At 39.7% G+C, this 72,089-nt stretch overlaps 2 non-coding genes and 2 pseudogenes across 2 annotated transcripts; all 4 read right to left on the bottom strand.

Annotated features, from left to right (window-relative positions):
- Nucleotides 1–25,954: 25,954 nt before the first annotated feature.
- LOC120106346 (small nucleolar RNA R71) lies at nucleotides 25,955–26,060 on the bottom strand. Its single transcript, XR_005508520.1, has one exon. It is a non-coding gene; the product is annotated as a small nucleolar RNA R71 (small nucleolar RNA).
- A 19,343-nt stretch (nucleotides 26,061–45,403) lies between these two features.
- On the bottom strand, nucleotides 45,404–45,501 carry LOC120106344 (small nucleolar RNA R71; annotated as a pseudogene).
- A 5,722-nt stretch (nucleotides 45,502–51,223) lies between these two features.
- Nucleotides 51,224–51,329, bottom strand: LOC120106347 (small nucleolar RNA R71). The gene has a single exon (XR_005508521.2). It is a non-coding gene; the product is annotated as a small nucleolar RNA R71 (small nucleolar RNA).
- A 19,285-nt stretch (nucleotides 51,330–70,614) lies between these two features.
- LOC120106345 (small nucleolar RNA R71) lies at nucleotides 70,615–70,712 on the bottom strand (annotated as a pseudogene).
- Between the last annotated feature and the right edge of the window lie 1,377 nt (nucleotides 70,713–72,089).

The following is a 72,089-nucleotide window of genomic DNA, read 5'->3' as shown; positions in this document are numbered from 1 at the left end:
ATCGGCTATAGGGAGCCTCATGTATGCCATGCTATGTACACAACCTGATATAGCCCTTGCTGTGAGTGTCACAAGCAGATATCAGTCGAATCCAGGTGAAGAACACTGGACAGCTGTGAAGAATATTCTTAAGTACTTGAGAAGAACTAAAGATTTATTCTTGATCTTTGGAGGATCATCAGAGTTAAAGGTAGAAGGGTACACAGATTCAGACTTCATGACTGATGTTGATGATAGAAAGTCAACATCTAGATATGTGTTCTTGTGCAATGGTGGTACGGTGAATTGGAAAAGTTCTAAACAACCGATCATTGCTGATTCTACTATGGAAGCTAAATACATCGCCGCCTCTGAAGCTGCTAAGGAAGGCTTCTGGTTAAAGAAATTCATTGCGGAATTGGATGTAATGACATCAGATGCCATAACACTTTACTGCGATAATAATGGCGCCATAGCTCTTGCTAAGGAGCCAAGGTCTCATCAAAAGTTCAAGCATATAGAGCGGCGCTTTCACCTCATACGCGACTATGTTGAGAAGAAGTATGTCGAGGTGTAGAGAGTAGACTCCACGGACAACGTGGCAGACCCGTTCACTAAGCAGCTAAGTCAGCAAAAGACTGAAGCCCACCTTGAGAAGATGGGACTAAGATATATAACTAATTAGCTTTAGTGCAAGTGGAAGATTGTTAGATGTATGCCCTAGAAGCCAATCTGGCTGACACATTATTAATTCTGGAACATAATTTTGTACTTGACTTTATTATTATTGAATACATAAAAGGCATCTTTTTTATTCATATTGTTTATATGTCTATGAATCGTCCAAAGAATTAATAAGATGATGATGCATATTCTCAAGAGTTGAGAATTTGAGCCATGTATCATTGGTGATGAGCTCAAAGCATTTGAGTATATCTTATATTATACTAATGAATTCAATCTAGTGTTTCAGGAAAATATTTGTGAATTTATGTTTAAGAGCATCGAACCTTGGTTCAAAGTCAATTGGCTAAGTGTTGAACTCACTTAAGCCAAAGTCTGAAGCTCGAGTCGACTCCGGAAGATTTCGAGTCGACTCTAAGTGTTTCAGAGGTTCTGGCACATGCTCGAGTCGACTCCGGTACACTACGAGTCGACTCCGACTGAGAACTGATAGAAGGACAGAAAGTTGATTTTCAGACCCTGTCAGCGAGTCGACTCCAGAAGGGTTCGAGTTGACTCCGATGTTTGCCGAGTCGACTCCCGACGTTTCCGAGTCGACTCCAAAGGGTAACAGAAGAAAGACAGAACGATGTATTTCAGACCCTGCAACAGAGTCGACTCCAGAAGATTACGAGTCGACTCCGAAGTTTGGCGAGTCAACTCCTAGTTACGTCCGAGTCGACTCTCAAAGGAAAGCAAGACTAAAAGGCAGAGAACCAACTTCGGTCTCTGAGAGCCGAGTCGACTCCAAGTTCTCCAGAGTCGACCCTCAAGTCAACCGAGTCGACTCCAACAAAGTGCGAGTTGACTTCGAGGCAGTTCAACTCAAAACACAGAGGATCAGTTTTTTGGTCTCTGAGAGCCGAGTCGACTCCAACAAAGTGGGAGTCAACTCCAAGGCAGCTCAGGTCAACAGACAGAGGATCGGGGTTTTGGGCTCTGAGAGCCGAGTCGACTCTAAGAGAATCCGAGTCGACTCGACGTAGTAAAACCGAAAGAAAGATCTCTAGAATCCTGAGAACGAGCCGTCTCCAAAAGTGCCGAGTCAACTCCAGACATTGGCGAGTCGACTCCAGGTTTGGTCCGAGTCGACTCCAGGACGGGACGGCACTTTAATTCAAATCCTGAACAGTGGCCGAGTCGTCTCTAGTAAAGCATGAGTCGACTCCTGCAACAGGTGAGTCGACTCCAGATCGCGCGAGTCGACTCCGATCTGGACGGACACATTGTCAGGATGTGCAGACTGTACAGAACGGCTACAAATCAGTGTCTAACGGCTATATTTCAAAAAGGACTGCATAAATAGCCAGAGAAAATAGTAGTAGACACCAAGAGTGCTATTCCATTCAAACAAAAAGGGATTTTCACCTACCAAAGGCTCTCAAGAGTAAATACAAGAGAAAGAAGGAAGAAGTGCATTGAACTCCATCCAACAAACTCTTTCCTTCGCATTCAAGGCTCTCCTTCTGACAGCAAATCTTCAGCACACTCAAAGAAGAGTCTCAGAGTTCAAGAAGCCCCTTCTTCCTCTTCCAAAATCTATTTGAGGGCTTCTAACTCTACATTATTCATATTGTTCATATTTGCTTTTTAAGAAGCTTTTTCTGTACTCTTTACAAAATGTTTTCTTCTTACTTGATTCAATCAGGGGATTGAATCAAGGTTGTTAAGGTTGGTTGGTGAGCCGAAGTTAAAACCAATGGTGTAAGGGTTCGATTGTGATTCCAGAAAAACAATCGGATGATTCTAGTCGGTGAGCCTGTGAAAACCGACCGAGTTCGTTGTGATCTCATGAAAACAACAAGTTGGGTTCTGAACTTGTAAAACAACCGGCTGTAATCCTAGGAATTATAGTGAACTCCTAAGTGAAGCTTGGGGAGTGGACGTAGGTGCTAGATGTATGCCATAGAAGCCAATTTGGCTGACACATTGTTGATTCTAGGGACATAATTTTGTACTTGACTATTTATTATTGAATAAATAAAAGGCATCTTTTCATTCATATTGTTTATGTGTCTATGAATCGTCCAAGAAATTAATAAGATGATGATACATATTCTCAAGAGTTGAGAATTTGAGCCATGTATCATTGGTGATTAATTTCTAAAAGCTCCTGATCAATGGATCATCACGAGGACGGTGATCGATCCGATCAGTGCACAGATCACTTTCCTTCTGGATGGACGAGACTTGAGTCCACAGTGTAGGGACACTGAAGTGATAGTGCAGGTGCTTGTTAGAAAACAAGGGTACTGAGCGTGACCAAGACAAGAAGTCACTTGGATGTCTATCCACTCGTCAGTGACTTGCTTGATGTTGCAGTAGTGTGACTGGTCCTTTGACCTGCGGTGCTTCGGCTACTCACAGTGAGGTTATTGTAGTTTGACTGCACACATACATGGTCTCTAGCCATATGGGTCCATGCAGTGTAGATTGGCTGCAGTAGGTTCACTGTAGGAGTAGGGTATGCACCTATAAGGAATCTATCGATCTTGATAGAAAAGGAGTGATCCTATGTGATTTGTTAGACTGAGTTCTAAGACCTTGGCCAGGGCAGTAATATAAAGTGAAAAAGAGTTTTTCACTATCGAACTCAAGTCGAACAAATCTTGACATATGACAGACGATGGGGTTTGACGAGTTGTCCATGACCTCCGTCCTGTAGGGATCCACGATAGTAGGACTGTATCACATGTTAACTGCACCTAGAGGTTCATCATTCCATTCTGCTGGGTAGCCACTACATGCTGCTAGGTGTCACTGGTGGATGGTGGGACTCATAGGGATTATCTTGATGATCGATAAACCCTAATGAGTTGAGTTGGAATCGTTCCAACCCATTGAAAGGAGTTTTCAATGATATAGTGATAGAGATCACAATATATCTCACTACCAGTCAGAATAGAACCTATGGGGTCACACACACTAGAAGTATTGACCGATCCGATGGTTGAAATCGTGATTAGGAATCACAAGAAATCAATTTGATTGATAAGAAGTTGAAGAAGGAACAAAGGGAATTAATTGATTGGACTTGAAACAAGAGTCCTACTTCGGGTAGGATTCCTAGAGTCCTAATTGGATTAGGACTGGGAATCCTAGTTGGAGTAGGACTGGGATTCCTACTTGAAATAGGATTCCTATAATCCTAATGAGATTAGGAACTTTGAATTAAAATCGGATTCCTACTTGGAGTAGGATTCCTAGAAATCCTAATTGGATTAGGACTTCGGATTCAAATAGAGTCCTAATTGGATTAGGACTAAAATTAAAACAAATCCTAATTGGATTAGGATTCCTTAAGTCCTAATTAATTATTAATCTAATGAATCAACATGACTCCTAATTGGATTAGGATTGAAGAGTTCAATTGAGTCATGGTTCATTCAAGTCCTAATTGGATTAGGACTAGCATAGATTGAACCCAATTTGGCCAATCCTAATTAGATTAGGATTAAATCATGAGAGAGGCACCTAATCCTCTTTGGAAGAGGATTAGGTTAACCAAGTAAGAGGGGCATAAGCCCCTCTCATCTTGGTTGGTGCGGCACAAGAGAAGGGGGCCGGCGCCCCCCCCTCCTTGGAAAGTCATCTAGGGCTCCTACTTTGGAGGAGCCCTTGATGGCTATAAGAGAGGCACTAGGGCCGGCGCCCTAGATGTATCTTGAACTCCTCTTCAAGCCGTGGCCTCCCCTCTCAACTCCTCTTGGTTCAGCCGCCATCAGCAAGGGAAAAAGAAGAGGAGGCGTCTCCCTCCTCTTGGTCTTCTTCCTTGGCTTCAGCGCGTGTGAAGAGAAGAAGGCTGCGAAGGGATTTGATCTTCTTCTTCTTCTTCAAGATCCTTCTTCTTCCTCCTCTCTAGTGCAATCAAGAGTTGATTGAAAGAGAGGACATCAGCCATCAAAGCTATCTTTGCAAGGGAGCTAGCACCCCGGTGAGATAGAGAGCTTGGATCGGATCCTGCTTCGTGTGGATACCCGTAGAGGCCGGACGTTTGAACGGCTTCAAGCGAACCCTCTTCCAAAATCACGAATTCAGATTTGCGGTGATCATCTACCCGCGCAAGGTGAAGATTTGATCTTCCTAATAGTTTTAAAAGTTTTAATTCTTACCTAATTACGAAAGGTCTCGAAACAACGTTCATGCGATGAACGTCGAACCCGTGCATGCCGATTCCGCTGCCATCTGAAAAATTTTTGAAATATCAGCGGCATGGGCGGGTTCCCAACAGTAGGAGCAAGGGTTAGCTCCGAACCACTATAAAACCTCTTGTGTTTGTAATTGGTTCATTGTCTCTTCCATCCTCTCTACTCACTACAACTAGTAATCTAATTAATCTGCCTGTAATAATCTTAATTAGTTACTCATTAAGTTTTAATTTGCAATTATTACTTAAAATCCAATTCATCCCCCTTCTTGGGTTGTCTTTTTGGCAACAAGTGGTATCAGAGCAGGAGCTCTTATATTAAAAGAGTAAAAGATCAAAATGACAACCCCTTTTGGATCTTCTCTTAGTGAGGGGCAATCCACCAATAGGCCTCCATTCTTCAATGGAACCAACTACACCTATTGGAAAGCTAGGATGAGGATATTTATCCAAGCCCAAGACTATGATGTTTGGAGCATCATAGTTAATGGACCATGTATTCCTTCTATGTATGTAGATAACATTACTATACCTAAGCATGAAAAAGATTGGGATGACAATGATAGAAGGAAGGCACAACTAAATGCCAAAGTAATGAATGTACTTTATTGTGCCTTAGACTATAATGAATTCAATAGAATCTCTACTTGCAATTTTGCAAAAGAGATATGGAAAGAGACTTGAGGTGACCCACGAGGGCACGAATCAAGTAAAGGAGTCTAAAATAAACATGCTAGTTCATAAGTATGAACTATTTAAAATGGATTCTAATGAAACTATTGTTAGATGTATGCCCTAGAAGCCAATCTGGCTGACACATTGTTAATTCTAGGGACATAATTTTATACTTGACTATTTATTATTGAATAAATAATAGGCATCTTTTTCATTCATATTGTTATTGTGTCTATGAATCGTCCAAAAAATTAATAAGATGATGATGCATATTCTCAAGAGTTGAGAATTTGAGCCATGTATCATTAGTGATTAATTTCTAAACGCTCCTGATCGATGGATCATCACGAGGATAGTGATCGATCCGATGAGATCAGTGCACGCATTACTTTCCCTATGGATGGACGAGACTCGAGTCCACGGTGTGGAGACACGGAAGTAATAGTGCAAGTGCTTGTTAGAGAACAAGGGTACTGAGCGTGACCAAGACAAGAAGTCACTTGGATGTTTATCCACTCATCAGTGACTTGCTTGATGTTGCTGTAGTGTGACTGGTCCTTTGACCTGCGATGCTTCGGCTACTCACAGTGAGGTTATTGTAGTTTGACTGCACAAATACATGGTCTCTAGCCATATGGGTCTGCGCAGTGTAGATTGGCTGCAGTAGGTTCACTGTAGGAGTAGGGTATGCATCTACAAGGAACCTATCGACCTTGATAGATAAGGAGAGATCCTATGTGATTTATAAGACTGAGTTCGTAAGACCTCGGCCAGGGCAGATTGCATAGTAGAGAAAGAGTTCTCCGCTCTCGAACTTAAGTCGAATAAATCTTGACATATGACAGACGAAGGGGTTTGACGAGTTATCTATGACCTCCGTCTTGTAGGGATCCACGATAGAAGGACTGTATCACATGATAACTGCACCTAGAGGTTCATCATTCTATTCTACTGGGTAGCCACTACATGCTGCTAGGTGTCACTAGTGGATGGTGGGACTCACAGGGATTATCTCGATGATCGATTAACCCTAATAAGTAGAGTTGGAATCGTTTCGATCCATTGAAAGGAGTTTTCAATGATATTGTGATAGAGATCACAATATATCTTACTACCAGTCAGAGTAGAACCTATGGGGTCACACACACTAGAGGCATTGACCGATCCGATGGTCGATTCGTGATTAGGAATCACAAGTAATCAATTCGATTGATAATAAGTTGAAGAAGGAACAAAGGGAATTAATTAATTGGACTTAAAACAAGAGTCCTACTTGGAGTAGGATTCCTACTTGGACTGAAAATCCTATTTGGAGTAGGACTAGGATTCCTACTTGGAGTAGGATTCCTACAATCCTAATTGGATTAGGAGTTTTGAATTAAATTTGGATTCCTACTTGGAGTAGGATTCCTAGAGTCCTAATCGGATTAGGACTTCGGATTCAAATTAGAGTCCTAATTGGATTAGGACCAAAATTAAATAAGTCCTAATTGGATTAGGATTTCTTAAGTCCTAATTAATTATTAATCTAATGAATCAACAAGACTCCTAATTGAATTAGGATTGAAGGGTTCAATTGAGTCATGGTTCATTAAGTTCTAATTGGATTAGGACTTACCAAGATTAAACCCAAATTGGTTCACCCTTGGTCCAAGCCTAATTAGATTAGGACCTAACCATGAGTGACCTTTCTAATCCTCCTTAAAGGAGGATTAGGTTAACCATGAAGGAGGGGCACACGCCCCTCCTCCTTTTCCTTGCTTGGTGCGGCAAAGAAGAGGGGTCGGCGCCCCTCTTGGAAGTTTATCAAGGAGCTCCTACAAAGTAGGAGCTCCACATGCTATTTAAGAGGAGGCGTGGGGGCTGACCTAGGGCATCATTGAAGCCCTCTCCGTCTCCAATTCGTGGCCTCCACTCCTCCCCTTTCCTTGGTTCAGCCGCAAGCAAAGGAAGAAAAAGAAAGGTGGCATCTTCCTCCTCCCTTCTTCCTTCCAACGCAGGGAAAAGAAAGAAGGCTGCAGGGGCTTTGATCTTCTTCTTCTCTTCATCCTTCTTCTTCCTCCTCCCAAGCACAATCAAGGGTTGATTAAAAGGGAGGACATCAGCCATCAAAAGTTATCTCTGTAAGGGAGCTAGCACCCCGAGGAGATAGAAAGCTTGGATCGGTTCCTGCTTCGTGTGGATACCCGTAGAGGCCGGGCACTTGAACGGCTTCAAGCGAACCTTCATCCAAAATCACGATCATCAGTTTGCGGTGATCATCTACCCGCACAAGGTGAAGATCTGATCTTCTAATATTTTAAAAAAGTTTTTTAATCCTTATCTATCTACGAATGGTTTTTAAACAACGTTCATGCGATGAACGGTTGATCCCGCGCATGCCTCTTCCGCTGCATCTTTTATTTTTAAAATTTTTCTGCGGCATGGGCGGGTTCCCAACAGTGGTATCAGAGCCTAGGCTTCGTAGATTAAGATAAGGATTAATTATTAATAGACTTAATAGATCTAAAATTTAAATGATTATGCATGCTGAAAATTTTCTGCATGCAGATTTTTTCTAGGGTGCTGATTTTTGCATGCTGATTTTTATGTGATAAAATGATGATTCTAATTGCATTGTTAATGAGATTACAAAGTTTAGAATCATGATTAGCATGATCAGCAACCTATGTCATGAGATAATCAATTAGATTTCAGATCTGAAAATTATAATTGCTGCATGTGGTAATGATCATAGGATTCAAACCCTTTTGGTATCAAATGTAATGACCTACGATGTGATCTATAATGTCATGTAATTTTTCAGATGCTTGCCTGCATCTTATTTGATATTTTGAGAGGCCTGCGTGCCTCCTAAAAAGGGGATGTAATTTATTATTATTTTTATTTTACATCTGATTGTATTTCTGTGATGTGATGTACGTCAACGATCAAGTTGAAGACAAGGCATGAGATGAATGGCGATCTGAGCGGTTGATGGCGATTGGATCAAGAGTTGATCAAGGGTTGAATCAAGGAGGCTTGGAACCAATTCAAGAGTTGAAGACAAGTTGATCGATTGACGTGCATGTGCTTGTAATATGACCTAATTACAATCCATGATCATCACCTATTTAAAGTTTAGCTTTATTTATTGCTGCGATTATAACTGCCTGCGATGTGCCGTTTGCATGTGATGTGAATGAGAGCGGGGTAGATAGATTTACATGTGATGTAACAAACCTAATTGAGACCTAAATTAAAAACCTCCTCAATCAAGTCGAGAGTGAACCAACATGAGCGAGTCATATTAGATTAATTGATCTAATTGGTGTCTAGGAAAGCATGAAAGGTGGTTACTTAATTAGGACCTTACTCTCTGAGTAAGGGGAGCCTCCCACCTGCTTACCTGGCCAATTGTTCGATTACCTCTTATGAAGAGTTCAAGGTTGCAAACACTAAGACCTCATTAACCAATATTAAGTCAATAGGTCTTCCACTGTAGTAGAGCTGCTAAGGTCTTTCTGATGTTGATTTGTCTCGGCTGGATACAGTGGGCAAGTTGCATCGGGGGGCTGGACCTCTCTATAGACATGAGATGTTGTAGGGTAAAGGTGGGGTTGGGCACCAATAACTGTTAGGTGAGGACCCAATGACGACTTTATTTCTATGGTTATACGGTGGGTCTGACTTAACTAAGAAATGGGACCAATAACTGTTAGGTGAGGTCTTCATGACTTAGAGACCAAGTAGCACTGCAACATGCTTAAGAAGCATTGTACAAGAGTTGTACACTCATCTGTTTATGTGTCACCAATAACTGTTAGGTGAGGTGGCATGTAAATCGGTGGGACCGCAATACCCACTAGAAATTCTAGTCGTGTAGGATTTCCGTTTTCTTACCAGGGGAGTGTAAGGAATTCGAGAAAATAGTGGGAGGTACATTTGTTCTAAAAGACCTTAGAACAGATTAAGGATCAAGTACAAAAGTCTAACTAGAATCTTTACTCTCTGCAGATCATAATGTCAGCCTCAAACCCTTTGACCCGTATTCTTGAGACCAACCGATTGACTGGAACCAATTACAAGGACTGGCTAAGAAACGTCAAAATTGTTTTGAACTGTGAGAAACTGGGCTACATACTCGAAAATGATATTCCTAGACTACCAGCACGTCCTACTGATGATCAGTGTGTGACGCATCAAAAGTGGACGGATGATGACATCAGAGTCAAGTGCTATATCATGGCATCCATGTCCAATGAGCTACAATGCCAGCATGAAAATATGAAGACTGCTAGGGACATACTGGCACACTTGCAAGAGTTGTATGGTGAGCAGAGTCGCACAGTTCATTTTGAAGTGTCCAAGAGGCTCTTCAAGGCAAAGATGCATGAGGGGCAGACTGTCCATGATCACGGTCTGACTATGATCAAGGACCTAGAGGAGCTTGAGAAGCTCGGTATGAACATGCACAAGGAATTGCAAGTAGATCTGATCCTTCAATCCCTTCCTGATTCATTTGGTTAGTTTATAGTAAACTACCACATGAATAAGATTGAATGCACTAAGACTGAACTGATAAATATGTTGGTAACTGCTGAGGGAGCCTTGAAAGGTTCAAGGGGCAATGTCCTTGCTGCTGAGTTGACTTCTGGTTCCAAGAGAAAGTCTACTTGGAAGAAAAAGAAGCCTGCTAAGAAGTAGAAGAAAGACAAGAAGCCAAAGAAGGAAGTTCAAAAGAAAATGGCCAATGACAAAGAAAAATGTTTCCACTGCAATGTCGACGGCTACTGGAAGAGAAACTGTCCTTCATACCTCGAGAGCCTGAAGAACAAGAAAGGTGAAACACCTTCAGAAGGTATAGACTTGTTCATAATTGAAACTAATCTAACGGTTTCTTTTACTTCTAGTTGGGTTATAGATTCTGGTTCTAGTGCTCATTTGTGCACTACCATGTAGGATCTAAAGAAAAGTAGAAAGCTGGGGGAAGGTGCGGTAACCCTTCGGGTTGGCAACGGGGCAAAAGTTGCTGCTGTGGCTGTGGGCACCTACCATCTGTGACTACCGTCTGGTTTTAGTTTATTACTTAGAGACTGCTATTATGTACCTGCTGCTAGCAGAAATTTGATTTCTATTTCATGTCTAGCACAGGAAGGTCATGTTTTTATATTTGACAAAGACTGTTGTTCTATTTATTTCAGAAATAAAATAGTCGCACGTGGTTTTATGATTGACAGTCTCTATCATTTGCATATGGATGTATCTGTAAATGTGTCTGAGCAAGAAGTGAGTGCTGTCGTATTTCTCGTACTGTACGTAGATGACATCCTCCTGATAGGAAATGATATTCCCATGCTAACCTCGGTCGAGGTCTGGTTGTCAAAAGAGTTCTCCATGAAAGACCTTGGGGAAGCATTCTATATTTTGGGAATAAAGGTCTATAGAGATAGATCTAAAAGGATACTTGGTCTATCACAGAAGATGTACATAGAGGAAGTACTGAAAAGGTTCAGCATGGAAAACTCTAAAAGGGGTCTCTTACCCCTAAGGTATGGAATTCATCTCTTCAAAAGGTTCAACATCTGGATATGTGTTCTTGTGCAATGGTGGTACGGTGAATTGGAAGAGTTCTAAACAACCGATCATTGCTGATTCTACTATGAAAGCTGAATACATCGCCGCATCTGAAGCTGCTAAGGAAGGCTTCTGGTTCAAGAAATTTATTGCAGAGTTGGACGTGATGACATCAGATGCCATAACACTCTACTGCGATAATAATGGCGCCATAGATCTTGCTAAGGAGCCAAGGTCTCATCAGAAGTCTAAGCACATAGAGCGGCGCTTCCACCTCATACACGACTATGTTGAGAAGAAGTATGTCGAGGTGCAGAGAGTAGACTCCGCAGACAACGTGGCAGACCCATTCACTAAGCAGCTAAGTCAACAAAAGACTAAAGCCCACCTTGAGAAGATGGGCCTAAGATATATGACCAATTGGCTTTAGTGCAAGTGGGAGATTGCTAGATGTATGCCCTAGAAGCCAATCTGGCTGACACATTGTTAATTCTAGGGACATAATTTTGTACTTGGCTATTTATTATTGAATAAATAATAAGCATCTTTTTTATTCATATTGTTATTGTGTCTATGAATTGTCTAAGGAATTAATAAGATGATGATGCATATTCTCAAGAGTTGAGAATTTGAGCCATATATCATTAGTGATTAATTTCTAAACGCTCCTGATCGATGGATCATCACGAGGACGGTGATCGATCCGATGATATCAGTGCATGCATTACTTTTCCTATGGATGGACGAGACTCGAGTCCACGGTGTGGAGACACGGAAGTAATAGTGCAGGTGCTTGTTAGAGAACAAGGGTACTGAGCATGACCAAGACAAGAAGTCACTTGGATGTCTATCCCCTCGTCAGTGACTTGCTTGATGTTGCAGTAGTGTGACTGGTCCTTTGACCTGCGATGCTTCGGCTACTCACAGTGAGGTTATTGTAGTTTGACTGCACAAATACATGGTCTCTAGCCATATAGGTCCATGCAGTGTAGATTGGCTGCAGTAGGTTCACTGTAGGAGTAGGGTATGCAGCTACAAGGAACCTATCGACCTTGATAGATAAGGAGAGATCCTATGTGATTTATAAGACTGAGTTCGTAAGACCTCGGCCGGGGCAGATTGCACAGTGGAGAAAGAGTTCTCCGCTCTCGAACTTAAGTCGAATAAATCTTGACATATGACAGACGAAGGGGTTTAACGAGTTATCCATAACCTCCGTCTTGTAGGGATCCACGATAGAAGGACTGTATCACATGATAACTGCACCTAGAGGTTCATCATTCTATTCTACTGGGTAGCCACTACATGCTGCTAGGTGTCACTGGTGGATGGTTGATAAGTGCTTAATAATCCATAATTTAGTTATCTTTCCATAGCACTTATCAATGCTTTTAAACTGATAAATACATATTTTACCATAAAATTAAATAAACATTGAAATGAATTTAAAATATGGTAAGAGGTAAATAATTTTTTTCTCAAAACAGACTCTAAACTTGTCTCTCTTCTGGTTGTAATCTTTCATGAAAACATATAAGGAGGAGATTGTGTTGATCCGATTTGGTAACCTGATGGAGTTGTAATCAAGCTAAGGTTATAATTAAATGGGTTTTGGTCCTGATTCGATCGAAAGTTATAATTAATTATGTATGGGGCAAAGGTTTGATTAACCCTTTTTATTAGGTCACGGTCCGATTTTTAGTCTTGTCTGGTCGAGTTCGATCTGAAGCAGCTTAGCAAGAATTAAATTTAAATGACAATGGGCTCAAGGACAAGTCAACCGTCATGACCCACCTCAAACCCAAAGTCAATTCCTAACCAATTCCTTACCAGCCTTCATATAAAATTTATAAATTGAAAAAAAAAGATAATTAATATAATAAAATAAATAAAAATAATTTCGGGGAGAATCACTGGATTCACTGTTCATATGAACAGTGTCCCGTAAAAACACTGTTCATATGAACAGTGGGAAATAATATAATAAAAAAAAATATAAATAAATAAATAAAATTGTTTCACTGTTTATCTCCTTCCTCCCTCTATCTATTCTTCCCGTGATCTCGCCTCACAGAGCGCCCCCCTGCCCGTTCCAGCCACAAGTCCCATGCGGTGCAGCCAGATCCAGATCCTCCGCCTCCTCTTCCGCCCGTGACGCCTCCGGCGTCTCCCCGTCGATCCCGCAGCCAGCCCTCTTCCCAGCAGCCGAGATCCAGTTTTTCCGCATCAGCCCGTTCCAGCCGCATCCAACGAGCACACCAGCGAGCAGCTCCTCCGTCTTCTCCGAGATCCGTCCATCCGCGTTCCTCCCATCGATTCCCAGCTCCAATCCCTGTGATTCAGCCTTCACCGCTGATGACCCAAAAATTGATTTAAAGATTAATTTTGATGATCACAAAACCTTGAAGTATAATTACTAATGTTTGTGTTGCAAGAAGAAAGATAATTTATTTTGTAAGGAACATAGCAAGTTGGAAAAATACAAGAAGGCCTCAAAAGCTCTCAAGAAAAGTTAGAAGAAAGCTACAATTTATTGGCCCAAGTTTCAAGTTCAAAGGATTTAAGTTGGAGGAGCAAATTCAAAGAAAGATTCAAAAGAATAGTACTCGAGTCGACTCCGGGAAGTTTAGAGTCGACTCTGGCACTCTAGAGTTTCAAGAAACAGTGCTCGAGTCGACTCCGGGACTCTACGAATCGACTCCGACTGAGAACAAACAAAAAGCAGAAAGTTGATTTTCAGCGCTACAGTGATCTCGAGTCGACTCCAATTTCAGTGCTACAGTGCGGAGTCGACTCCCAGCTACAGTGCCGACAGACTACTATTCACAAGTGACTTCTGTTTCAGCCGAGTCGACTCCTACTTCAGCCGAGTCGACTCCAGCACGCTGGGAGGCATAACGGCTAGTTTTTTGTTGATTCCAACGGCTCTATTTTTGTCTCTAACGGCTAGATTTTTGTTTCCACTCCCTCTAAAGCTATAAAATCAAGAGGAGAGCTAGGAAAGAGGGTATGGAAGTGGGAGAAAACATTTAGAAAAGAGATTTGAAAGAGATTACAAGGGAAATCTTCCATAAGCACAAAAGGGCCATTCAAAGTAAAATAGAGAGAAGAAGAGCATCCAAGTGAATCCCAAAGCTTCCTCTCCATCCGTGGGCTGCCTCGGAGATCCTCTACTTCGTGCAAAATCAGAAGAGGGTCAAGTGAAGAAGAAGCCGAGTTCCTCCATCTACAAATTAGTTTGAGGGCTTCTTCTCTTTTCTTTACTTATTTATATTTGCTATATTTGCTTATGTGAGAAGCTTGTATTTGATTTAAACTCTTGTTCTAATATCTTGTAACTTGATTCAATCAAGGGATTGAATCAAGGGGTTAAGGTTTGTTGGTGAGCCAAAGGGAAAACCAACGTTGTAAGGTTGTGGTTGGTGAGCCTTTGGGAAAACCAACTGGGTTGATTGTGAACCCGGAAAACAATCGTTGTAAGGTTGTGGTTGGTGAGCCTTTGGGAAAACCAACTGGGTTGGATTGTGAGCCCGTGAAAACAATCGGTTGGTTCTAGTCGGTGAGCCTGTGAAAACCGACCGAGTTCGTTGTGATCTCGTAAAACAACAAGTTGGGTTGTGAGCTTGTAAAACAACCGGCTGTAATCTGAGGGATTATAGTGAAATTTCCAAGAGGTCTTGGGGAGTGGATGTAGGTGCTGGGATGCACCGAACCACTATACTTTTGTTGTGTTTGTGATGCTCTTTGTTATCTAACTTTCTCACTCACTTACTTACTTAGATACATTGCTTGCTTAACTCTTCTCCGTGCATCCTTTAGTTGCAAGCATATTCAATTTACTTAATCAAGTCTCATTCAATATAACAACATTAAGACTCATTGTATTGAATTGCATACTTGGGCAAACTTAGACTAATCTTTTATTGAGTCCGCTGCTTAATAGTTGATTAGATTAGAATCATACTCTTGCTAAGTTTAAATTCCACTATGCATCCATACAACTTAGCTTAATTAACTCTAAAAGATTAGAAGTAGTTGAAAAATTTTTAAAAGACCCAATTCACCCCCCCTCTTGGGTTGTCACCTTGGGCAACAAGTGGTATCAGAGCAGGTGCTCAAGATTAATTATTGATCTCACGATCAAGAGCCAAAGATCATGATAACTCAAATAGATAGTTTTCTAGGAGAGGGACAGTTAATTTTTAGGCCTCCACTGTTTAATGGCATAAACTACACATATTGGAAAGCACGCATGCGCATTTTTATTCAATCACAAAACTATTATTTATGAAAAATCATAATAAATGACCTTCACACACTCTCTCAAACTATTAATGAAAAGGACTTAGCACAATTGAATGCTAATGCTATGAACATATTATATTGTGCTATTCATGAAACGAACTTTAATGAAATTTCTGCATGCTTATCTGCTAAGGAGATCTGGGATACTTTAGAAAATATTTATGATAAATCTCAGATTAGCTCACATGTGCTTCAATTGCGTACTAACAATGAGATTGCAGAATCCTCCACAGTAGCCGAGTCGACTCCCAGTTTGTCCGAGTCGACTCCTAGAGAAGAATAGTCTGAAAGGCAGAGACACAGTCTTGAAGACCCTGTGAACGAGTCGACTCCAAGTAGTTCCGAGTCGACTCCCAAGTTAGCCGAGTCGACTCCGACAAGGCCCGAGTCGACTCCGAGGCAGAACAGTTCAAAAGACAGAGAATCATCTTTAGGCCTCTGAGAACGAGACGTCTCCCGAAAATCTCGAGTCGACTCTCAAGTCAGTCGAGTCGACTCCAAGTAAACCCGAGTCGACTCGAGGAAGAAAGAACAACAAAAAAATTCAAAAGCTTCCTAAAGACAAAGAAGAAGAGGAAGCAAGAAGAAAGAAAGAAAGAGATAAAAAGGAAGAAAGTTTTGACCAAGGAAGAGTCAAGCAAGAAATTAAAAGCTAGAAGCAACAATGAACTACAAAAGGTAACTAACTTATGTTTTATGGCACTAGAAGATAAAGTAGAATCTGAATCTAATGAATTTCATGAAGAATATTCTTATGATGAACTATTAAATGCTTTTCATGATTTGTATAGTGAATGTAGAAGATTAGCTCTCAAAAATAAAAATCTTAAAAAGCTAAATCTCGAAATCTCAAAAGAAAAAAATTCTATTGCTGAAATATATGACAAACTAAATTCTGAAAATGAAAGCTTAAGGTTAAATTCAGAACAATTGATTCAGAAAAATCAGAATTTAATTAAAGAAAATCAAAACTTAAATGAAGAAATTAACCAATTAAAATCTTTTATTAACAAATTTACTGTAAGTTCAGAAAGATTAAAAATAATGTTTGAAAGTCAATATGTTGCTTATGATAAATCAAAATTTAGCTTGACTCCTTTACTTAATAATAAATCTCTAGAGAAAAAGGTTATCAATTCACCAAGCAAACCATTAAATAAGATAACTTATTTCAAACATAAAAAGAATGGGCATAACAACTTTACCTATCATTCTAACATAATTAAATCAAGTGGTAAAGTTATTACAATTAAACAAATCTGGGTTCCAAAAGGAACCATATGTCCTAACTCTCAAGGACCCAAGCAAGCTTGGGTACCCAAAATAAAAATATGAGGATGTAGACATAGATGTGCCAAGATACCCATGGAACAAATAGATTCATACAAATGGGTGTTCTAGACACACGTCAAAAAAAAATGAAACTTAAAACATACTTATGAAAAGTAATTTTAAATAATAATAATAATAATAATAATGAAATCAGTAATCCTTGCATCTCATCATTATTTTTGCTTTAGTATTTGATTAAAATATGAATTGCATGTATTGATCAATTTTGTGATATAGAAAATACTTTTGGAAATATAATCAAATCACTTCATTTTATAGTATACTTTACTCACTATTGGATAAGTTGCTAAATGATTAATCAATTTATTAAGAATAACTCTATGAATTCTCTATATGCTTGATTGAGAGTTTTTATCCATGGCATTATTGTTTATTGATCATAGATATGATAATGTGTACTTGGTGTGCTTTTGAATATATGCACTATGAATACCAAGATTAAAGAAACCATCTTTGGCATATAAAATCAACTCATGCTAGTATGTACTTAATCTCAAAAGACCTTGCCATTGGCTTACTTAGATTATCTTCTGAAAGGTCAAAGTTTGCTATGCATGCTAACAAAGAAGAATTTGTGATATCTTATTTGCTCAAGGCATGCATTGATGACTTCATTTTTTGGTTCTACTAATGAAGAGTTATATGAAGATTTTACTAAGCTCATGTAAGGTGAGTTTGAAATATGTATGATGAATGAATTAACATCTTCTCTCAAACTCCAAATTAAGACAAACAAGAAAGGGGATCTTCATTGACCAAAGTTAGTCCACAAGAAAACTCTTATAGAAGATTGGCATGAAGAAGGTATGTCTATGACCCCATCTTGTAGAATTTGAAAAGGATGAGCAAAGTAGATCTATTGTTTTAAAGCTGTATTGAAGCATGATAGAATAATTATTTTATCATACAGCTAGTAGACCAGATTGTATTCTCATTATGTGACCTTGTGCAAGACTTCAATCTAACTTTAATGAATCATATTTTATTGATAACAAATAAATCATAATCTGAATTTTGATAGAAACAACTGTTTAAGATAAGTTGATTAAAACTTAGCTAGCGTGTCTTATTGATAATTATCTTAAGTAAATAAAATCTAAACTAAATCGATTTTGAAAATAAGAAATTGATTTGACCTTGATAAATCTTCCTATTGCCTCACATGCTTGTCCTTGAACTATCTTGGTTAATGAAACTATCTCTTTAGTTCAAGTGATATGTGCTTGCTTATATTTAGGCAATCTCTTGAGTAAAGTGACTCAATATTTAACTATTGTCATATCTTATATTGAGTCATCTAGTTAGAAATATGTTGGATGAATGGTTTGTATCTTAAAGAAACTAAAGACTTTCTTTCAAAAAAGAAAAGGAGTTTGTTAATAATGCAGGATCCTTGAGCAAGAAAATGAGAGATCTCAACTTGAAGGATATCTCCATGTAAGATACAATAAACATTCACATGCAAACAAGAGAGAGGACCTTCTTCAACCAAAAGTTCATACATAAGAAATCTAGTAGGTATTTGACTTGAAGAATGCAGAATGAATCGGTAATTTTAGATACCTCTCTCATAAATTAGCTAAGCAAAGTCAATAACTTAAATCTTATTGTGGCATGATTAAAATCTTTAAATATTAATTTCTAGATATCATGTCTATATATGCATTAATTGACTTATGCTTTTAGAAATTGTTTCATGGTTTGCTCAAACTAAAATAATTCTTTGCCTATATCATAACCATGAAATATACAAGTAAATGCTTAAAATTTTGATTTAAAATAACTTGTGAGAAGTTATGAATCCTTGAGCACAATGAAAATGTTGTTTGCATGATATACATTTATATGATACATAAGATTATTTCTTTATTCTGCTCTTTCATGTAAATTACTTGAGAATAACAAAAAGAGAGAGAGATAAAGAAAAGAAAATGGATATTATTCAAGAGAAGTAAAATCTAAGTAAAGGCAAATACTCCAATCTTAAGAAAAAGCACAACAAGCATAATATATTCGGCACATTTGTGAGACTTGTGTGAGCATTCTTTTGGAAGGGATAAAATCTGTAATTAATTACACTTAAACAGGGAGAGTTTGAAGTAAACATTTTAACATTTCTATATTGCTCATCATAGGGATGGTGCCAATGGGGAGGCTAGTGGTAGTACCCGGCACTATTTGACCCAACTATTCGGTGTAGGGCATATTAGGGACGGCACAAGAGGAAGGCTAGTGGTAGTACCTCGTGCCCCTTCCCAACTCCACTGGATAGGAAGCAAATAGAGTATAGAGCATAAGAAAGTAAACATGAAAGACAAAGTTAATGAAAGTATATAAGAAGAATCAAGTCAAATTTTTTTAATCACTTGAAAACACAATTTAGGGATGAAATCAATGCAAGAGTATATTTAAATAGGGGGAGTTTTATTTGAAAAGAATTGATTTTGATCATTGACATGCTTGTTATTTTAATACATGACTTAACACATAATATATTTTGCATGTGGCATGATGTCTTGAATTATGGGCTCTCAATATTTTGTAATGCTCCATGCTTGGACAATTTGATTGAATGTTTAAAATACTACATAAATTTTTGTTTGGTATTATTGAAAAGAAATACTTCACAATCATTGTTAAAATTTGAAAGGTGAATAAATTTGTAAAAAGGAGAAGAGAAGGATATCTCTATTTAGGCAAAATGAATTGAGTTTGTTTTATCCTTCAACTTGCTTAACTTTGGTATATAATGTTCTAATTCATACCAAAACTCAACTTAAATGCAAATATTCTGAATATGCTCTTATATGTTTGAAATATGTGTTTTCAATCGTAATGATTTAAGATGAGCTACAATGTGGAAGATACATATTTCAAATTATGACTTTGAAAGCCTCTATTGAAAATCTTTATGAAATTCAGAATCTGATTTTATATAAAAGCTTAAACTTAACTTAAAAATGCTTATATCGTTACATCATTATAACCTTAGTTATATGCTTCAATGATCGTGTCATTTTGAAGAATAACTCAATATGATTTCTAAATGAAAACTTTAACACAAGAAAAACAGAATTAATTTTAACGCCTTGGTTGATTGTCTCGATACGCATCCGAAACATATCTTTTCTTATCGTTAAAATGTACTAATATTGGTCTAAATGATGTGTCTTTCAATGATCTTGATTGCAAACAAATATTTTTTAACTATATGATTTCATTTTGATATTAAAAATTTATTGGGCTTCATGTATACATTGCTGAAAAACTATGATTAAGAAATTGAGATCTATAACTATATATATATATATTCTTAAAAGAGTGAATGATCTTAAGTCTAGAAATATTTCAGCTCACTCAAATGACTCTTAAAAGAAAGAAAATGTAAGTGCTTTTGAAAGAATTTGAGCTTCAAATGAATCATTTTCTGATTAATATTTCAGTACATTTTCTCAAAGATTAAGAGGAAGCATAACTTATTCTTGAAAGATTAAAAAGAGTGATTGCTATAAATTTTGAATAGTTCTAGATTACTCTACATTCTCGATATCATAGAATTTCAGTTTTATTCACGCTTGTCATTAAAATCTGAAATTCAACAAAAGAAAAGAATGATTAAAGAGGAATGCATCTTTTGAGGGGGAGCTTTAGATATTCAGTATCTTATCCTAAAGTTACTTTAATTTGATGCATACCTTAATTTTTATGGATTGATTTTGATGAACCTCCTTATATTGCAAGACTTGCTTTAATTATATAATAAGTTTATACCTTGAGATGAGTTCTATAAAGGTTGTCTTATCTCAAACCTTAAGTCTTATGAAAATAAGCTGAAACTTATAAAAAATATTTTTTTGAGATTGACAATTTTATTGAACATTATTTTCAAATTCTAAACTCTTAAATGGAATGATCAATTGAGGGGGAGAAAGAAAATTTCAGAAGGAGAGATCTTATGGAACTTAATTGCATAAATCTATAACTAAAGGAGAGAGAAAGAATACTAAATGAGATGTGATCCTAATACTCTCTAATATGTATCATTTGAAATTTAAATTTGAAAATCTTTATGATTCACCTTGAGGCTTGTTATTTGGTTAGTATATCTTATGCATCAATCATGAACCAAATTACAATTCAAACAGTTGATCTTAAGAGCCTCTAGTTTAATGAAATAGAGGAAGAATAATGTGTTGAATTTTCTTGAGTATCTCTTAGAAAACCTATTTTTGGAATTCACTAATGAGTTCTTATTGGCTTATTCTTTAGAACTTCAATTTAGTGCCAATTCATTATTATATGTACCAAAATGTGCTTCTTTTTAAAGGAATAAAGTCTTTAAAAGAGCTTTAAAAGAACCTTCAAAGCTTTCATTTTTATGTATACTCTAAGATATATCATAAATTGCATGAATTCATGTTTTAGTATTTATTCCACAATATTTTTACACCATTAAAAAAAAAAAAAAAACCTTTACAATCATACTTAATATATTGCTCTTATACTCTGAAAATTAGTTAAATTGCTCTCATGTTGCTAAAATACTTAATATATTGGGCAAAAGATCTTAAATGAACAAGCTTTCATATTTATTATTAAAGAATGGTGAGATTTTCATTCGTGCTTTCTTTGAATATCATTCTTGGTACTTCTTGAATTAACTTGAGAAAGATTCCACCTACACTTGATTTGAAAACTATCTTTGGAACCACATTCGATGTGTTCTCACTATAATTGGCTCTGATCTATGCTCATTAATCTTTTTCTAACATTATTGCCTTGAGTTATATGATTCATATTCTTGCAATAATTTGACATGCAAATCAGAGTACAAAAAGAAAAAGAAATATTTGAGTATTCTTATCTTTGTGCTTAATGTTTCATTATCTTGCAACCTTTTTGATGTTGTCAAAAAGGGGGAGAAATATCTAAGTATATGCTCATAATGCTTTATGTTGTGAATTGAATACAAATCAGCTTAAATTGAAATATGTTGATTGTGTTAAGCTGAATAAATCTAAAGCATTATCATGAAGTATGTTTTTAAATATATATATTTTCTACTTCATGCAACTTAGCTATGCATTACTTCTAGAACACATTATATTTTATATTGCATATACTCCAAGTTTTGTCATCATCAAAAAGGGGAAGATTGATGACCCAAAAATTGATTTAAAGATTAATTTTGATGATCACAAAACCTTGAAGTATAATTACTAATGTTTGTGTTGCAAGAAGAAAGATAATTTATTTTGCAAGGAACATAGCAAGTTGGAAAAATATAAGAAAGCCTCAAAAGCTCTCAAGAAAAGTTAGAAGAAAGCTACAATTTATTGGCCCAAGTTTCAAGTTCAAAGGATTTAAGTTGGAGGAGCAAATTCAAAGAAAGATTCAAAAGAATAGTCCTCGAGTCGACTCCGGGAAGTTTAGAGTCGACTCTGGCACTCTAGAGTTTCAAGAAACAGTGCTCGAGTCGACTCCGGGACTCTACGAGTCGACTCCGACTGAGAACAAACAAAAAACAGAAAGTTGATTTTCAGCGCTACAGTGATCTCGAGTCGACTCCAATTTTAGTGCTACAGTGCGGAGTCGACTCCCAGCTACAGTGCCGACAGACTACTATTCACAAGTGACTTCTGTTTCAGCCGAGTCGACTCCTACTTCAGCCGAGTCGACTCCAGCACGCTGGGAGGCATAACGGCTAGTTTTTTGTTGATTCCAACGGCTCTATTTTTGTCTCTAACGGCTAGATTTTTGTTTCCACTCCCTCTAAAGCTATAAAATCAAGAGGAGAGCTAGGAAAGAGGGTATGGAAGTGGGAGAAAACATTTAGGGAAGAGATTTGAAAGAGATTACAAGGAAAATCTCCCATAAGTACAAAAGGGCCATTCAAAGTAAAATAGAGAGAAGAAGAGCATCCAAGTGAATCCCAAAGCTTCCTCTCCATCCGTGTGCTGCCTCGGAGATCCTCTACTTCGTGCAAAATCAGAAGAGGGTCAAGTGAAGAAGAAGCCGAGTTCCTCCATCTACAAATTAGTTTGAGGGCTTCTTCTCTTTTCTTTACTTATTTATATTTGCTTATGTGAGAAGCTTGTATTTGATTTAAACTTTTGTTCTAATATCTTGTAACTTGATTCAATCAAGGGATTGAATCAAGGGATTAAGGTTTGTTGGTGAGCCAAAGGGAAAACCAACGTTGTAAGGTTGTGGTTGGTGAGCCTTTGGGAAAACCAACTGGGTTGATTGTGAACCCGGAAAACAATCGTTGTAAGGTTGTGGTTGGTGAGCCTTTGGGAAAACCAACTGGGTTGGATTGTGAGCCCGTGAAAACAATCGGTTGGTTCTAGTCGGTGAGCCTGTGAAAACCGACCGAGTTCGTTGTGATCTCGTAAAACAACAAGTTGGGTTGTGAGCTTGTAAAACAACCGGCTGTAATCTGAGGGATTATAGTGAAATTCCCAAGAGGTCTTGGGGAGTGGATGTAGGTGCTGGGATGCACCGAACCACTATACTTTTGTTGTGTTTGTGATGCTCTTTGTTATCTAACTTTCTCACTCACTTACTTACTTAGATACATTGCTTGATTAACTCTTCTCCGTGCATCCTTTAGTTGCAAGCATATTCAATTTACTTAATCAAGTCTCATTCAATATAACAACATTAAGACTCATTGTATTGAATTGCATACTTGGGCAAACTTAGACTAATCTTTTATTGAGTCCGCTGCTTAATAGTTGATTAGATTAGAATCATACTCTTGCTAAGTTTAAATTCCACTATGCATCCATACAACTTAGCTTAATTAACTCTAAAAGATTAGAAGTAATTGAAAAGTTTTTAAAAGACCCAATTCACCCCCCCTCTTGGGTTGTCACCTTGGGCAACAACCGCAATCCCTGCCGACTGCATTCAACGAGCCGGTAACCTAGCTCCTTCCGGATCGGCACCCGCTTCGAGCTCCATCTTCGTCCGAGATCATTCCCAGCATCACGCCCTCCTCCTCTCTCAGGATCCATCCCTGGTCTTCGGTGAGCTATAAGAGGAAGACGAAGAAGAGGAGGAGGGAGCTCGGTTCGAAAGAAATAGGGGAGACCCTGTTTCGGTGAAGAGAAGAAGAGAGCCGAACCAGAGAAAAGAAATAAAAAAAAAAGAAAGGAGGGGGGAAAGAGAATAGTTTGTGATATTTTGGGAAGAATGAGAGGGGAAGACTTTCACTTGAAGATGGAAGGTCGTCCGGAAGGCTAAACGTCCAATCTAGGGCTGGATGAAGCCCTAGCAATGTATCAGGGGCATTGTAGTTCTTACTTTTTTATTATTTTGGAACTTGTTTAAATTCTTATCTTCAAGAAAATATTTCTTTTATGATGTTTAAACCTTGAGCATGCCATTTACTATTCATGTTTGCTAAAGTAGTCTAAGATGATCCACGCCTAGGAAGATGAGATGTGCTGCACCCTAGATTAGCATACTTAGGTAGACACTTCATGCTATACCGAAGATGGATCTTCCTAAAACTCTTTATGTTTTTATTTTAAAAGGCTTGTAGCCAATTTGCATGCCTCTCCAAAAGATAAAAATTAAGAACACAGTCCCTAATGCAACGCTACGCGGTGGATTCCAAACCCTAGATCCATCTACTTTGATAAATTTCAATTCGTACTCATAGATTAATTTAGTTAAATCAAGTTAGCAAATTCTTCTTCGTGATTTATTTTTAAAAGAAAAATAACTTTCAATCCCTGTGGACCGACACCCGTAATCACTATCCTACAAGATACGTACTATTGCGTGGTTTATTTTCAAAATTGAAAGAACCGATCAATTTTTGGCGCCGTTGCCGGGGATTGCTAGCATAGTTATTTTTCCTATCATTAAAATTTTTTTATTAAAAAAAATTAATTAAAAAAACTTTCAAAAAAAATATATATATATATCTAAAATAAAATAAAAATTATTTTTGATTGTTGTTACTTTTCTTATCTCTTTTTTATTTCTTACTAATTTTTAATTTTTCTTTTTGTATTATTTGATCAGGAATCGAGAAAAAAAAATCTGGGATGATCAAAAGGAGAACTGCTGGAAAGAGAATGCTATAGAGGTTTGCCAAAAATATATATATATATTCGCTGGAAAAATTCTATTTGGTAACCTCTAAACCTTTCTTATTTAAATTAATTATTAGCTTGAAATTTTGTGGTGATTGTTTGCTTTTAACTTTAGCAGAAGTGTGAATGTATGCCTAATACAAATACACCAACTAATCTGCACTTAGTAAGGGCAATCACCCCAACAAGATAAGAGCCGAATTTCATCACCGAACTCTTGCCCAATTTAGGTGAACTCAATCTCACATAGTGTCACTTTAATTAAAATCAATTAGACGTTGGCCCCTAGGGACATTCGAGCTCAATAGGACGAAGATCACCGAAAGTTGCACCAATTTCGCTCTGTGGCTTAGTTGATGTCTAGGCAAGCTTTGTCCCTATAAGGGAGACAGTTCATCTGTTCGAGGCAAGTGAGTTTTAAGTGGGACCTTTGCGAACGCATCGTGACCCCTCCACTTACCTGGGAGCTTACCTGGTCAACTCGGTTCATTAGACCGGATTGGAGGCTTAGGTGCCCTCTTCAAACCAGTTAGGAGCTGTCTAGTGATTTTAGGACAAATACAAGGATTTATGTGTTTTTCTTTTATTGCATGCTTGATTGATCAAGTACTAGTGTATGCAAGGGAGTCGTTCTAGAGTATGTGACCTATTACCTTTTGATCCTGAAATAGAACGGACCCTTAGGAATATTCGAGCTGAGATCAGAACATTAGAATCATCCCCACCTCCTGAGATGGCTGAAGAACAACCCAAACTCCTGAGGGAGTACTTTACTCCCACCATTTACACTTTCCCATCTTGCATTTGATTACCTGAAGTAGCAGCTGTACAATATGAAATAAAATCTAGTGTGATCCAAATGCTCCCATCTTTTTATGGGCTCACCAATGAAGACCCATATAAACACCTAGATGAATTCCTTGAGATTTGCACCACTGTCAAGATTCAGAACTTTACTGATGATGCTCTAAAACTTAGATTATTCCCCTTCTCCCTTAAAGATAGAGCCAAACAATGGCTAAATTCTTTAGAAGCCAATTCGATTCATTCCTGGGGTCAATGCAACAAGAATTCCTTAAAAAATATTTTTCCATAGGAAGAACGAACCAGTTTAGACGTGCCATCACGAGCTTCTCCCAAACTGAGGGAGAAGAATTTCATGAAACTTGGAAGAGATTTTGGGACCTAATCCGTAAATGCCCTCATCATCAAATACCTAAGTGGCAGCTAGTGCAATGTTTCTATGACGGATTGACTGAACGAAACCGTCAGATGATCGATGCTGCATGCGGGGGGACATTCATGCTTCAAAATGAGCATGAAGCATGGCAATTATTTAAAAATCTAAATGAAAACTCCCTCCACCATGCTTCATGTTCTCGTCAAGCACCCCTGAGTTCTCAAAGAAAAGGGACCATTTGTGAAATAAGTCATTCTATGGACCTGTCTAGCAAGGTAGATGCATTGTCCCATAAGATTGACCAACTGATGATAGGTGGGCATTACATGAACTCTTTCCAAGCATAAGTGTGTACTATCTATTCTAGCCCATCCCACCCTATTCATGAGTGCCCTTCAGCGCCCCAATTCTTCGAACTCGTGCAAGAACACATCAATGCTGCTCAAACACAGCCTAGACCGGGTAATGACCCATTTTTCAATACATATAACCCGGGATGGCGAAATCATCCAAACTTTTCTTGGAAGCAGCAAGCTTCGAACACAGCCCAACCCTGTTTCCAAAATTTTCAAAATCCTCAGAATTTTCAAACCCAACAAAATATTCATTCATACCATCCATCGACTCAATTTCAACACACTCCTCCTCCACCCCAAAGAAACACAGCCTTTGAGGAGAAAGTGTTGAACGCCCTTCAAGGTTTGGAAACCATTACACAATTAGTGCACTCTCAACGCAATCCATCGCCAAGCTAGAATCCCAGATGGGGCAACTAGCTAATGCATTGAACAAGCAAGAGGAAGAAAAGCTTCCAAGCCAACCACTAAGTAATCCTAGGGGACAATACATGGCTCAAGAAAATTAACTAAATGCAATTCATCATGAACAAGCCAATGCTTTGACTACCTTAAGGAGTGGACGTGTGGTAGACAATAAGATTGGGGAAGATAACAATAAGGAAGGTGGAGAAGAGAATAGACATGTGGCAGATGAACCTCTAAAACCTTCTTCTTCTTCAGCTAGTCCACCTTCTGCCAAAACTCACATCCCAGAGGCCCCATTTCCTGAAGCTCTTAATTCACCCTCTCCCTTTGGCAAAAAGGAAACTTCACTAGAGGAGATGATGGAGGTTTTTAAACAAGTGAAGATCAACCTTCCGCTTCTTGATGCTATTAGACAAGTTCCCTCCTATGCCAAATTTCTTAAAGACCTGTGCACCCAAAAGCGAAAATCTAGGACACATGTGCCCAGAAAGGTCTTTCTAACTGAGCAAGTGAGTTCTATTCTCCAACACAACACCCCTCCAAAATTCAAAAATCCTGGTGCTCCCACCATCTCCTGTGTCTTAGGAAATAATTTCATTGATCGAGCACTCTTAGATCTAGGGGCAAGTGTCAACCTTTTACCTTATTCAGTTTATGAGAAACTTGGGTTAGGTGAGTTAAAACCAACCTCGGTATCCCTTCAATTGGCTGATCGATCTGTAAAAACACCATGTGGGATAATTGAAGATGTTCTTGTCAAGGTAGACAAATTCTATTTTCTAGTAGATTTCATCATCCTTGATATGGAACATGAACCTAATCCTAAGAAACAAATCCCCGTGATCCTTGGGCGCCCCTTTTTAGCAACAGCCAATGCATGCATCAATTGTAGAATGGGGGTAATGAACATATCATTTGGGAACATGAAGGTAAAATTAAATATGTTCAACGCGGCCGACCAACCTGCGAGGAAAGTTGAGTGTTTTATGATAGACAAAATAGATGACCTCATAGAAGGAGATGCAAAAACTACCTAACAGTGTCTGGCTGAAGACAATAAACTTAGCGCTTGTTGGGAGGCAACCCAATTCTCTTAGATTTTTTTTAACATTGAGGACAATATTAGGTTTAGGTTTGGGGGTATTCATCTTAATTTTCATTTCTTGATTTTCATTCAAAAAAAAAATTGTGTTCATAAAATAATAAATAAAAAAAAGTTTTTTTTTAAAAAAAAACCTAATTTCTATACATGAATGCGAGAATGATAAATCCACAAGGTATATAAAATCTAAAAAGCCCAATAACTAGTTGAAAGTAATATAAATTTAAGTTCTTTTTATTAAGTCTCTCTTAGGGAGTTGTAAGCTAATTAATACTTTGGAATTTCACTACACACTGCCGACCCTTTTAAGGTCTAGGCTCGACAATATGTTGATAGTATAGTAGCAACCTTGGACCCTGATGAATCATACTTATCTAATTCAAAAAAAAAAAAATCATCAATAAAAAGGATTTAGTCAGGAACATCGAAGAGGGCTACCTATTGTCAAAGGTCAGGTGGGCTTGTGATGAGGACTCTGAGCATAAGTCCATAGGGGAGTCTTGATGCCCGACACCTTGTGCCAACTGGTGTGAGAGTTGTCGACTGATTGCTCGTTACACGGAGAAATCACCACAAGAGTAAAAGTGCACAATTTATACATCTTTTATTAAAAAAAAAAACTTTGTATTGACCTTGTAAAAAACAATAGTGTGAAAGCCGTCGTTGTAGAAATTCGAGTAAACTGAAATATTACAGATAAAGCCCGTGAGGTACTAAAGTAAACATCCACAACTCTCGAAATCCTGCAGATAAGATGATTTTGAATCAGTGAGTAGGTCCTTTCGACCAATCCTTGGAAACTACTAGTATTAGCAATATTTTGGAGATCTGAACCCTTAGCTTGTGTACGGTCCAGATTTCACTGTGCACTCCAGTATAAATAAGTCTTACAACTCCCTAACGGAAACTTAATGACCTCAACTTGAATTGCATTTTGACCTAGGATTTGGGCTGACTTAGTGAATAAAACCGTGTGTGTTTTGAAATTCTTATCATTTATGTATCTTAAATTAGATTTTAATTTCCTTACTAGTATGCATTTGGAATTTGATTTTCACTTCATATCAATTGATTTATCAAAAAAAAGAAAAGAAATTAATAATAACAATAATAATAATTGATTTATTGAAGTTTGTGGGTATCTTCACTGAAAATCCTCACGAGACTACAACTCGTCCACTAGGGTAACCTAGGGGTTTAAAGCCTTGTTATATATGGTAAATGTAACCGCGATGCCTGCGAAAGTGAGTTAAAATTCTTCTTTTCTAGTTTTATTTTGCTCGAGGACTAGCAAAACATAGATTTGGGGGTGTGATAAGTGCTTAATAATCTATAATTTAGTTATCTTTCCATAGCACTTATCAATGCTTTTAAACTGATAAATACATATTTTACCATAAAATTAAATAAACATTGAAATGAATTTAAAATATGGTAAGAGGTAAATAATTCTTAACAGACTCTAAACTTGTCTCTCTCCTGGTTGTAATCTTTCATGAAAACATATAAGGAGGAGATTGTGTTGACCCGATTTGGTAACCTAATGGAGTTGTAATCAAGCTAAGGTTATAATTAAATGGGTTTTGGTCCTGATTCGATCGAAAGTTATAATTAATTATGTATGGGGCAAAGGTTTGATTAACCCTTTTTATTAGGTCCCGGTCCGGTTTTTAGTCTTGTCTGGTCGAGTTCGATCTGAAGCAGCTTAGCAAGAATTAAATTTAAATGACAATGGGCTCAAGGACAAGTCAACCATCATGACCCACCTCAAACCCAAAGTCAATTCCCAACTAATTCCTTACCAGCCTTCATATAAAATTTATAAATTGAAAAAAAAAGATAATTAATATAATAAAATAAATAAAAATAATTTTGGGAAGAATCACTGGATTCACTATTCATATGAACAGTGTCCCGTAAAAACACTGTTCATATGAACAGTGGGAAATAATATAATAAAAAAATATAAATAAATAAATAAAATTGTTTCACTGTTTATCTCCTTCCTCCCTCTATCTATTCTTCCCATGATCTCGCCTCACAGAGCGTCCCCATGCCCGTTCCAGCCACGAGTCCCACGCGATGCAGCCAGATCCAGATCCTCCGCCTCCTCTTCCGCCCGTGACGCCTCCGGCGTCTCCCCGTCGATCCCGCGGCCAGCCCTCTTCCCAGCAGCCGAGATCCAGTTTTTCCGCATCAGCCCATTCCAGCCGCATCCAACGAGCACACCAGTGAGCAGCTCCTCTGTCTTCTCCGAGATCCGGCCGTCCGCGTTCCTCCCATCGATTCCCAGCTCCAATCCCTGTGATTCAGCCTTCACCGCGATCCCAGCCGACTGCATTCAACGAGCCGGTAACCCAGCTCCTTCCAGATCCGCACCCGCTTCGAGCTCCATCTTCGCCCGAGATCATTCCCAGCATCACGCCCTCCTCCTCTCTCGGGATCCATCGCTGGTCTTCGGCGAGCTATAAGAGGAAGACGAAGAAGAGGAGGAGGGAGCTCGGTTCGAAAGAAACAGGGGAGACCCTGTTTCGGTGAAGAGAAGAAGAGAGCCGAACCAGAGAAAAGAAATAAAAAAAAAAAGAAAGGAGGGGGGAAAGAGAATAGTTTGTGATATTTTGGAAAGAATGAGAGGGGAAGACTTTCACTTGAAGATGGAAGGTCGTCCGGAAGGCTAAACGTCCAATCTAGGGCTGGATGAAGCCATAGCAATGTATCAGGGGCATTGTAGTTCTTACTTTTTTATTATTTTGGAGCTTGTTTAAATTCTTATCTTCAAGAAAATATTTCTTTTATGATGTTTAAACCTTGAGCATGCCATTTATTATTCATGTTTGCTAAAGTAGTCTAAGATGATCCATGCCTAGGAAGATGAGGTGTGCTGCACCCTAGATTAGCATACTTAGGTAGACACTTCATGCTATACCGAAGATGGATCTTCCTAAAACTCTTTATGTTTTTATTTTAAAAGGCTTGTAGCCAATTTGCATGCCTCTCCAAAAGATAAAAATTAAGAACACAGTCCCTAATGCAACGCTACGCGGTGGATTCCAAACCCTAGATCCATCTGCTTTGATAAATTTCAATTCGTACTCATAGATTAATTTAGTTAAATCAAGTTAGCAAATTCTTCTTCGTGATTTATTTTTTTTTAAAAAATAACTTATTCTTCAATCCCTGTGGACCGACACCCGTAATCACTATCCTACAGGATACGTGCTATTGCGTGGTTTATTTTCAAAATTGAAAGAACCGATCAATGGTGGGACTCTCAGGGATTATCTCGATGATCGATTAACCCTAATGAGTAGAGTTGAAATCGTTCCGATCCATTGAAAGGAGTTTTCAATGATATTGTGATAGAGATCACAATATATCTCACTACCAGTCAGAGTAGAACCTATGGGGTCACACACACTAGGGGCATTGACCGATCCGATGGTTGATTCGTGATTAGGAATCACAAGTAATCAATTCGATTGATAATAAGTGTTAGATGTATGCCCTAGAAGCCAATTTGGCTGACACATTGTTGATTCTAGGGACATAATTTTGTACTTGACTATTTATTATTGAATAAATAAAAGGCATCTTTTTCATTCATATTGTTTATGTGTCTATGAATCGTCCAAGAAATTAATAAGATGATGATACATATTCTCAAGAGTTGAGAATTTGAGCCATGTATCATTGGTGATTAATTTCTAAATGCTCCTGATCAATGGATCATCACGAGGACGGTGATCGATCCGATCAGTGCACAGATCACTCTCCTTCTGGATGGACGAGACTTGAGTCCACAGTGTAGGGACACTGAAGTGATAGTGCAGGTGCTTGTTAGAGAACAAGGGTACTGAGCGTGACCAAGACAAGAAGTCACTTGGATGTCTATCCACTCGTCAGTGACTTGCTTGATGTTGCAGTAGTGTGACTGGTCCTTTGACCTGCGGTGCTTCGGCTACTCACAGTGAGGTTATTGTAGTTTGACTGCACACATACATGGTCTCTAGCCATATGGGTCCATGCAGTGTAGATTGGCTGCAGTAGGTTCACTGTAGGAGTAGGGTATGCACCTACAAGGAATCTATCGACCTTGATAGAAGAGGAGTGATCCTATGTGATTTGTTAGACTGAGTTCTAAGACCTTGGCCAGGGCAGTAAAGTGGAGAAAGAGTTTTCCACTATCGAACTCAAGTCGAATAAATCTTGACATATGACAGACGATGGGGTTTGACGAGTTGTCCATGACCTCCGTCCTGTAGGGATCCACGATAGTAGGACTGTATCACACGTTAACTGCACCTAGAGGTTCATCATTCCATTCTGCTGGGTAGCCACTACATGCTGCTAGGTGTCACTGGTGGATGGTGGGACTCATAGGGATTATCTTGATGATCGATAAACCCTAATGAGTTGAGTTGGAATCGTTCCAACCCATTGAAAGGAGTTTTCAATGATATAGTGATAGAGATCACAATATATCTCACTACCAGTCAGAATAGAACCTATGGGGTCACACACACTAGAAGTATTGACCGATCCGATGGTTGAAATCGTGATTAGGAATCACAAGAAATCAATTTGATTGATAAAAAGTTGAAGAAGGAAAAAGGAATTAATTAATTGGACTTGAAACAAGAATCCTACTTCGGGTAGGATTCCTAGAGTCCTAATTGGATTAGGACTGGGAATCCTAGTTGGAGTAGGACTGGAATTCCTATTTGGAATAGGATTCCTACAATCCTAATGAGATTAGAAATTTTGAATTAAAATTGGATTCCTACTTGGAGTAGGATTCCTAGAAATCCTAATTGGATTAGGACTTCGGATTCAAATAGAGTCCTAATTGGATTAGGACTAAAATTAAAATACATCCTAATTGGATTAGGATTCCTTAAGTCTAAATTAATTATTAATCTAATGAATCAACATGACTCCTAATTGGATTAGGATTGAAGAGTTCAATTGAGTCATGATTCATTCAAGTCCTAATTGGATTAGGACTAGCATAGATTGAACCCAATTTGGTTAAGCCTAATTGGATTAGGACTTAACCACATTAGGGCATCCAAATCCTTACCTAATGAAGATTAGGGCAACCATGAAGGAGGGGCACACGCCCCTCCTCCTTTCATATTGCTTGGTGCGGCAACAAGAGGGGCCGGCGCCCCTCTTGGAATTATTTCAAGGGAGCTCCTAAAAGTTAGGAGCTCCACTTGTTATTTAAAGAGGGCTTCATGGGGGCTGACCTAATAGAAGAGAAGGCTTCTTCCTTGCTGCCGTACGCCCCCCTCTTGCTCCTCCTTTGGTTCAGCCGCCATTAGCAAAGGGAAAAGAAGAGGAGGCCTCTCCCTCCTCTTGGTCTTCTTCCTTGGCTTCAACGCGTGTGAAGAGAAGAAGGCTGCGAAGGGATTTGATCTTCTTCCTCTTCTTCATCCTTCTTCTTCCTCCTCTCAAGTGCAATCAAGAGTTGATTGAAAGAGAGGACATCAGCCATCAAAGCTATCTCTGCAAGGGAGCTAGTACCCCGGTGAGATAGAGAGCTTGGATCGGATCCTGCTTCGTGTGGATACCCGTAGAGGCCGGACGTTTGAACGGCTTCAAGCGAACCCTCTTCCAAAACCACGAATTCAGATTTGCGGTGATCATCTACCCGCGCAAGGTGAAGATTTGATCTTCCTATTAGTTTTAAAAGTTTTAATTCTTACCTAATTACGAAAGGTCTCGAAACAACGTTCATGCGATGAACGTTGAACTCGTGCATGCCGATTCCGCTGCCATCTGAAAAATTTTTGAAATATCAGCGGCATGGGCGGGTTCCCAACAGTGGTATCAGAGCCTAGGCTTCGTAGATTAAGGTAAGAATTAAATATCTAAAGGCTTATTAGATCTGAAAATTGATTGATCATGCATGCTGAAAAATTCTGCATGCAGATTTTTCAGGGGTGCTGATTTTTTACATGCTGATTTTTATGTGATAAAAAGATGATTCTAATTGCATTGTTAATAGGATTACAAAGTTTAGAATCATGATTAGCATGATCAGCGACCTATGTCATGATATAATCAGTTAGTTTTCAGATCTGAAATTATAATTGTAGCATACGGTGATGATCATAGGATTCAAACCCTTTTGGTATCAAATGTAATGACCTGCGATGTGATCTGCGATGTCATGTAAATTTTACAGATGCTTGCATGCATCTTATTTGATGTTTTGAGAGGCCTGCGTGCCTCCTAAAAGGAGATGTAAATTATTTTTATTTTTATTTTACATCTGGTTGTATTTCTGTGATGTGATGTACATCAACGATCAAGTCGAAGACGATGCATGAGATGAACAGGGGTCTAAGCGGTTGATGGCGATGGGATCAAGAGTTGATCAAGGATCGAATCAAGGAAGCTTGGATCCAATTCAAGAGTTGAAGACCACTTGATCGATTGATGTGCATGTGCTTGTAATACGACCTAATTAGAATCCATGATCATCACCTAGTTAAAGTTTAGCTTTAATTATTGCCGCGATTATAACTGCCTGCAATGCGCCGTTTGCATGTGATGTGAATGAGAGTCGGGTAGATGGGTCTACATGTGATGTAGCAAACCCAATTGAGACCTAAATCAAAACCTCCTCAATCAAGTCGAGAGTGAACCGACATGAGCAAATCATATTAGATTAATTGATCTAATTGGTGTCTAGGAAAGCATGAAAGGTGGTTACTTAATTAGGACCTTACTCTCTGAGTAAGGGGAGCCTCCCACCTGCTTACCTGGCCAATTGTTCGATTACCTCTTATGAAAGGCTCAAGTTGCAAACACTAAGACCTGATTAACCAATATTAAGTCAATAGGTCTTCCACTGTAGTAGAGCTGCTAAGGCCTTTCTGATGTTGACTTGTCTCGGCTGGATACAGTGGTCAAGTTGCATTGGGGGGCTGGACCTCTCTATAGACATGAGATGTTGTAGGGTAAAGATGGGGTTGGGCACCAATAACTGTTAGGTGAGGACCCAATGACGACTTTATTCCTACGGTTATACAGTGGGTCTGACTTAACTAAGAAATGAGACCAATAACTGTTAGGTGAGGTCCTCATGGCTTAGAGACCAAGTTGCACTGCAACATGCTTAAGAAGCATTGTACAAGAGTTGTACACTCATCCATCTATGTGTCACCAATAACTGTTAGGTGAGGTGGCATGTAAATTGGTGGGACCGCAGTACCCACTAGAAACCCTAGTCGTGTGGGATTTCCGTTTTCCTACCAGGGGAGTGTGAGGAATTCGAGAAAATAGTGGGAGTCACAATTTGTTCTGAAAGACCTTAGGACAGATTAGGATCAAGTACAAAAGTCTAACTAGAATCTTTACTCTCTGCAGATACAATGTCGGCTTCAAACCCTTTGACCCGTATTCTTGAGACCAACCGACTGACCGGAACCAATTACAAGGACTGGCTTAGAAATCTCAAAATAGTTTTGGACTGTGAGAAGATAGGCTACATACTCGATTCAGATATCCCCACATTACCAGCACGTCCCACTGATGTTCAGCGTGAGATGCATAAAAAGTGGTTGGACGATGACATTAGAGTAAAATGCTATATGATGGCATCTATGTCTAATGAACTCCAATGCCAGCATGAAAATATAAAGACTGCTAGGGACATACTGGCACACCTGCAAGAGTTGTATGGTGAGCAAAGTCGCACAGCTCGTTTTGAAGTGTCCAAGAGGCTTTTCAAAGCGAAGATGCGCGAGGGGCAGTCTGTCCATGATCACGGTCTGACCATGATCAAGGACCTAGAGGAGCTTGAGAAGCTCGGTATGGACATGCACAAGGAATTGCAAGTGGATTTGATCCTACAGTCACTTCCTGATTCATTTGGTCAGTTTATAGTAAACTACCACATGAATAAGATTGAATGCACTAAGACTGAACTAATCAACATGTTGGTAACTGCTGAGGGAGCCTTGAAAGGTTCAAGGGGCAATGTCCTCGCTGCTGAGTTGACTTCTGGTTCCAAGAGAAAGTCTACTTGGAAGAAAAAGAAGCCTGCAAAGAAGCAGAAGAAAGACAAGAAGCCAAAGAAGGAAGTTCAAAAGAAAAAGGCTAACGACAAAGGAAAATGTTTCCACTGCAATGTCGAAGGCCACTGGAAGAGAAACTGTCCTTCATACCTCGAGAGCCTGAAGAACAAGAAAGGTGACACACCTTCAGAAGGTATAGACTTGCTCATTATTGAAACTAATCTAACGGTTTCTTCTACTTCTAGTTGGGTTATAGATTCTGGTTCTAGTGCTCATTTGTGCACTACCATGCAGGGTCTAAAGGAAAGTAGAAGGCTGGCGGAAGGTGCAGTAACCCTTCGGGTTGGCAACGGGGCAAAAGTTGCTGCTGTGGCTGTGGGCACCTACCATCTGCGACTACCGTCTGGATTTAGTTTAATACTTAGAGACTGTTATTATGTACCTGTTGCTAGCAGAAATTTGATTTCTGTTTCATGTCTAGCACAGGAAGGTCATGTTTTTACATTTGACAAAGACTGCTGTTCTATTTATTTAAGAAATAAAATAGTCGCACGTGGTTTCATGATTGACAGTCTCTATCATTTACATATGGATGTATCTGTGAATGTTACCGAGCAAGATGTGAGTGCCAAAGGATCCAAAAGATCCAGAGATGAGATAAACCAAAGGTATTTGTGGCACCTTAGGCTTGGCCATATTGGAGAGGACAGAATGAACAAAATGGATAAAGATGGGCTTTTAGGCTCATTGACTTCCGAGTCATATCCAGTTTGCGAGACCTGTCTTCAAGGAAAAATGGCTAGACTGCCCTTTGTAGGACATGGGGAGAGGACCATTGAAATACTTACCCTAGTACATACAGATGTATGTGGCCCATTCGATGTGCTAGCCAGGGGACGTTATTCTTACTTCATTACCTTTACCGATGATTATTCACGGTATGGGTATGTGTATCTTATGAGACACAAGTCTGAATCCTTTGAAAAGTTCAAAGAGTTCAAAAATGAAGTAGAAAAACAAACTGGAAAACCTCTTAAGGCTCTTCGATCAGATCGAGGAGGAGAATACCTTAGTGGGGAATTCCGGGACTATCTCAAAGAAAACGGCATAGTCTCACAATGGACACCTCCGGGTACACCTCAACTCAACGGGGTGTCAGAGAGGAGGAATCGGACCCTATTGGATATGGTCAGGTCCATGATGAGCTTCACTGATTTACCTATGTTTCTTTGGGGAGATGCCTTACTCACAGCGATTTATTTATTGAATAGAGTTCCCTCTAAATCCGTTCCTACCACACCGTATGAGATATGGCATGGTAAGAAACCAAGTCTGGGTCATCTCAAGATTTGGGGGTGTCCGGCCCACGTCAAGCGACTACAGGCGGACAAGTTAGAGGCTAGGACCATAAGTGCTCGTTTTATAGGATATCCTAAAGAGTCATTAGGATACAATTTTTACGTCTCAGAGGATCACAATGTGTTTGTGAGCCGTCATGCCATCTTCTTGGAAAATCAGTTTATCCTTGATAGAGGCAGTGGGAGGAAAATTGAGCTTGAAGAGAAAGTCTCTGAAAAGCAATGAGTCATGGATCCTAAAGAACCTATTCATAAGGAGCCAGTACACGATGTCCCTCAACCACCTCGTAGATCTAGTAGGGTCTCCCATCCTCCCGATAGATACTTAGGTATACTAGAAGAGGATACCGAGGAAATGTTCCTAGTGGGAGATAGGGATCACATACAGGATCCCAAAACCTACAACGAGGCGATATCTGATATCGATTCCGAGAAATGGCTGAAAGCTATGAAGTCAGAGATAGACTCCATGCATTCCAACCAAGTCTGGACCTTAGTAGATCCACCAGAAGGTATTGTACCTATTGGATGCAAATGGATCTACAAAAGGAAAATAGGTTCGGATGGAGAGGTAGAGACCTATAAGGCAAGGCTTGTGGCAAAAAGGTATAGTCAGCGCGAAGGCATTGACTATCAGGAGACCTTTTCACCTGTAGCCATGCTAAAATCCATCCGAACATTGCTTGCCATTGCAGCATTTCATGATTATGAAATTTGGCAGATGGATGTGAAAACTGCTTTCCTGAATGGATATCTTGATGAAGATATCTATATGGAACAGCCTTTGGGTTTCACTTCCAGTGATGGAGATCACAAGGTCTGCAAGCTGCAAAGGTCCATCTATGGACTAAAGCAAGCCTCTCGGAGTTGGAACACTCGTTTCGATGATGCAATCAAAACGTTTGATTTCATCAAAAACGAAGAGGAACCATGTGTTTATAAAAAGGTTAGTGGGAGTGCTGTCATTTTTCTCGTACTGTACGTAGATGACATTCTCCTGATTGGGAATGATATTCCCATGTTAACCTCGGTCAAGGTCTGGTTGTCAAAAGAATTCTCCATGAAAGACCTTGGGGAAGCATCCTATATTTTGGGAATAAAGGTCTCTAGAGATAGATCTAAAAGGATGCTTGGTCTTTCACAGAAGATGTACATAGAGGAGGTGCTGAAGAGGTTCAGCATGGAAAACTCCAAGAGGGGTCTCTTACCCCTAAGGCATGGAATTCATCTCTCCAAGAAGATGTGCCCCAACACATCTGAGGAGATTCAACGCATGAGCAAGATTCCTTATGCATCGGCAATAGGAAGCCTCATGTATGCCATGCTATGTACACGACCTGATATAGCTCTTGCTGTGAGTGTCACAAGCAGATATCAGTCGAATCCAGGTGAAGAACACTGGACAGCTGTGAAGAACAGTCTTAAGTACTTGAGAAGAACTAAGGACATGTTCTTGGTCTTTGGGAGAAGATCAAAGTTGAAGGTAGAAAGATGCACACATATTGATGATAGAAAGTCAACATCAGAATATGTGCAATTGTGGTTCAGTAAATTGGAAGAGTTCCAAACAACCGATCATTATAGATTCTACCTTAGAAGCTGAATGTTAAGCCGTATCTAAGGGTGCAGTGGAAACCTTCTGATTAAAAGTTAATTGCAGAATTAGGTGTAATGTCATTAGATGCCATGACACTTTACTGCGATAACATTGGCACCATAACACTAGCTATGGAGCCATGGTCTCATCAGAAGTCCAAGCACATAGAGCGGCGCTTCCATTTCATACGCGACTATGATATAGAGGTGCAGAGAGTAGACTCCGCGGATAACGTGGCAGACCCTTTCACTAAGCAGCTGAGTCAGCAAAAGACTGAAGCCCACCTTGAGAAGATGGGCGTAAGATATATGACCAATTGGCTTTAGTGCAAGTGGGAGATTGTTAGATGTATGCCCTAGAAGCCAATTTGGCTGACACATTGTTGATTCTAGGGACATAATTTTGTACTTGACTATTTATTATTGAATAAATAAAAGGCATCTTTTTCATTCATATTGTTTATGTGTCTATGAATCGTCCAAGAAATTAATAAGATGATGATACATATTCTCAAGAGTTGAGAATTTGAGCCATGTATCATTGGTGATTAATTTCTAAATGCTCCTGATCAATGGATCATCACGAGGACGGTGATCGATCCGATCAGTGCACAGATCACTCTCCTTCTGGATGGACGAGACTTGAGTCCACAGTGTAGGGACACTGAAGTGATAGTGCAGGTGCTTGTTAGAGAACAAGGGTACTGAGCGTGACCAAGACAAGAAGTCACTTGGATGTCTATCCACTCGTCAGTGACTTGCTTGATGTTGCAGTAGTGTGACTGGTCCTTTGACCTGCGGTGCTTCGGCTACTCACAGTGAGGTTATTGTAGTTTGACTGCACACATACATGGTCTCTAGCCATATGGGTCCATGCAGTGTAGATTAGCTGCAGTAGGTTCACTGTAGGAGTAGGGTATGCACCTACAAGGAATCTATCGACCTTGATAGAAGAGGAGTGATCCTATGTGATTTGTTAGACTGAGTTCTAAGACCTTGGCCAGGGCAGTAAAGTGGAGAAAGAGTTTTCCACTATCGAACTCAAGTCGAATAAATCTTGACATATGACAGACGATGGGGTTTGACGAGTTGTCCATGACCTCCGTCCTGTAGGGATCCACGATAGTAGGACTGTATCACACGTTAACTGCACCTAGAGGTTCATCATTCCATTCTGCTGGGTAGCCACTACATGCTGCTAGGTGTCACTGGTGGATGGTGGGACTCATAGGGATTATCTTGATGATCGATAAACCCTAATGAGTTGAGTTGGAATCGTTCCAACCCATTGAAAGGAGTTTTCAATGATATAGTGATAGAGATCACAATATATCTCACTACCAGTCAGAATAGAACCTATGGGGTCACACACACTAGAAGTATTGACCGATCCGATGGTTGAAATCGTGATTAGGAATCACAAGAAATCAATTTGATTGATAAAAAGTTGAAGAAGGAAAAAGGAATTAATTAATTGGACTTGAAACAAGAATCCTACTTCGGGTAGGATTCCTAGAGTCCTAATTGGATTAGGACTGGGAATCCTAGTTGGAGTAGGACTGGAATTCCTATTTGGAATAGGATTCCTACAATCCTAATGAGATTAGGAATTTTGAATTAAAATTGGATTCCTACTTGGAGTAGGATTCCTAGAAATCCTAATTGGATTAGGACTTCGGATTCAAATAGAGTCCTAATTGGATTAGGACTAAAATTAAAATACATCCTAATTGGATTAGGATTCCTTAAGTCTAAATTAATTATTAATCTAATGAATCAACATGACTCCTAATTGGATTAGGATTGAAGAGTTCAATTGAGTCATGATTCATTCAAGTCCTAATTGGATTAGGACTAGCATAGATTGAACCCAATTTGGTTAAGCCTAATTGGATTAGGACTTAACCACATTAGGGCATCCAAATCCTTACCTAATGAAGATTAGGGCAACCATGAAGGAGGGGCACACGCCCCTCCTCCTTTCATATTGCTTGGTGCGGCAACAAGAGGGGCCGGCGCCCCTCTTGGAATTATTTCAAGGGAGCTCCTAAAAGTTAGGAGCTCCACTTGTTATTTAAAGAGGGCTTCATGGGGGCTGACCTAATAGAAGAGAAGGCTTCTTCCTTGCTGCCGTACGCCCCCCTCTTGCTCCTCCTTTGGTTCAGCCGCCATTAGCAAAGGGAAAAGAAGAGGAGGCCTCTCCCTCCTCTTGGTCTTCTTCCTTGGCTTCAACGCGTGTGAAGAGAAGAAGGCTGCGAAGGGATTTGATCTTCTTCCTCTTCTTCATCCTTCTTCTTCCTCCTCTCAAGTGCAATCAAGAGTTGATTGAAAGAGAGGACATCAGCCATCAAAGCTATCTCTGCAAGGGAGCTAGTACCCCGGTGAGATAGAGAGCTTGGATCGGATCCTGCTTCGTGTGGATACCCGTAGAGGCCGGACGTTTGAACGGCTTCAAGCGAACCCTCTTCCAAAACCACGAATTCAGATTTGCGGTGATCATCTACCCGCGCAAGGTGAAGATTTGATCTTCCTATTAGTTTTAAAAGTTTTAATTCTTACCTAATTACGAAAGGTCTCGAAACAACGTTCATGCGATGAACGTTGAACTCGTGCATGCCGATTCCGCTGCCATCTGAAAATTTTTTGAAATATCAGCGGCATGGGCGGGTTCCCAACAATAAGTTGAAGAAGGAACAAAGGGAATTAATTAATTAGACTTAAAACAAGAGTCCTACTTGGAGTAGGATTCCAACTTGGACTGGGAATCCTATTTGGAGTAGGACTAGGATTCCTACTTGGAGTAGAATTCCTACAATCCTAATTGGATTAGGAGTTTTGAATTAAATTTGGATTCCTACTTGGAGTAGGATTCCTAGAGTCCTAATCGGATTAGGACTTCGGATTCAAATTAGAGTCCTAATTGGATTAGGACCTAAATTAAATAAGTTCTAATTGAATTAGGATTTCTTAAGTCCTAATTAATTATTAATCTAATGAATCAACAAGACTCCTAATTGGATTAGGATTGAAGGGTTCAATTGAGTCATGGTTCATTAAGTTCTAATTGGATTAGGACTTACCTAGATTAAACCCAAATTGGTTCACCCTTGGTCCAAGCCTAATTAGATTAGGACCTAACCATGAGTGACCTTCCTAATCCTTCTTAAAGGAGGATTAGGTTAACCATGAAGGAGGGGCACACGCCCCTCCTCCTTTTCCTTGCTTGGTGCGGCAAAGAAGAGGGGCCGGCGCCCCTCTTGGAAGTTTATCAAGGAGCTCCTACAAAGTAGGAGCTCCACATGCTATTTAAGAGGAGGCGTGGGGGCTGGCCTAGGGCATCATTGAAGCCCTCTCCCTCTCCAATTCGTGGCCCCCTCTCCTCCCCTTTCCTTGGTTCAGCCGCAAGCAAAGAAAGAAAAAGAAAGGTGGCCTCTTCCTCCTCCCTTCTTCCTTCCAACGCAGGGAAAAGAAAGAAGGCTGCAGGGGCTTTGATCTTCTTCCTCTTGTTAGAAATCCGCCCATGCCGCTGATATTTCAAAACAAAATCAGATGGCAGCGGAAGAGGCATGTGCGGGATCAACGTGATGCGGTTGGATCCACTAGACCGCCTCGGACTTAATCATTTGGTTATTTTTGCTTTTGAATCCTTGATGTTAATTTTATTTCAGCATAGCCTTGCTCGGGTTAGCCGACTTGGCCTTTATTAGAGTCGCTTTGGGTTTAGTTGTTTCTTGAATTCAATTAGATCAAGTCAAGTTAAGGGGTCAGGTAGCCACCTATAAATAGATGTGGTGAGCACCTATTTCAGTATGCAAAAATTAATTGAAAGGCTTTTGCCCTAGCTCTCTTCCCTTCTTTCTTCTCTTCTTGCGACGCCTTCCCCCTCTCCCTAGAACGCCGTCCAAGGTGATGAGAGCACAAAAGTGCGATCTACACATCACTTAAATTAGTATTATTGCTAACAAATAATGATAGAAGTGCTGTATTAATATTATATTTTTGTGGGGTGCAGGTGATCGGAAATCAAAGTTAAAATGCACATTGGGTTCAAAAAGATGCATCATAGTAGGTGATTAGTCAACCACATGGGGTCGGTCCCAGTTGCACACTAGAAGGAGCATTAGCCGACTAGGTGCAGCCACATCCAAGCTTCAAGCTCCAGCACACCATCCAAGTCCCGACTTCATCCCAGTTTGCCTCATCCGCGAATCCCCCATCCAGCATCCGAGATCAGTCCAAGCAACCTCCCATCCACACGTCTGCCTCCCAGCTCCGTGATCGTGATCCACCCGTGAAGCTTCCACGTCCGCATCCCGTCCATCCAAGTGCCAGCAGTCCGATCCCCCTGCGACCAGCCGTCCGCATCCAAGATTCCAGCAAAGATCTCAGCTTCCTTCCGCTTCTCCCGCGTGCAATCTTCTCTACATATGATTCAGCAGTCATCCGTGAATCTCTCCATCGCGTCTGTTTGCGAATCTCCCGCGTTCAGCTCCCAGCTCTTCCGTTCGCCAGCATCTCCACGCTTCAGCCCTTCCCAGATCCCGCAGGCGTCCGTGATCACAGCTCCCTCATCCGTCCGCGTGTAGGTCGGCATCCCGTGATTTCAGCATCGGCGACCAAGCTTCCGCACGAGCATCTCCGCATTCCAGCCGTCCCTCCGTGTCCGAAGATGATTAGCATCCCGGGATTTCCGCGATCAGCTCTCATCCGAGCGTCGATCCCTCATCCAGCCGTCCACGTCCGAGCTTTCTCTTCCGCATCCAGGTATCCTGCAGCTGGCATGAGAGATCCATCAAGGGGGATATATAAGGTCTCTCTCGGTGGGGGAGGGGGGCTCATTCTTTCCCATTGAAAAAAACAGAGGAGGGCCTCTGCCATCCGAAAAGAAAAAAGAAACAGGGGAGGCCCTGTTTCCGAAAAGAAAAGAAAAAAAAAGGGGAAAGAAAGAAAATGAAAGAGGGATTAAAGTTTTCAATGAGTGGCTGAAGTCTTAGGGAGGGAGATGGATGAACCTTTGATGTATTGCTCTTTGAAGTAAACTCTAAACTTTTGCCTTGAATGAATTATATTTACTGATATGTTTTTGATCCATGCATAGTTATTTCGTAGATAGTTCTTAAATGGATTATGATTATTGATACATGGATTGCTTCAGTATTTGATTCGTCGTAGACGTAGAAAGCACGACGAATGCTTAGAAATTGAGTTCATATGTTCATAAAACATATACCATGATTAGATCTATCCTACATTAAATCTTAAATCAAGAACCATAGAGTTTATTCCTTGGATGCAATATCATCAAGGGGGATTCCAGATCCCTACCATTTTTATTTCATTGAATTGTGTTTATTATTCTCTGCATTTTAATTTCTGAAAATCAAAACATAATTTTAATCCACAAATTTATTGAATTAATTAATCTAAAATTATATTCAATAATCTCATATATGTTTCGTTCCCTGAGGATTCGACCTCGGACTCCCGAGAATTTACTACTTGTGCGATTCTCCTGCACTTGGGAGAATAATTTTATTTTTGCATCAAGTTTTTGGCGCCATTGCCGGAGAACGGCTTATTTATTAGTATAATTTTAGATTTAATCAGTATCTTATTATTTAGTCTTTTTCTTTCAAAAAAAAAAAAAAAATTTCTGCTGTTTTTATTTCCTGCACAGTGTGCATCAAACTCTGATATCTGAGTAATCCACCGTCTGATTGCACTCAAATTTCGTCGGCTGCTGTAGGACACATGTTGCTTTCATCTGAACGGTCTGATTGATATTCGGATACTTTTACGACCATTAAATTAATATAAACTTTGCTGCTGTCTGCTTTAAATTTTCTGTGTTTAATTTTTTTGTTTAGAATCAGAATTTTATTATCATCATATCTCATTAACCCTTGTTGCTACTTGAAAATTGATAAGAACTTTAAGAAAAGATCAAGGGTAATCATTAAAAAAATAATAATAATAAAAAAAAAAAATAAACTCTAAAATTTTGTATGCTAGGTTGGAATAGGGACAACACTGGACGTCTGAGTCGACAACCTTTTGACAATTCCTTAGATCACATTATTGAAACTTTTTCGCAAAATCTCAGATCTGGTGAGATGGCTGATGATGATGTAGGAAGTCACCATGGTAATGAAGGTAGACCTCCAGTTATGACACTTCGACAATACTTACATCCCACTAGGACTAGTCAACCTTCATGCATGATTATTCCTGAAAATGTAGGACACTTTGAAATCAAACCAGGAGTAATTCAATTGCTACCAAAGTATCATGGAATGGAATCTGAGAACCCTTATCTTCATCTTAAGGATTTTGAGGAAATTAGTATCACATTTAGAGTGCCAAATGTATCGGAAGATGTCCTTAAATTAACCTTATTTCCTTTTTCCTTGAAGGATAAATTCAAAACATGGCTGAACTCCTTGAGACCAAGATCGTTAGGAACATGGCATGATATGCAAAGAGAATTCTTGAAAAAATCCTTTCCCGCACAAAGGACTAACTTTTTGAAAAGGCACATTAGTAATTTCCAGCAAAAAGACCATGAAACATTTTATGAATGCTGGGAGAGATTTAAAGATTTGCTACTCTCTTGTCCTCATCATGGGTTTGAAACATGGAGAACCATTAGTTTCTTTTACGAAGGGTTGTCCCCACAGTTGAAACAATTTATAGAGACTATGTGCAATGGTCTATTTCTGGAAAAGCAACCCGATGAGGCATGGGACTATTTAGACTCTCTCGCAGAGACTGCACAATTATGGGATACAGGGGATAGAGTGAATAAACCTTTGCCTAAGCCTACTAGCATTCCACACGGGGGCCTTTACAACCTTAATACTCAGGATGATATTCAGGCTAAAATGGTAGCCCTTACTAGGAAGGTAGAGGAAATTGAACTTAGAAGGATTGAACCCGTCAAGACCGTAGAACATAACAGCGAGTGTTGTAGGATTTGCGAAATGCCTGGCCATCTCATCACTGATTGCCCCACAATACCCGCATTCAAGAAAGTCTTGCACGATCAGGCCAATGTTATGAATACCTATCAAAAATCTTTCAATAATCCTTTTTCGGGTACTTACAACCCTGGATGGAAGAACCATCCAAATTTCAGGTGGAGGAATGACCAACCTCAACAAGTATATAACCCAACTCCTCCACCTCCGCACCCTCATTATGCACATGCACCCCCTCAAAAATCCAGTCTCGAAGAAATTTTGCAATCTTTCATGCAAGGTCAAGCTAAAATCAATGATGAATTAAGAAATCAACTGACAACGCTGACCACTGCTTTAAGTGCTCGAGAGAAAGGCAAGCTACCAGCTCAACCACAACCTAATCCTCAAGTCTATGGCGGTAGCAATGCATCATCTTCAACTATGCATAAAGAACAAGCGAAGAGTATAATAACTTTGCGAAGTGGTAAGGTTATTGACCGACCAATCCCGGAACAAACTCAAGTCATACCTGATTTTGACCCTCCCAAGACAAAAGAAAAGGATAATGAAGAAACTGAAGCACCAACATCTACTGAAAAAATTGAATGTCCTTTTCCTGCACCATTTCCACAAAGATTAAAGCCCTTGCAAAAGCTTGAACCAAACTCTGAAATTCTTGAGCTTTTTAAGCAAGTAAAAATCAATGTACCTCTTCTTGATGCAATCAAACAAGTGCCTTCCTATGCAAAATTTTTAAAAGATTTGTGCACTGTCAAGCGTCGTTTAAATGTCAAGAAGAAGGCATTTCTGGCTGAAAATGTGAGTGGAATTTTACAGCATAACATTCTTCCTAAATATAAGGATCCAGGTTGCCCAACTATCTCGTGCATCATTGGCAATTTTAGGATTGAGCGAGCATTGCTAGATTTAGGAGCGAGTGTGAACTTGTTGCCATATACGGTATATGAGCAACTCGGTTTGGGTGAGTTGAAGCCAACAACTATGACCTTACAATTAGCTGACAGGTTAGTGAAGGTTCCTAGAGGGATTATCGAAGATGTGTTGGTCCAAGTAGACAAGTTCTATTTTCCTGTTGATTTTATCGTACTGGACACACATCCGGCTTCCAATTCACCATCTCAGATTCCGGTCATCTTAGGACGCCCATTCCTTGCAACTTCTAATGCATTGATCAATTGTAGGAATGGTGTCATGAAGCTTTCTTTTGGAAATATGACCTTGGAACTGAACGTCTTTAGTATAGGTAAACAACCCAGTGATCATGAAGAAAGTAAAGAAGTTGAATGGGTTGAAACCATTGCGGAAGAATATTTGTTAAAAGAAACATTTACTGAATCATTAGTGATTAATTTCTAAACGCTCCTGATCGATGGATCATCACGAGGACGGTGATCGATCCGATGATATCAGTGCACGCATTACTTTCCCTATGGATGGACGAGACTCGAGTCCACGGTGTGGAGACACGGAAGTAATAGTGCAGGTGCTTGTTAGAGAATAAGGGTACTGAGCGTGACCAAGACAAGAAGTCACTTGGATGTCTATCTCCTCGTCAGTGACTTGCTTGATGTTGCAGTAGTGTGACTGGTCCTTTGACCTGCGATGCTTCGGCTACTCACAGTGAGGTTATTGTAGTTTGACTGCACAAATACATGGTCTCTAGCCATATAGGTCCATGCAGTGTAGATTGGCTGCAGTAGGTTCACTGTAGGAGTAGGGTATGCAGCTACAAGGAACCTATCGACCTTGATAGATAAGGAGAGATCCTATGTGATTTATAAGACTGAGTTCGTAAGACCTCTGCCGGGGCAGATTGCACAGTGGAGAAAGAGTTCTCCGCTCTCGAACTTAAGTCGAATAAATCTTGACATATGACAGACGAAGGGGTTTAACGAGTTATCCATAACCTCCGTCTTGTAGGGATCCCCGATAGAAGGACTGTATCACATGATAACTGCACCTAGAGGTTCATCATTCTATTCCACTGGGTAGCCACTACATGCTGCTAGGTGTCACTGGTGGATGGTTGATAAGTGCTTAATAATCCATAATTTAGTTATCTTTCCATAGCACTTATCAATGCTTTTAAACTGATAAATACATATTTTACCATAAAATTAAATAAACATTGAAATGAATTTAAAATATGGTAAGAGGTAAATAATTTTTTTCTCAAAACAGACTCTAAACTTGTCTTTCTTCTGGTTGTAATCTTTCATGAAAACATATAAGGAGGAGATTGTGTTGACCCGATTTGGTAACCTGATGAAGTTGTAATCAAGCTAAGGTTATAATTAAATGGGTTTTGGTCCTGATTCGATCGAAAGTTATAATTAATTATGTATGGGGCAAAGGTCTGATTAACCCTTTTTATTAGGTCACGGTCCGATTTTTAGTCTTGTCTGGTCGAGTTCGATCTGAAGCAGCTTAGCAAGAATTAAATTTAAATGACAATGGGCTCAAGGACAAGTCAACCGTCATGACCCACCTCAAACCCAAAGTCAATTCCTAACCAATTCCTTACCAGCCTTCATATAAAATTTATAAATTGAAAAAAAAAGATAATTAATATAATAAAATAAATAAAAATAATTTCGGGGAGAATCACTGGATTCACTGTTCATATGAACAGTGTCCCGTAAAAACACTGTTCATATGAACAGTGGGAAATAATATAAAAAAAAAAAAATATAAATAAATAAATAAAATTGTTTCACTGTTTATCTCCTTCCTCCCTCTATCTATTCTTCCCGTGATCTCGCCTCACAGAGCGCCCCCCTGCCCGTTCCAGCCACAAGTCCCATGCGGTGCAGCCAGATCCAGATCCTCCGCCTCCTCTTCCGCCCGTGACGCCTCCGGCGTCTCCCCGTCGATCCCGCAGCCAGCCCTCTTCCCAGCAGCCGAGATCCAGTTTTTCCGCATCAGCCCGTTCCAGCCGCATCCAACGAGCACACCAGCGAGCAGCTCCTCCGTCTTCTCCGAGATCCGTCCATCCGCGTTCCTCCCATCGATTCCCAGCTCCAATCCCTGTGATTCAGCCTTCACCGCAATCCCTGCCGACTGCATTCAACGAGCTGGTAACCTAGCTCCTTCCGGATCGGCACCCGCTTCGAGCTCCATCTTCGTCCGAGATCATTCCCAGCATCACGCCCTCCTCCTCTCTCGGGATCCATCCCTGGTCTTCGGCGAGCTATAAGAGGAAGACGAAGAAGAGGAGGAGGGAGCTCGGTTCGAAAGAAATAGGGGAGACCCTGTTTCGGTGAAGAGAAGAAGAGAGCTGAACCAGAGAAAAGAAATAAAAAAAAAGAAAGGAGGGGGGAAAGAGAATAGTTTGTGATATTTTGGGAAGAATGAGAGGGGAATACTTTCACTTGAAGATGGAAGGTCGTCCGGAAGGCTAAACGTCCAATCTAGGGCTGGATGAAGCCCTAGCAATGTATCAGGGGCATTGTAGTTCTTACTTTTTTATTATTTTGGAACTTGTTTAAATTCTTATCTTCAAGAAAATATTTCTTTTATGATGTTTAAACCTTGAGCATGCCATTTACTATTCATGTTTGCTAAAGTAGTCTAAGATGATCCACGCCTAGGAAGATGAGATGTGCTGCACCCTAGATTAGCATACTTAGGTAGACACTTCATGCTATACCGAAGATGGATCTTCCTAAAACTCTTTATGTTTTTATTTTAAAAGGCTTGTAGCCAATTTGCATGCCTCTCCAAAAGATAAAAATTAAGAACACAGTCCCTAATGCAACGCTACGCGGTGGATTCCAAACCCTAGATCCATCTACTTTGATAAATTTCAATTCGTACTCATAGATTAATTTAGTTAAATCAAGTTAGCAAATTCTTCTTCGTGATTTATTTTTAAAAGAAAAATAACTTTCAATCCCTGTGGACCGACACCCGTAATCACTATCCTACAGGATACGTACTATTGCGTGGTTTATTTTCAAAATTGAAAGAACCGATCAATTTTTGGCGCCGTTGCCGGGGATTGCTAGCATAGTTATTTTTCCTATCATTAAAATTTTTTTTATTAAAAAAAAATTAATTAAAAAAACTTTCAAAAAAAATATATATATATCTAAAATAAAATAAAAATTATTTTTGATTGTTGTTACTTTTCTTATCTCTTTTTTCTTTCTTACTAATTTTTAATTTTTCTTTTTGTATTATTTGATCAGGAATCGAGAAAAAAAAATCTGGGATGATCAAAAGGAGAACTGCTGGAAAGAGAATGCTATAGAGGTTTGCCAAAAATATATATATATATATTCGCTGGAAAATTCTATTTGGTAACCTCTAAACCTTTCTTATTTAAATTAATTATTAGCTTGAAATTTTGTGGTGATTGTTTGCTTTTAACTTTAGCAGAAGTGTGAATGTATGCCTAATACACATACACCAACTAATCTGCACTTAGTAAGGGCAATCACCCCAACAAGATAAGAGCCGAATTTCATCACCGAACTCTTGCCCAATTTAGGTGAACTCAATCTCACATAGTGTCACTTTAATTAAAATCAATTAGACGTTGGCCCCTAGGGACATTCGAGCTCAATAGGACGAAGATCACCGAAAGTTGCACCAATTTCGCTCTGTGGCTTAGTTGATGTCTAGGCAAGCTTTGTCCCTATAAGGGAGACAGTTCATCTATTCGAGGCAAGTGAGTTTTAAGTGGGACCTTTGCGAACGCATCGTGACCCCTCCACTTACCTGGGAGCTTACCTGGTCAACTCGGTTCATTAGACCGGATTGGAGGCTTAGGTGCCCTCTTCAAACCAGTTAGGAGCTGTCTAGTGATTTTAGGACAAATACAAGGATTTATGTGTTTTTCTTTTATTGCATGCTTGATTGATCAAGTACTAGTGTATGCAAGGGAGTCGTTCTAGAGTATGTGACCTATTACCTTTTGATCCTGAAATAGAACGGACCCTTAGAAATATTCGAGCTGAGATCAGAACATTAGAATCATCCTCACCTCCTGAGATGGCTGAAGAACAACCCAAACTCCTGAGGGAGTACTTTACTCCCACCATTTACACTTTTCCATCTTGCATTTGATTACCTGAAGTAGCAGCTGTACAATATGAAATAAAATCTAGTGTGATCCAAATGCTCCCATCTTTTTATGGGCTCACCAATGAAGACCTATATAAACACCTAGATGAATTCCTTAAGATTTGCACCACTGTCAAGATTCAGAACTTTACTGATGATGCTCTAAAACTTAGATTATTCCCCTTCTCCCTTAAAGATAGAGCCAAACAATGGCTAAATTCTTTAGAAGCCAATTCGATTCATTCCTGGGGTCAATGCAACAAGAATTCCTTAAAAAATATTTTTCCATAGGAAGAACGAACCAGTTTAGACGTGCCATCACGAGCTTCTCCCAAACTGAGGGAGAAGAATTTCATGAAACTTGGAAGAGATTTTGGGACCTAATCCGTAAATGCCCTCATCATCAAATACCTAAGTGGCAGCTAGTGCAATATTTCTATGACGGATTGACTGAACGAAACCGTCAGATGATCGATGCTGCATGCGGGGGGACATTCATGCTTCAAAATGAGCATGAAGCATGGCAATTATTTAAAAATCTAAATGAAAACTCCCTCCACCATGCTTCATGTTCTCGTCAAGCACCCCTGAGTTCTCAAAGAAAAGGGACCATTTGTGAAATAAGTCATTCTATGGACCTGTCTAGCAAGGTAGATGCATTGTCCCATAAGATTGACCAACTGATGATAGGTGGGCATTACATGAACTCTTTCCAAGCATAAGTGTGTACTATCTATTCTAGCCCATCCCACCCTATTCATGAGTGCCCTTCAGCGCCCCAATTCTCCGAACTCGTGCAAGAACACATCAATGCTGCTCAAACACAGCCTAGACCGGGTAATGACCCATTTTTCAATACATATAACCCGGGATGGCGAAATCATCCAAACTTTTCTTGGAAGCAGCAAGCTTCGAACACAGCCCAACCCTATTCCCAAAATTTTCAAAATCCTCAGAATTTTCAAACCCAACAAAATATTCATTCATACCGTCCATCGACTCAATTTCAACACACTCCTCCTCTACCCCAAAGAAACACAGCCTTTGAGGAGAAAGTGTTGAACGCCCTTCAAGGTTTGGAAACCATTACACAATTAGTGCACTCTCAACGCAATCCATCACCAAGCTAGAATTCCAGATGGGGCAACTAGCTAATGCATTGAACAAGCAAGAGGAAGAAAAGCTTCCAAGCCAACCACTAAGTAATCCTAGGGGACAATACATGGCTCAAGAAAATCAACTAAATGCAATTCATCATGAACAAGCCAATGCTTTGACTACCTTAAGGAGTGGACGTGTGGTAGACAATAAGATTGGGGAAGATAACAATAAGGAAGGTGGAGAAGAGAATAGACATGTGGCAGATGAACCTCTAAAACCTTCTTCTTCTTCAGCTAGTCCACCTTCTGCCAAAACTCACATCCCAAAGGCCCCATTTCCTGAAGCTCTTAATTCACCCTCTCCCTTTGGCAAAAAGGAAACTTCACTAGAGGAGATGATGGAGGTTTTCAAACAAGTGAAGATCAACCTTCCGCTTCTTGATGCTATTAGACAAGTTCCCTCCTATGCCAAATTTCTTAAAGACCTGTGCACCCAAAAGCGAAAATCTAGGACACATGTGCCCAGAAAGGTCTTTCTAACTGAGCAAGTGAGTTCTATTCTCCAACACAACACCCCTCCAAAATTCAAAAATCCTGGTGCTCCCACCATCTCCTGTGTCTTAGGAAATAATTTCATTGATCGAGCACTCTTAGATCTAGGGGCAAGTGTCAACCTTTTACCTTATTCAGTTTATGAGAAACTTGGGTTAGGTGAGTTAAAACCAACCTCGGTATCCCTTCAATTGGCTGATCGATCTGTAAAAACACCATGTGGGATAATTGAAGATGTTCTTGTCAAGGTAGACAAATTCTATTTTCTAGTAGATTTCATCATCCTTGATATGGAACATGAACCTAATCCTAAGAAACAAATCCCCGTGATCCTTGGGCGCCCCTTTTTAGCAACAGCCAATGCATGCATCAATTGTAGAATGGGGGTAATGAACATATCATTTGGGAACATGAAGGTAAAATTAAATATGTTCAATGCGGCCGACCAACCTGCGAGGAAAGTTGAGTGTTTTATGATAGACAAAATAGATGACCTCATAGAAGGAGATGCAAAAACTACCTAACAGTGTCTGGCTGAAGACAATAAACTTAGCGCTTGTTGGGAGGCAACCCAATTCTCTTAGATTTTTTTTAACATTGAGGACAATATTAGGTTTAGGTTTGGGGGTATTCATCTTAATTTTCATTTCTTGATTTTCATTCAAAAAAAAATTGTGTTCATAAAATAATAAATAAAAAAAAGTTTTTTTTAAAAAAAAAACCTAATTTCTATACATGAATGCGAGAATGATAAATCCACAAGGTATATAAAATCTAAAAAGCCCAATAACTAGTTGAAAGTAATATAAATTTAAGTTCTTTTTATTAAGTCTCTCTTAGGGAGTTGTAAGCTAATTAATACTTTGGAATTTCACTACACACTGCCGACCCTTTTAAGGTCTAGGCTCGACAATATGTTGATAGTATAGTAGCAACCTTGGACCCTGATGAATCATACTTATCTAATTCAAAAAAAAAAAATCATCAATAAAAAGGATTTAGTCAGGAACATCGAAGAGGGCTACCTATTGTCAAAGGTCAGGTGGGCTTGTGATGAGGACTCTGAGCATAAGTCCATAGGGGAGTCTTGATGCCCGACACCTTGTGCCAACTGGTGTGAGAGTTGTCGACTGATTGCTCGTTACACGGAGAAATCACCACAAGAGTAAAAGTGCACAATTTATACATCTTTTATTAAAAAAAAAAAACTTTGTATTGACCTTGTAAAAAACAATAGTGTGAAAGCCGTCGTTGTAGAAATTCGAGTAAACTGGAATATTACAGATAAAGCCCGTGAGGTACTAAAGTAAACATCCACAACTCTCGAAATCCTGCAGATAAGATGATTTTGAATCAGTGAGTAGGTCCTTTCGACCAATCCTTGGAAACTACTAGTATTAGCAATATTTTGGAGATCTGAACCCTTAGCTTGTGTACGGTCCAGATTTCACGGTGCACTCCAGTATAAATAAGTCTTACAACTCCCTAACGGAAACTTAATGACCTCAACTTGAATTGCATTTTGACCTAGGATTTGGGCTGACTTAGTGAATAAAACCGTGTGTGTTTTGAAATTCTTATCATTTATGTATCTTAAATTAGATTTTAATTTCCTTACTAGTATGCATTTGGAATTTGATTTTCACTTCATATCAATTGATTTATCAAAAAAAAGAAAAGAAATTAATAATAACAATAATAATAATTGATTTATGGAAGTTTGTGGGTATCTTCACTGAAAATCCTCACGAGACTACAACTCGTCCACTAGGGTAACCTAGGGGTTTAAAGCCTTGTTATATATGGTAAATGTAACCGCGATGCCTGCGAAAGTGAGTTAAAATTCTTCTTTTCTAGTTTTATTTTGCTCGAGGACTAGCAAAACATAGATTTGGGGGTGTGATAAGTGCTTAATAATCTATAATTTAGTTATCTTTCCATAGCACTTATCAATGCTTTTAAACTGATAAATACATATTTTACCATAAAATTAAATAAACATTGAAATAAATTTAAAATATGGTAAGAGGTAAATAATTCTTAACAGACTCTAAACTTGTCTCTCTCCTGGTTGTAATCTTTCATGAAAACATATAAGGAGGAGATTGTGTTGACCCGATTTGGTAACCTAATGGAGTTGTAATCAAGCTAAGGTTATAATTAAATGGGTTTTGGTCCTGATTCGATCGAAAGTTATAATTAATTATGTATGGGGCAAAGGTTTGATTAACCCTTTTTATTAGGTCCCGGTCCGGTTTTTAGTCTTGTCTGGTCGAGTTCGATCTGAAGCAGCTTAGCAAGAATTAAATTTAAATGACAATGGGCTCAAGGACAAGTCAACCATCATGACCCACCTCAAACCCAAAGTCAATTCCCAACTAATTCCTTACCAGCCTTCATATAAAATTTATAAATTGAAAAAAAAAGATAATTAATATAATAAAATAAATAAAAATAATTTTGGGAAGAATCACTGGATTCACTATTCATATGAACAGTGTCCCGTAAAAACACTGTTCATATGAACAGTGGGAAATAATATAATAAAAAAATATAAATAAATAAATAAAATTGTTTCACTGTTTATCTCCTTCCTCCCTCTATCTATTCTTCCCATGATCTCGCCTCACAGAGCGTCCCCATGCCCGTTCCAGCCACGAGTCCCACGCGATGCAGCCAGATCCAGATCCTCCGCCTCCTCTTCCGCCCGTGACGCCTCCGGCGTCTCCCCGTCGATCCCGCGGCCAGCCCTCTTCCCAGCAGCCGAGATCCAGTTTTTCCGCATCAGCCCATTCCAGCCGCATCCAACGAGCACACCAGCGAGCAGCTCCTCTGTCTTCTCCGAGATCCGGCCGTCCGCGTTCCTCCCATCGATTCCCAGCTCCAATCCCTGTGATTCAGCCTTCACCGCGATCCCAGCCGACTGCATTCAACGAGCCGGTAACCCAGCTCCTTCCAGATCGGCACCCGCTTCGAGCTCCATCTTCGCCCGAGATCATTCCCAGCATCACGCCCTCCTCCTCTCTCGGGATCCATCGCTGGTCTTCGGCGAGCTATAAGAGGAAGATGAAGAAGAGGAGGAGGGAGCTCGGTTCGAAAGAAACAGGGGAGACCCTGTTTCGGTGAAGAGAAGAAGAGAGCCGAACCAGAGAAAAGAAATAAAAAAAAAAAGAAAGGAGGGGGGAAAGAGAATAGTTTGTGATATTTTGGGAAGAATGAGAGGGGAAGACTTTCACTTGAAGATGGAAGGTCGTCCGAAAGGCTAAACGTCCAATCTAGGGCTGGATGAAGCCCTAGCAATGTATCAGGGGCATTGTAGTTCTTACTTTTTTATTATTTTGGAGCTTGTTTAAATTCTTATCTTCAAGAAAATATTTCTTTTATGATGTTTAAACCTTGAGCATGCCATTTATTATTCATGTTTGCTAAAGTAGTCTAAGATGATCCATGCCTAGGAAGATGAGGTGTGCTGCACCCTAGATTAGCATACTTAGGTAGACACTTCATGCTATACCGAAGATGGATCTTCCTAAAACTCTTTATGTTTTTATTTTAAAAGGCTTGTAGCCAATTTGCATGCCTCTCCAAAAGATAAAAATTAAGAACACAGTCCCTAATGCAACGCTACGCGGTGGATTCCAAACCCTAGATCCATCTGCTTTGATAAATTTCAATTCGTACTCATAGATTAATTTAGTTAAATCAAGTTAGCAAATTCTTCTTCGTGATTTATTTTTTTAAAAAAAATAACTTATTCTTCAATCCCTGTGGACCGACACCCGTAATCACTATCCTACAGGATACGTGCTATTGCGTGGTTTATTTTCAAAATTGAAAGAACCGATCAATGGTGGGACTCCCAGGGATTATCTCGATGATCGATTTGTTGGGAATTGTGTCCCAAAGCCAATTTTTTAATTGTAAGAAATTGAATTATGTATATGTTTTATTAAAATGAATAAAAATTTATTCTGGCAATTTTCTATTCATCACAAGTGTTGCATCTTCAAATTGAACTCCTGTGTATTGTGATGAAGTCCTTAGGACTAATTTAGTGGATAAAAGAGGTTTTATCATTTAGTCCTTGAACCAGTTCGCGACCAAATGACGAGCTGTCAATTGGACGATAGCTATGTCAAGTATAGGTCGTTGTGTGCCATTTAGTTGGTTGTCCTCTTAAACCAAGGAGTGTGGAGACACTGTATGGCATACAGGTGAGATGTAGGAGTACATCGTCACTGAATAGTGACTCACCTGAGTAGCACTCCACTGTCGGGAGTTAGCTCGTAAAACGTATGGGCATAAGTACCCCTTAGACCTGAGACTGTCACGGTGACTTGCAAGCAACTCACTGTACTTAGGTACTGGATGACCTGAATTTCTAATTCAGGGATCGGAAGGATGCTGGGTGCAGTCAAGTACTCGCGAAGTCTGTGTATGAGTCAAGATGGGATTGACCGCTCCAGATTTTAGGAGTTGATGTCTCACTGTATTTCAATTCAGTAAAACCTTGGCCAGGGTAAACCAAGTGATAGGTCACTTGATTTGATTATTTGAAATACACTATGGATGACCGGACCCAGAGGTCGACAGTCCACTCTGAGGTCATCTTGAGCATCGAAGGTCATAGGGATGAATTATGCAACAACCATACGTCTAGGTTCTTGAATGTTGCTTTGCATATTCGACCTATCCGGACGTCGGGTATCATTGCTAGATGGTCACCTCGATTAGTGCATGGAGTAGTCCATGTACTACCGGCTTAGTGTTCGAACCTATCGGAGTCACGCACATAAGTCAAGTTAAGTAGGAAGGACTTGATCCAATTTAATTGAGAATTAAATTGTGGGTCATTTGAGATTTGATTTTGTCTATGTTCAGCTAGCACTGAACATGAGGTACATACTGAATTTCATGGATGTGTATTTAATTATGTCTGTATTCTGGCTTAATCAAGTTTCAATTAATGTAATTGAAATTGATTTGGACTCATTTGTTGAGTTTGTTTTTGAATTGGATTCAAATGAATGTAATTGGGCTTCATGATGATTTTATTAGAATTTATTCCATATTTATTCTAGTCCAAGTGTGACTTGGATTGATCCGAAAATTGAACTAATTGGAGTTCACATGAATCAGATTCATGTGGAATTTTTCCGGATCCAAAACCTTTCAAATTGGTCTTCAATTTGGTTTAGAACCAATGATGGACCCAAGCCCATTTGATTCAGCCCATTTGAATTAACCCATTTAAGTCAAGTCTGGAAATTTACGTGTTTGCCCCTCAAATTGAATGACACGGTTTAGTTCTGGTTTCTTCCTCGGTCCATGGACCAATTTCTCTGCAAATATTCTCCCGTGGACCGCGTTCTTCTTCTTCTTCCGAACACATCGAAGGCCGCTTGATCTTCCCTCTTTCGGCTACCATTTGAAGATCCGAAGAGACGTGTCTCTTCGGTTTTGAAACCTCTTTATCATAGGACTGATTTAATTGAAATCAAACGGTTAAAAAAATTCAATAAAATCATGAATCGTTTGGCGTTCACTCTTCCCTTTTGGCGTTTTCTCTTCCCTGGTTCAGTCTTGTCTTTGCCTATAAATAGGCTAGCTTTCTCTTCATTCTGTGCTAGAGATTTTATCTGGGGAGAGGGGAGATTCGTGATCTTTTGAGTAGCTTGAAAAGAGAGGAAAAGGAAACGGGAAGAAAGAGGAAAAGAAAGAAAAGAAAAAAAAAAGGGGAAGAAAGAATTTTTGAAATTCTTTTCTTCCAGGGGTTTATTTGCAAAAAGGGGTTTTGCACTATACAGACATCATCCTACCTTCCTGCATTTCTTGGCGTGCGTGTGAAGTAGAGGGTCCGTACATCCGGGCCTCACATAGCACCAGATCCATCAGTACCAGATCCGGCACCAGATACAGTTCCAGATCCAGTTCCCGATCCAGTACCAGATCTAGCATCTGATCCAGTATCTGATCCAGCACTTGGCCCTGTACCAGATTCTGTTCCTGAGTACCTTGACCATCTTCCGCTGCGGGATCGAGGTATGGTAAACATAATATAGTTATGTTATTTATTTATACCTGTTATAAATAAATAGATAAAATTTTAAAACTGATTTTCTGACCTGGCATCCGATTTTATCGGATTTTGCGGGATATTTTTCCTTCAACTGGTATCAGAGCCAGGTTGGCCGATGGAATTGGCCTATAATATCTAGAATTATGCATGATTTAATTTTTAAATTTAGATTAGATCTAGATTTATTGATAAAATATCAATCTTGTGCTGAATTATAAGGTTGTCCTGCTATAAGGTTAACCCCTTATAGTGAAAAGGTTGTCCTAGCACAAAATTGAGATTAATTTGTATCATAAAATAAATAGTTTATTTTTGTGAAATTATGCATAATTGATGTTTATGAAATTTCAGTTTTAAATTTATTATGACCACAAAGTTTAAATATAAATTGTTTATATTTGGAATAAATTGACATCTTGAATCCATGATCATAATACATTTAATAAAGAATTAAATGTTGAATTTAAAATTTAAAATTTGAATTTCAAATAAAGATTTAAAATTCAAAATTTGAAATTCGAATTAAAATTTAAATTTGAACATGGGTTTTGGGGCATGGGTTAGCACAATCAGATTAGTTGATTAGGTTAGACCTAATGTTAGAATTGAATTGGAATCAATAGTTGTATTAGACTAAATTCATTTTTCTAATTTGATCAAACTCAATAGTTTAGTTGATCATGTCCAAACACTTCAATTGGATCTGATTGTGGCTCAGTGGTCGTGCCTGAGTTCTCAATGACTATCTAAATCAACTTGACACACCATTTGGTGTCTAAGGCAAGTTGGATCTACGGTTATTAATTGGGGCTACCTCTTTCCTGGCCAACTCGGTTGGTGTCTAGGAAAGACGGTTAATGGCGAAACCCTCCCGTGATCTCTCTTACCTGGCCAATGTGGTCGTTCAAGCTTTGATTTAGATATCTTGAGACTTGGTACTCACCCATGTCAATAAGGAAATCAGTTTGACTGATTTAGATGTCCATAGACCAATGAAATTCTATGTTCTCTATATGACTCAGTGCAGTCAGTGGGAGGATATAGAATTATCGGTCTCTCTAAAATCCTCTAAATTATTAGGTCCTTAAAATGATATAGTTATATAGATAACTAGGTCATAGCCTCCCATTAAAATGGATGATAATTGGTCCAGTATTTCAGTTGGACATGCAGGACGCTTCCGTCTGGTGTTCATCTGAATATTGGAATTATCCTTCATTATATGATAGCTCTTTGAGCTATCTGATTGTGATTAGGTTGGCCGAGCTTTCCTCGGGCCTGATCATACATTAGGTAGTGTCATCGAGTTAGTTCATTAATGGTTGGATCTGACCAAAATTTTCAGTGGAGGCCTCCGCCTACTGATTACCACCTGGGGCAAAATAAAATACTAGAAATTATTTACAGAAATAATTGGTAATGTACCTACCCTTAGATGCATATGGGTTGGCCGAGCTTTCCTCGGGCCTGTATACAGTCCATGTGGATTCTAGTACCCGCTAAGGAATTAAAGTAATTCCTCGAATTAAAGGTAGAGGTTAAAAATTTGACTAAAATAGTGGGAGAAATCTTTAGACTGAAGTCCAAGTCTTTAGAATTAAAATAAATCATATACTAATTAGCTCTGGTTTTTCCTTTCAGATATGGCTAACTCATTATCCCTCCGAACACTATTAGACAATGATAAGCTTAATGGACCTAACTTCGATAGCTGGTATCGAAAGATGAAAATAGTATTAGAGCATGAGCGGATCCTGTATGTGATATCGGATCCTGCACCTGAGGAACCTGCAGCCAATGCACCACGTGCAATCAGAGACGCTTATCAGAAGTGGCTCAACGATCGCACTACAGTGCGTTGCATCATGAGGGCCTCGATGAATGACGAGTTTAGTCGTAAATTCGAGGAAGCGCAGCCAGTGGAAATCCTTCAAATGTTGAAGGAGTCTTTCGGCACACCTGATGATGTTGAACGACATAAGACCTCCTGCGCTATATTCAATGCCCGCATGAGGGAAGGGGCATCGGTCACCGATCATGTATTGTACATGGTCGAACAAATCGATCGCCTAAGTAAACTTGGCTTTCCTTTGCACGAGCAATTGGGCAAGGATGCCATTTTGAATTCACTTCCCAAGTCCTACCTGACCTTTCTTAGTCATTATAGAATGACTAAACCTGAAGTATCCTATCATGGTTTGCTAGGTTTACTGCAGACCTATGAGAAGGATCACCAACTCAAAAAGGAGTCGGTGAATGTGGTAGGTGGGACTTCTGCAGGACTTTCTTCCTTTAAGAAAGGAAAGAAGAAGAAGGTGCAGAAAGCTCGTGCTGGGGTCTCTAAGCCCAAACAGACTATGAAGCAGAAATCTGATCAGAGTAAGGCAGAATGCTTCTTCTGCAAGAAGCAGGGTCACTGGAAGCGGAACTGTCCGGCTTATTTAGCATCCCTTGATCCAAACAGGCCAAAGAAGAAAATGCAGCAAACAGTTGCTGCACAAGGTAATTATATGATAACACCTTGTAATTTTTCTGTTTATGATTCTACTACCTGGGTATTGGATACCGGAAGTCCAATTAATATTTGCAATTCTTTGCAGGGACTTCAAGTAAGTAGAAGATTCAAGAACGGCGATCGATTCCTAAATGTTGGTGATGGAAGATCTGTTCCAGTCCTAGCTTTAGGAGTCATTGAGTTGTTTTTTGAGTCTGGAGTAGTTATGTTAGATGATTGTCATTTTTGTCCAGCATTCTTGATGAATGTCATCTCTGTAGGCTTTTTGGCCAAGAATGGTTATACCTTTTATATAAATGAAAGATTTTGTGATATCATTTTGAATGATACTAAAATTTTCAGTGGACAAATGAAATATGGCATTTATACTCTATTATTGCCTGTGAATGTAATGTACACCTCTAATAAACGCCCTAAGTTAGATAATGTCAATGAAGCCTATTTATGGCATTGCCGGTTAGGTCACATAAATAAAAACAGGATAAACAGGTTAGCCCAACAAGGCATTTTAGAAATCAATGATTGTGAATCATTGCCAACTTGTGAATCCTGTCTTCTGGGTAAGATGACCAAGTCACCTTTTTCTGGAAAGGGTGAACGAGCCAGCGATGTTCTTGGCCTCATACATACTGATGTATGTGGACCTATGAACGTAAGTGCCAAAGGTGGTTATGCCTACTTCATAACCTTCACAGATGACCTATCCAGGTATGGGTATATCTATCTGATGAAGCATAAGTCGGAATCATTTGAAATGTTCAAACGATTTCGTAATGAAGTAGAAAAACAGATTGGAAAGAGTATTAAGATCCTTCGGTCAGACCGAGGAGGAGAATACCTTTCCGGTGATTTCTTGACTTATCTAGAGGAGAATGGGATTCTCTCACAATGGACCCCTCCAGGAACACCTCAGCACAATGGTGTATCCGAAAGGAGGAATCGAACTCTGTTAGACATGGTTCGATCCATGATGGGGTTTACTAGTCTGCCTCTATCTTTTTGGGGTTATGCTTTAGAGTCTGCGTGTATAATACTAAATAAGGTTCCAAGTAAGTCTGTTGAGAAGACTCCATATGAGATATGGACTGGGCGTAAGCCGACACTTTCATACCTTAGGGTTTGGGGATGTCCGGCTTATGTTAAATGTTCTCAAACTGACAAACTTGGTCCTAGGTCCGATAAGTGTTATTTTGTAGGGTACCCCAAGGAAACTAGGGGTTATTACTTCTACCTTCCTAATGAACAAAAGGTGTTCGTAGGACTTAAGGCAACCTTTTTGGAAAGGGAATTTCTTAGTGAAGGAATTGTTGCCTCTAAGGTTAAACTTAGTGAAGTTCAGCAGGTGGAAGATTTAACACAATCCACTGAACCCACAGAACCGGATTCAATTAGATCAAACCCGAAGCCCAATGTAGAAGCACCATTAAGGCGATCAGGTAGAGTACTGCGTCAAGTGGATAGATACTATGGTTTCTTGGTCCAAGACGCAGATCCCATTGAGCTCGATGAGAACAATGAGGATCCGATCACCTATATGGATGCTATGCAGAGGTCCGACTCTGAGTTATGGCTTAACGCCATGAGATCCGAAATGGAATCCATGGAAATCAATAGTGTATGGACACTAGTTGATCCACCCGAAGGGATAAAACCCATAGGGTGCAAATGGATCTTCAAAAGAAAGAGAGGTGCAGACGGAAAGGTGGAGACCTATAAAGCCCGTCTGGTTGCCAAGGGGTATCGTCAACGTTATGGTATCGATTATGACGAGACTTTTTCCCCTGTGGCAATGCTAAAATCTATTCGGATCATGCTAGCTATAGCAGCATATATGGATTATGAAATCTGGCAAATGAATGTGAAAACAGCTTTTCTAAATGGAGAGCTGGAAGAAGAGGTGTATATGATACAACCTGAGGGTTACATATCCACAGACGAGTCCAAAGTATGCAAGCTGCAAAAGTCCATTTATGGACTTAAGCAAGCTTCTCGAAGTTGGAACATACGTTTCGATAAAACTATCAAAACGTATGGCTTCGTTAAGAACGAAGAAGAACCTTGTGTTTACAAGTGGGCTAACGGTTCAGTGATCACATTCCTTGTCTTGTATGTGGATGACATTCTCTTAATTGGGAATGACATTCCTGCATTACAAAATGTGAAACTCTGGCTGTCATCACAGTTCTCCATGAAGGATCTGGGAGAAGCATCCTACATCCTAGGGATGAAAATCTATAGAGATAGATCTAAGAGGTTGCTTGGATTATCCCAATCCACGTACATCGACACTATGTTGAAGCGGTTCAACATGGAGCATTCCAAGAAGGGCTATCTTCCGATAGGCCAAGGAATTTCTCTCTCTAAGAAAGATTGTCCGACAACTTCCGAAGAAAGAGAGCGTATGAGTAGAATCCCATATGCTTCTGCAGTAGGTTCTATCATGTACGCCATGACATGTACAAGACCGGACGTTGCTTACTCACTAGCAGTAGCGAGTAGGTATCAGTCTAATCCGGGTGAGAACCATTGGAAGGTGGTGAAAACCATCCTTAAGTATTTGAGAAATACTAAGGACCAATGGTTAATCTATGGAGAATCCGACTTAAAACTTGTGGGGTTTACAGACTCTAGTTTTCAGTCAGACTATGATGATAGTAAGAGTATGTCAGGATTTGTGTTTACCCTGAATGGAGGAGCAGTCTGCTGGAAAAGTTCCAAGCAGCATTCAGTAGCCGATTCCGTATGCGAAGCAGAGTATGTTGCTGCATCAGATGCGGCAAAGGAAGCTATTTGGATCAAGAAGTTTGTAAATCAACTTGGTGTTGCTCCCTCAATCAATGGTCCAGTTCTTTTGTATTGTGACAATACTGGAGCCATTGCACAAGCAAAGGAGCCAAAGTCCCACCATAGAACCAAGCACATTCTGCGTCGCTACCACCTTGTACGAGAGATCGTGGAACGAGGTGACGTCAATCTTCAAAAGATCGATGGAAAGGAGAACCTAGCTGACCCATTCACTAAAGCCCTTTCTGTAAAGGAGTTCGATTATCACAAATCGAAGATGGGTATTAGATACTGTACAAATTGGCTTTAGTTCAAGTGGGAGTTGTTGGGAATTGTGTCCCAAAGCCAATTTTTTAATTGTAAGAAATTGAATTATGTATATGTTTTATTAAAATGAATAAAAATTTATTCTGGCAATTTTCTATTCATCACAAGTGTTACATCTTTAAATTGAACTCCTGTGTATTGTGATGAAGTCCTTAGGACTAATTTAGTGGATAAAAGAGGTTTTATCATTTAGTCCTTGAACCAGTTCGCGACCAAATGACGAGCTGTCAATTGGACGATAGCTATGTCAAGTATAGGTCGTTGTGTGCCATTTAGTTGGTTGTCCTCTTAAACCAAGGAGTGTGGAGACACTGTATGGCATACAGGTGAGATGTAGGAGTACATCGTCACTGAATAGTGACTCACCTGAGTAGCACTCCACTGTCGGGAGTTAGCTCGTAAAACGTATGGGCATAAGTACCCCTTAGACCTGAGACTGTCACGGTGACTTGCAAGCAACTCACTGTACTTAGGCACTGGATGACCTGAATTTCTAATTCAGGGATCGGAAGGATGCTGGGTGCAGTCAAGTACTCGCGAAGTCTGTGTATGAGTCAAGATGGGATTGACCGCTCTAGATTTTAGGAGTTGATGTCTCACTGTATTTCAATTCAGTAAAACCTTGGCCAGGGTAAACCAAGTGATAGGTCACTTGATTTGATTATTTGAAATACACTATGGATGACCGGACCCAGAGGTCGACAGTCCACTCTGAGGTCATCTTGAGCATCGAAGGTCATAGGGATGAATTATGCAACAACCATACGTCTAGGTTCTTAAATGTTGCTTTGCATATTCGACCTATCCGGACGTCGGGTATCATTGCTAGATGGTCACCTCGATTAGTGCATGGAGTAGTCCATGTACTACCGGCTTAGTGTTCGAACCTATCGGAGTCACGCACATAAGTCAAGTTAAGTAGGAAGGACTTGATCCAATTTAATTGAGAATTAAATTGTGGGTCATTTGAGATTTGATTTTGTCTATGTTCAGCTAGCACTGAACATGAGGTACATACTGAATTTCATGGATATGTATTTAATTATGTCTGTATTCTGGCTTAATCAAATTTCAATTAATGTAATTGAAATTGATTTGGACTCATTTGTTGAGTTTGTTTTTGAATTGGATTCAAATGAATGTAATTGGGCTTCATGATGATTTTATTAGAATTTATTCCATATTTATTCTAGTCCACGTGTGACTTGGATTGATCCGAAAATTGAACTAATTGGAGTTCACATGAATCAGATTCATGTGGAATTTTTCCGGATCCAAAACCTTTCAAATTGGTCTTCAATTTGGTTTAGAACCAATGATGGACCCAAGCCCATTTGATTCAGCCCATTTGAATTAACCCATTTAAGTCAAGTCTGGAAATTTACGTGTTTGCCCCTCAAATTGAATGACACGGTTTAGTTCTGGTTTCTTCCTCGGTCCATGGACCAATTTCTCTGCAAATATTCTCCCGTGGACCGCGTTCTTCTTCTTCTTCCGAACACATCGAAGGCCGCTTGATCTTCCCTCTTTCGGCTACCATTTGAAGATCCGAAGAGACGTGTCTCTTCGGTTTTGAAACCTCTTTAATATAGAACTGATTTAATTGAAATCAAACGGTTAAAAAAATTCAATAAAATCATGAATCGTTTGGCGTTCACTCTTCCCTTTTGGCGTTTTCTCTTCCCTGGTTCAGTCTTGTCTTTGCCTATAAATAGGCTAGCTTTCTCTTCATTCTGTGCTAGAGATTTTATCTGGGGAGAGGGGAGATTCGTGATCTTTTGAGTAGCTTGAAAAGAGAGGAAAAGGAAACGGAAAGAAAGAGGAAAAGAAAGAAAAGAAAAAAAAAAGGGGAAGAAAGAATTTTTGAAATTCTTTTCTTCCAGGGGTTTATTTGCAAAAAGGGTTTTTGCACTATACAGACATCATCCTACCTTCCTGCATTTCTTGGCGTGCGTGTGAAGTAGAGGGTCCGTACATCCGGGCCTCGCATAGCACCAGATCCATCAGTACCAGATCCGGCACCAGATCCAGTTCCAGATCCAGTTCCCGATCCAGTACCAGATCTAGAATCTGATCCAGTATCTGATCCAGCACTTGGCCCTGTACCAGATTCTGTTCCTGAGTACCTTGACCATCTTCCGCTGCGGGATCGAGGTATGGTAAACATAATATAGTTATGTTATTTATTTATACCTGTTATAAATAATTAGATAAAATTTTAAAACTGATTTTTGACCTGGCATCCGATTTTATCGGATTTTGCGGGATATTTTTCCTTCACGATTAACCCTAATGAGTAGAGTTGAAATTGTTCCGATCCATTGAAAGGAGTTTTTAATGATATTGTGATAGAGATCACAATATATCTCACTACCAGTCAGAGTAGAACCTATGGGGTCACACACACTAGGGGCATTGACCGATCCGATGGTTGATTCGTGATTAGGAATCACAAGTAATCAATTCGATTGATAATAAGTTGAAGAAGGAACAAAGGGAATTAATTAATTAGACTTAAAACAAGAGTCCTACTTGGAGTAGGATTCCTACTTGGACTGGAAATCCTATTTGGAGTAGGACTAGGATTCCTACTTGGAGTAGAATTCCTACAATCCTAATTGGATTAGGAGTTTTGAATTAAATTTGGATTCCTACTTGGAGTAGGATTCCTAGAGTCCTAATCGGATTAGGACTTCGGATTCAAATTAGAGTCCTAATTGGATTAGGACCAAAATTAAATAAGTTCTAATTGAATTAGGATTTCTTAAGTCCTAATTAATTATTAATCTAATGAATCAACAAGACTCCTAATTGGATTAGGATTGAAGGGTTCAATTGAGTCATGGTTCATTAAGTTCTAATTGGATTAGGACTTACCTAGATTAAACCCAAATTGGTTCACCCTTGGTCCAAGCCTAATTAGATTAGGACCTAACCATGAGTGACCTTCCTAATCCTCCTTAAAGGAGGATTAGGTTAACCATGAAGGAGGGGCACACGCCCCTCCTCCTTTTCCTTGCTTGGTGCGGCAAAGAAGAGGGGCCGGCGCCCCTCTTGGAAGTTTATCAAGGAGCTCCTACAAAGTAGGAGCTCCACATGCTATTTAAGAGGAGGCGTGGGGGCTGGCCTAGGGCATCATTGAAGCCCTCTCCCTCTCCAATTCGTGGCCCCCTCTCCTCCCCTTTCCTTGGTTCAGCCGCAAGCAAAGAAAGAAAAAGAAAGGTGGTCTCTTCCTCCTCCCTTCTTCCTTCCAACGCAGGGAAAAGAAAGAAGGCTGCAGGGGCTTTGATCTTCTTCCTCTTGTTAGAAACCCGCCCATGCCGCTGATATTTCAAAACAAAATCAGATGGCAGCGGAAGAGGCATGTGCGGGATCAATGTGATGCGGTTGGATCCACTAGACCGCCTCGGACTTAATCATTTGGTTATTTTTGCTTTTGAATCCTTGATGTTAATTTTATTTCAGCATAGCCTTGCTCGGGTTAGCCGACTTGGCCTTTATTAGAGTCGCTTTGGGTTTAGTTGTTTCTTGAATTCAATTAGATCAAGTCAAGTTAAGGGGTCAGGTAGCCACCTATAAATAGATGTGGTGAGCACCTATTTCAGTATGCAAAAATTAATTGAAAGGCTTTTGCCCTAGCTCTCTTCCCTTCTTTCTTCTCTTCTTGCGATGCCTTCCCCCTCTCCCTAGAACACCGTCCAAGGTGATGAGAGCACAAAAGTGCGATCTACACATCACTTAAATTAGTATTATTGCTAACAAATAATGATAGAAGTGCTGTATTAATATTATATTTTTGTGGGGTGCAGGTGATCGGAAATCAAAGTTAAAATGCACATTGGGTTCAAAAAGATGCATCATAGTAGGTGATTAGTCAACCACATGGGGTCGGTCCCAGTTGCACACTAGAAGGAGCATTAGCCGACTAGGTGCAGCCACATCCAAGCTTCAAGCTCCAGCACACCATCCAAGTCCCGACTTCATCCCAGTTTGCCTCATCCGCGAATCCCCCATCCAGCATCCGAGATCAGTCCAAGCAACCTCCCGTCCACACGTCTGCCTCCCAGCTCCGTGATCGTGATCCACCCGTGAAGCTTCCACGTCCGCATCCCGTCCATCCAAGCGCCAGCAGTCCGATCCCCCTGCGACCAGCCGTCCGCATCCAAGATTCCAGCAAAGATCTCAGCTTCCTTCCGCTTCTCCCGCGTGCAATCTTCTCTGCATATGATTCAGCAGTCATCCGTGAATCTCTCCATCGCGTCCGTTTGCGAATCTCCCGCGTTCAGCTCCCAGCTCTTCCATTCGCCAGCATCTCCACGCTTCAGCCCTTCCCAGATCCCGCAGGCGTCCGTGATCACAGCTCCCTCATCCGTCCGCGTGTAGGTCGGCATCCCGTGATTTCAGCATCGGCGACCAAGCTTCCGCGCGAGCATCTCCGCATTCCAGCCGTCCCTCCGTGTCCGAAGATGATTAGCATCCCGGGATTTCCGCGATCAGCTCTCATCCGAGCGTCGATCCCTCATCCAGCCGTCCACGTCCGAGCTTCCTCTTCCGCATCCAGGTATCCTGCAGCTGGCATGAGAGATCCATCAAGGGGGATATATAAGGTCTCTCTCGGTGGGGGAGGGGGGCTCATTCTTTCCCATTGAAAAAAACAGAGGAGGGCCTCTGCCATCCGAAAAGAAAAAAGAAACAGGGGAGGCCCTGTTTCCGAAAAGAAAAGAAAAAAAAAGGGGAAAGAAAGAAAATGAAAGAGGGATTAAAGTTTTCAATGAGTGGCTAAAGTCCTAGGGAGGGAGATGGATGAACCTTTGATGTATTGCTCTTTGAAGTAAACTCTAAACTTTTGCCTTGAATGAATTATATTTACTGATATGTTTTTGATCCATGCATAGTTATTTCGTAGATAGTTCTTAAATGGATTATGATTATTGATACATGGATTGCTTTAGTATTTGATTCGTCGTAGACGTAGAAAGCACGACGAATGCTTAGAAATTGAGTTCATATGTTCATAAAACATATACCATGATTAGATCTATCCTACATTAAATCTTAAATCAAGAACCATAGAGTTTATTCCTTGGATGCAATATCATCAAGGGGGATTCCAGATCCCTACCATTTTTATTTCATTGAATTGTGTTTATTATTCTCTGCATTTTAATTTCTGAAAATCAAAACATAATTTTAATCCATAAATTTATTGAATTAATTAATTTAAAATTATATTAAATAATCTCATATACGTTTCGTTCCCTGAGGATTCGACCTCGGACTCCCGAGAATTTACTACTTGTGCGATTCTCCTGCACTTGGGAGAATAATTTTATTTTTGCATCAAGTTTTTGGCGCCGTTGCCGGGTAACGGCTTATTTATTAGTATAATTTTAGATTTAATCAGTATCTTATTATTCAGTCTTTTTCTTTCAAAAAAAAAAAAATTTCTGCTGTTTTTATTTCCTGCACAGTCTGCATCAAACTCTGATATCTGAGTAATCCACCGTCTGATTGCACTCAAATTTCGTCGGCTGCTGTAGGACACATGTTGCTTTCCTCTGAACGGTCTGATTGATATTCGGATACTTTTACGACCATTAAATTAATATAAACTTTGCTGCTGTCTGCTTTAAATTTTCTGTGTTTAATTTTTTTGTTTAGAATCAGAATTTTATTATCATCATATCTCATTAACCCTTGTTGCTACTTGAAAATTGATAAGAACTTTAAGAAAAGATCAAGGGTAATCATTAAACAAAAAATAATAATAATAAAAAAAAAACAAACAAATAAATAAACTCTAAAATTTTGTATGCTAGGTTGGAATAGGGACAACACTGGACGTCTGAGTCGACAACCTTTTGACAATTCCTTAGATCAGATTATTGAAACTTTTTCGCAAAATCTCAGATTTGGTGAGATGGCTGATGATGATGTAGGAAGTCACCATGGTAATGAAGGTAGACCCCCAGTTATGACACTTCGACAATACTTACATCCCACTAGGACTAGTCAACCTTCATGCATGATTATTCCTGAAAATGTAGGACACTTTGAAATCAAACCAGGAGTAATTCAATTGCTGCCAAAGTATCATGGAATGGAATCCGAGAACCCTTATCTTCATCTTAAGGATTTTGAGAAAATTAGTATCACATTTAGAGTGCCAAATGTATCGGAAGGTGTCCTTAAATTAACCTTATTTCCTTTTTTCTTGAAGGATAAAGCCAAAACATGGCTGAACTCCTTGAGACCAAGATCGTTAGGAACATGGCATGATATGCAAAGAGAATTCTTGAAAAAATCCTTTCCCGCACAAAGAACTAACTTTTTGAAAAGGCACATTAGTAATTTCCAGCAAAAAGACCATGAAACATTTTATGAATGCTGGGAGAGATTTAAAGATTTGCTACTCTCTTGTCCTCATCATGGGTTTGAAACATGGAGAACCATTAGTTTCTTTTACGAAGGGTTGTCCCCACAGTTGAAACAATTTATAGAGACTATGTGCAATGGTCTATTTCTGGAAAAGCAACCCGATGAGGCATGGGACTATTTAGACTCTCTCGCAGAGACTGCACAATTATGGGATACAGGGGATAGAGTGAATAAACCTTTGCCTAAGCCTACTAGCATTCCACACGGGGGCCTTTACAACCTTAATACTCAGGATGATATTCAGGCTAAAATGGTAGCCCTTACTAGGAAGGTAGAGGAAATTGAACTTAGAAGGATTGAACCCGTCAAGACCGTAGAACATAACAGCGAGTGTTGTAGGATTTGCGAGATGCCTGGCCATCTCATCACTGATTGCCCCACAATACCCGCATTCAAGAAAGTCTTGCACGATCAGGCCAATGTTATGAATACCTATCAAAAATCTTTCAATAATCCTTTTTCGGGTACTTACAACCCTGGATGGAAGAACCATCCAAATTTCAGGTAGAGGAATGACCAACCTCAACAAGTATATAACCCAACTCCTCCACCTCCGCACCCTCATTATGCACATGCACCCCCTCAAAAATCCAGTCTCGAAGAAATTTTGCAATCTTTCATGCAAGGTCAAGCTAAAATCAATGATGAATTAAGAAATCAACTGACAACGCTGACCACTGCTTTAAGTGCTCAAGAGAAAGGCAAGCTACCAGCTCAACCACAACCTAATCCTCAAGTCTATGGCGGTAGCAATGCATCATCTTCAACTTTGCATAAAGAACAAGCGAAGAGTATAATAACTTTGCGAAGTGGTAAGGTTATTGACCGACCAATCCCGGAACAAACTCAAGTCATACCTGATTTTGACCCTCCCAAGACAAAAGAAAAGGATAATGAAGAAACTGAAGCACCAACATCTACTGAAAAAATTGAATGTCCTTTTCCTGCACCATTTCCACAAAGATTAAAGCCCTTGCAAAAGTTTGAACCAAACTCTGAAATTCTTGAGCTTTTTAAGCAAGTAAAAATCAATGTACCTCTTCTTGATGCAATCAAACAAGTGCCTTCCTATGCAAAATTTTTAAAAGATTTGTGCACTGTCAAGCGTCGTTTAAATGTCAAGAAGAAGGCATTTCTGGCTGAAAATGTGAGTGGAATTTTACAGCATAACATTCTTCCTAAATATAAGGATCCAGGTTGCCCAACTATCTCGTGCATCATTGGCAATTTTAGGATTGAGCGAGCATTGCTAGATTTAGGAGCGAGTGTGAACTTGTTGCCATATACGGTATATGAGCAACTCGGTTTGGGTGAGTTGAAGCCAACAACTATGACCTTACAATTAGCTGACAGGTTAGTGAAGGTTCCTAGAGG

The sequence above is a fragment of the Phoenix dactylifera genome, chromosome 1, assembly GCF_051530095.1.
Source record: "Phoenix dactylifera cultivar Ajwa chromosome 1, Ajwa_hap1_PhDact_Kaust_v1.1, whole genome shotgun sequence".
NCBI classification, from domain to species: Eukaryota; Viridiplantae; Streptophyta; class Magnoliopsida; order Arecales; family Arecaceae; genus Phoenix; species Phoenix dactylifera.
This window is presented reverse-complemented; position numbering and strand designations above follow the sequence as displayed.